Source organism: Mus caroli, unplaced genomic scaffold (assembly GCF_978045245.1).
Source record: "Mus caroli unplaced genomic scaffold, Mus_caroli_1 scaffold_17, whole genome shotgun sequence".
NCBI classification, from domain to species: domain Eukaryota; kingdom Metazoa; phylum Chordata; class Mammalia; order Rodentia; family Muridae; genus Mus; species Mus caroli.
The window spans coordinates 23,957,455-24,029,543 of NW_028227272.1; the positions used below are offsets into that span (position 1 = coordinate 23,957,455).

Consider the following 72,089-nt stretch of genomic DNA (forward strand, 5'->3'; position numbering starts at 1 on the left):
AGAATTCATACTATATGCTCAGCTTATATAAGGTTTTCAAGGAAATATTAAATTATTAATAGTAAAGCATTAAAATGAGGAGTTTGAAAACTATTTCTTTTTTTTTCCCTTGAGGGATATTTGATTTAATCTTAAGAGATTGTTTGTATTTTGAAAGAAAACCTGTAAGAGTTAGACTCACCACTTACTTACTGTTTTAAGGACAGTGTAAACTGACATGAAGCGTGACCCCTGCTGGTACGGATAGAAACAACACATCTAAACCATCGTCTTACTCATGTGGATTCAGTGCCCATTATTAGGTACTACGATAGATACATAGAAATTCTGTTTATGGAGAAACTTCTGCTGGATTCTAGGGACATCGTCATCCTTTATGAAAAGCTAGCATGTAACCAACAATGCTGGCTCCCATTCCTGAGAGGTCTCACACCTTGTCTTTGTCTTCTGTTATCCTTCTGACCTGTGCTTATACTCCTTGTAATGACAACTTTGCAATCCCCTGAATGTCCCTGATACCATGCTTTCCGCAAACACTTTCCTGATTTTACTGTATTAAAATAACTTTTGGGACATGTACCATAGTCCTTAGGAAACAAGATTATATTTTGAAATAAGTATGTATATGGAAATATATATAAATGTGTATATATATAAAAAATATATAAATGTGTATATATGTAAATATATATAAATAAAATAAGCAGAGATAATGTACTACTTATTTAAAGTGACATGTTTTAGGAAGTATGAACGCTTTTCCTTTGACAATTGAAAGAGAGATATTTTACCTGTGTGTAATGGGTAAGAATAAAAACCAGAATATGAAGCTATAAATCATTAAGCTTTATATAATCATCAAGAATAAAAACCAGAATATGAATCTATAAATCATTCTTTTAAAAAAATGTATCACCACTTTCAGGTCAAAACACTGACATGGAGAATGAGAGTTTAATCCTAAGGATGCTGTGAGCAGAGGATCCAAGTTCTTTTTCTAGTAACTAATATATTGATTCCCTTTACATCCTGATTGCAGCGCCCTCTCTTCTAGCAGTTCTTCTTCTCACATGGTCCCTCCCCTACCCCTTTCACCTCTGAGAAGGGAGAGGTATTCCTATGTCCATCTGTCTCTGCGTTGCTCCCAGCCACCCCCTGATTTCTGTTCATTCTCCTGGTCCTCTCCCCCCCAGGAGCCACATAGTTTTGACTGCAAAAATCCTTAAGTAAACACTCTCATGGCTGCAAAAGAAAGAGATATTTGAGAACGTTGTGTTTTGATTTGCTGGCATAAACATATCCATGTAATTGCTGCAGATATTAATCTGTCTGTGTACCTGAGAAAGAATGCTTTTGGAGTTTATCAGTGGGCTAGTTTAGAACCCTAGACCATTTTGTCCCCATTGTTGCTAATGAGATGGTTCACAACAAACTTGATTTGGTCTCCATCATTTCAAAAAGCTATTGACTAAAACATTGATACAAATGTTTAGTAAGCACAGTAGGAGGGCAAAGTGGCACTAGTCATGATCCTTACACACCAAAGGAGAAAAGGCAGTCTTTGGCAAGATGGTGTTCTAACTCCCAATGGAGGATGTGGTGTCAACGTTCAAACAGCTCACCAGGCAGTTGGGCCCAGGGGAGCACATGTACAGGTGCCACTTCCAGATTCCACCTGGAACCACACCCTGATCAGCAGGGATGGAAGATGGGGGATTCTACAACCTCATAAGGTAACAAATCCCAAGAGGTTGACATGAATGGAGGGTGTGTTTTGGCTTTTTGCCTGAATATAAGGAGAGGTTTTGACTTCTCCCAGAGTCCTCATTAAATAGCAGCTCCGGCTGTCATATTCCCTGCAAAGGAGGATCCTGAGGGACCACTCCCTCCACAGGGTCCTGAGATACTGAGGCCTCAACCCAGCAGGACATCCATGCCTTTCTATTTCAAATTATCAACCTGGCATAAAAATGAAGACCAAAGCAAGAGCCAAATACACCTATTGTTTCCCTGAAAAAGAATATTTAATCCTCCATTTCCAAAGAGAGAGTACCGAAAGCTCCTGGGGTATACGAATGTACAGATTCTGCATTGTATGTGTCTTCAACCACAATCTTACTAGCTCTCTGGGATTTTGTGAAATGGTCTCACACAAAAGAGAATAATGCCAATAACTCTACGAATATGAAGTCTATTTCCTGAAAGCCTTTGTGTGCTATGCCTGTGCATGTGTGGTACCATATGCATAGATATTTACACATATGTGAGCAGACAAGTGTCATGTAGATGGACAGACCCAGATAATATGAGGTGTCTTCTTCAATTATTCTCCACTTATTGGGGCAAGATTTCTTCTTGAACCCAGAGATCACAAATTCCATCCAATCTAGCTCGTCTATCTGCTATGTTTTAAATGGATCCTGGAGATTTGCACTTTAGTGCCCTTGCTTGCTCTGCACACGCTTTATTCATTTAGCCATCCCTTGCCCACCTTCCAGCAGACTTTAATGTGAAATATTTGTACATTTCTGCTTTAGGATTTAATATGAGCAGACGTAATTGGGAAATAAATTAATTTTCCTTTTAACTTCTCTGCCTTTTGGAATAAGAAGCCCATTACTATTTTCAAGAGTTAGTCACTTCCTGATATTTTTGCCACCATTATATCCTTATACAAAATTTGTGAGATTTGAATGAGATATCTGTTGTTCATGATGAGATTTTGAGTCTCCAACTAGTCTAGTGGTAACTGTTCATTCGAATCAGGACCTCTGAAACCTGTGACATCACGTAGGTGGGACCTACAGAACTGTTGCTAAGACAACAGCCACCATATTCCCAGAATCCACTTGGCTCACTTCCCACTTCTACCTGTGTTATGTCATTATTCATATATATAAAGGGAAGGCCCCTCCCCCTCTCTATTACCCCCTTCTCTTTCTGCTGCCACCTTCCTTGGCTTACTCTCTTCCAATAAACCTCTTACAAGTGGAACTGTTTTGGTGTATTCTGCTGTGTTCAGACTTGAGCTGCTATTCTACTCTAACACACCATTTGCTGCTAATGTATGATGTTTGGAGCGACCTGCGGCTGGCACAGAAGAAGAGGAGGGGTCTGAAGAGGTAGAAGTAGCAGGCACTGGAGTATCCTGGTGAGAAGGAGAAATTGAGGCAGCAGTTTGGGGTTTTAGCAGCATGGAGACAGGTCTGCAGATGAAAGGAGGTGGTTTGATAGCTGGATCTAGCATTGTAGTGTCATCTGGCAGAGGTTGTGTAGGTTTCATGGCTAAGAGAAGTTGTGTTGGGGAACAAGAAAAGCACATGGAGGGATTGGAACGAAGATAGAGGAATGCTTGGACATAGGGGACCTCTTTCCATTTACCAGTTCGCTGGCAGTATGTGTTAAGATCCCTTAAAATAATTGGATCTAGAGTACCATTAAGTGGCCATTTGGAACTATTATGTAGCTGGAACTGAATCCAGACCTTATTGCAGAGGTATATTAATTTTGATGCCTTCAAATCAGGTGTTAGCTTCAAATTTTGAGAATTTCCAGGAGACATCCCAGTGGGGTGCCTGGAGGTATGTTCAAAGATGTCACAGAACCCACTGGGGGGTTATTGTATTATTTGTTCCAGTGTCCCGAGAACAATCTAATAACCAAAAAGAAATCAGCCAGGCTAGAGGCCCAAGTTGTCACTAGGGCCCCTAGAGGCTAGACAGTATGTCCAGGACTTACTGCAAAAAGGTAATCCCGACTCTGGATCCAGGGATTTCTTAAACAGCTGCAAGAGCCCGGACTAGGAGGGGAGTGAGAGTTGCTTTCAAAGGAATGGTCACTCAAGGGTTGATGTCCTAATTCGTATGTCAGCTGGAAGGCGTAGCTATAAAATGCCAAGCCTTTAGCTCCCAGAAAAAGCCATAGCTGGGAAATAGGGGCCCTCTAGCCGACCAACACTACCAATTAATACGCCAGTGTCTGTGCAAGAATTCTAGCTAACTGGTAAATAGAAACTTGGAGCTAAGTGGGTAGGTATGGGCCTGGCAGAAGCTAGTCCCTCAAGATGGACTATGACGGCACAGCTCATGTGGTAGAAGTTCGTATGTCCTATAGTGACAGCAGCAGCAGCTCACATGGTAGAAGCCTGTGATTCCTGCAGCAACCAGCTGAGGGACCAGGATGCCAAGTCTACTGCTCCCAGTCAGCATGCACAGTGGGCCAGGCAGAAGTTCCTTCAGGCAGTGAGAGTTCTGGCTTGTTCAGCTGGCAGCGGTATTAGCTGAGTGGCAGTAGCAAGCTGGAGCACTCGCCTCGGTTGCAGGCTGCAGCGGTCAGTGGTAGCAGCCCATTCTGTGATGGTCCACATGGCCGTGATCCCACCGCGTGTGCCTGACCCCACTGCAGCGCTCCGCAGCAGCTATTGAAGGTGCCACTGAGTTCCCGGACTTCAGCATCAAATGATGTGTTAGAATAGTGGCTCAAGTCTGAACACAGCACACTAGGCCAAAGCGGTTCCACAAGTAAGAGTTTTTTTGGGAGAGAGAGGGGCAAGAAAGGTGGTGGCAGACAGAGAAGAGGGGAAGAGAGAGAGAGGGCGTGGCATTTTCCCTCATATATATGAATATGATGTAACACAGGTAAAGGTGGAGGTGAGCCAAGTGGATTCTGGGAATATGTTGGCTGTTGTCTTGGCAACAGGTCTGGAAGTCCCACCTATGTGATGTCACAGCCTTCAGACGTCCTGATGCCAACAGTGACAGTGAAATAAAGGATTAAGAGAACTGTCTACTTTCAGAGCCTCTGTGTCAAAGGCTGGTGTATTCTGCTACAGCCATTGTGCCATATATTCATTTGTCTTCTATAAAATAAGCATTATATATTATAGCATGAAGAACATCTTATTGGACTTCAATTAATTTTTGTACTTGAACAGAAAACTGGCACTAAGTTTCCTAATATTTCTTGTTTAGATATTTGCATGTTTTTCCCATTTCCTTTTCCATTTGCACCTCTTCCGTGTGCCCCCCAAGTCCTTCCCTCTCCCAATATATGTCTTTTTCTTTAATTGTTGTTATTACACATACGTATACGTGTACAGATATGTAAATATGACCTGCTCAGCCTGCTTGGTGTTTGGTATTATGTCTATAATTTTAGGACTGACTACTTGGTATTGGATAAACAATTGTGTGGCTCATCCCTGAAAAAGACTAAGTCTCCCTCTTTCTCAGTAGCCATCAGTTTCCTGTAATTCTTTGTTTTATGGACAGGACTCCAAGAGATTTACCTCTTTTTCTGAAGCAGGTCTATCATCGTTAATGTTCAAGTCCTGTTTAGGCAGTGATAGTACTGAAGTATACTGAAGTATAATAAGATGGTAACTCCCTGCCATTTGTCTGCATTCCTTTTTTCTTGATGTTCCTTGAGACTAAGGTGGAGAAGTTGTGCTGTAGTTGTATCCATTGCTTCAGAGCAACCCATGGTCAGGTTTTCTTTGTATCTTGTCCAGTGTAATCTAATATTCAACATAATGTTCACCCTACAGTGGCCTTCTGTAACAATCTTTGCTGCAAAAAGAAGCTTCGATGAGGGGTAAGAGGTGCATTGATCTGTGGCTATGAAGGTAAGTATTTAGAGTTTAGCTAGGAGTTATTTTGCGTTATGGGTTAGTAAAGTAGTGCCCGAAGGTTCTCCTTCTGATCGATGACACCACTAGCCCTTGAAAATTGAGAAAGTTTCCAATAACAGGCATGATTTCCCTTCTGTTGAGCAGTTCTTAGTCCAACTAGAGACCTGGCGGCTACCACGAAGGTATAAAGCTATACTGTTACACTTGGGGGTACGGTGCCATGCTGGTCCTTGTTGGGGTTCATAGGTGTTACAGCTGGAAGTTGGTTGCTTCCCTCCCTGGGCAGCTTGCCTGTACCTTCACTGCAATGAAAGATAGTCCCCAGGAAAGGCTTTCAGGTTAGATCCAGCATGGATCCTGGAGTTCTGTATCTGAAGTGCATGGTGTCTTCAATAGCGACTCACCTTCAACCAAAAAGAACAGCAGTAGCCTACATTGGGGAGTCTGCTCATCCTGTGTTCCCTTCAGGTCATTATATCCATTTATATCCTATCCCTAAGAAGCACTCGGCAGACTCGGAGTATTTACTTTCATGATTTCTGATGTTACTTTTGGTTGTATACTCACATCTAAGTATTTTAAGCTAAGATCTTACTGATAAGAGAGTATATTTGGCATTTGTATTTCTGGCCAACACACTACTACACTCAGTATTTTTTCTAGTTCCACCTATCTACCTGAAAATGTCATTATTCTTTATACACCTATCATGAGTGCATTCATTATATTCTAATTCAAGTTCCATTCAGAGAGAAATTCGGTCATAATTTTCTCCAAGACAAAAGAAAAATAAATAAATCTCTATCCATTCCCTCTAGATATTAATATTCTCCTTGTGAATGATGGTCTAAAATAGATCAGAGACTTGGAGAACTGCACAGTTTCCAGGTGCAGTTAGTCCGGTGTGCTGATTATTCACCTTGGCCGAGCCTACCTTCCTTCCATCCTTTAGGGCAATTATAGGTGAGAAGAAGATCAGAAAGTGTTTTATGAGATGAAGCTTGCTTTTTAAGGTCCCAGAACTTGTCAGAGCCTGTGTTCTTTGAGGGTTGTTTGTGTAAGCACCTCTTTATCACCATTTAAGGATCTGTTTCCAATCACAGCTTCTCTTAAGATTCCAAACAAGATTCCTTGAACACGGATTAGTTCACAGTGGAACAGACTTTCCCATCTTGAGAGCCAGTAGTTTCCTTGCTCTGATGAAACACATTCAAGTTGTGCTTCTCATTTGCAGCTACTTTAATTTTAAAATATGTAGTATTCTAATATCCTCATTAGAGTGCATCACAGGTCATAGCTATTAAACAGTTTCTCCATTTTAAATAATTGTGCTTTTACAAAACTGATTTGGAAAAGAAAATGTATTTTATGATGTAATATTTATAGCAGAAATAGGTACAAAATCTCTTTCTTAGTACATTGTGCCATTCAGTACAAACCCTTTCTAAAGTAAAGAGTCAAAGGGCAATAAAATAAGTTTTCTCATTTATTAGTCATAGATTGATTACAAAGTTGACTTATATAATTAGAAATCGTTCCAATCAAAAATAAATCATAGAATTTACACTCCAAGTAGTAAATTGTGCTTGATATTTGTAGATAGTCTTTGTAAGAATTAAAACTAAATGCTTATGTTCCTCTGTCAAAATGAAGATTTTAAAACATACTGAAAAACATACCTATGGCATATGTTTTAAGAACTAAGCCTATCAGATTTATTCATAAATATCCCAAAACAAAGATCTTGGGTGCATATGGAGTTAACGGTAGAGAAGATGGAAAAGGGAGGAGTTAGAGGTATTGATCATCAAAATACATTGTATAAAATGTTTGGATAGTTAATATAATATGATTAAAAGTCATCATTAGATTCAAATTCTCATATGATGTTATGTTTAAGACACTTGTATTCATTAGGCATTTGAACCTTTTTAGGCCACAGATTATTTAAAAGTCTCAGTTATATACCTGGAAAAAGGAAATAATCAATAACCCTAAGTGCCAATGATAGTAATCCAGATATAAACATGTTACAAAATTAGTGCAAATAAAGAAGGCTATGGATACAACCATGATAGAGAAATAGCTAATGTTGGAAATCATTTGGACCATATGAAAGTACCCATCACATTCAGAAAGAGACAGTTTTTGTCATTTTTTTCTTGTAAGATATTTAGTGGATTGCTGGAGAGATAAGATCAACCTTTAAAGTCAGAACATGTACTCACATAATAAAATTTCAAATTTCTTACACAGCAACAAAATGATATATATAGATATATATGTGTTATCAGAAATTTGAAGATATAATTGCAAAAATATGTGGTAATTCCTTTGTTACCACCTTTCATATTATAAGTCTAAACAAGTTATCAATGGGATCTAACTTCTATACACCGGGATGAGACCAAGTTCATTTGAAATGATCTCAAAGGTTGTGTTATGATGTAGCTGTTCTTTGTGCCCAATGCACAGGACTCAACTTGAGTATTTCTTCTTGGCATACATCACACAATACAGTGCTTAAACAATGCAACATAGATATCTTTTAGTTAATTTGGTTTTCTGTTTATTTGACTTTCAAAATAATTGCACGGTTTCCTCAATTCCTAGCAGAGTAACAGACAATAAATTCGAATGTTCACTTTCTTTTTTTTTTTTTTTTTTGGTTTTTCGAGACAGGGTTTCTCTGTATAGCTCTGGCTGTCCTGGAACTCACTTTGTAGACCAGGCTGGCCTCGAACTCAGAAATCCGCCTGCCTCTGCCTCCCGAGTGCTGGGATTAAAGGCGTGCGCCACCACGCCCGGCTGAATGTTCACTTTCTTATTCCAAAATGAGATTGATGTCACCCACCAGGGACGTGGATACTAAAATGTAAAAGGCATTCCTCTGAAAAGAAAGTTTTTAATAGTTCTATTGTTCCATAAGTTATGAAAACACCCCAGCGAGTATCAGTGCCTTCAATGATAGTAAATAAAACTGATTGGCAATAGAAATTACAACACAGATTCTTTGATTTTTGTGATCAAACTGAAACAGAGAACAAAGAACAACAATCAAAAGAATGTCCTTCTTACAAAATCCTACAGACGGTACACATTTCAGACATGTTTTCTGTGAAGTGACAGGTTGAGAAGGCATGGGGAAGAGAGATATAGCAATGGACTGTATGCAGACAATATGGATGTGTGTCCATGATACATGCTTAATTCTCACAAGTTCAGGGTGCAAAGGAAACAAACATGCGGGAACATTTCTTTAATCTAGAAAGGGATGAATCCTTGATGTCAGGATTTGCATTCAAGCTATGCACAGCTTGAAAATTAATTGGTAGATGCAAATGACTTTCCACTAGGCTACACTAACACACAAAACTGGCTTATCCTGAAGAATATCATGGTGAGAAGAGAATTGTGATGATTATATATAGATATTATATATAAGCAATATGTATATAGCTTATATTCATTTTTCTTGTTTTGGTTGTATATAAGTTTCACCCTACATAATATCTGCATCACTTATCAAAGTTAAAAGGAAGAATAGAATGGGATGTCATTTTGGACTAAAGCAAATGCAACCCACACTCCACTCAGAATGCTAGTGGTTTCCTAGCCTAACGCCTATATTCTAGAGTCAGAAAAACTGAACCTTCACACAAATGACATAGCTTTGAGAAGGTTAACTTGTGCACTTGTGTAGGTCTTGGGACATATGTTATCTTACCTTGTATGACATGGATACTAAGTATTCTATACATGTTTTAATGGAATGCAGAATGGAGGATGAACAAGGATAAGACAATGTCAAAACTAAGCAAGACTTCAGTTCCAGTGAAATGGATGTCAGCTTGGTGTAGTCCAGAAAACCTTTCCTTTTCTTTATTTTAATTCAAGTCCCTCAAAAAATGTTGCATGATAGTGCTCAAAGAAACAATGTCAGGTACCAATAGAGATTACTGTAACACATGACACATTACAATAGATAAAAGTAGTTCTTTTGACTGCTATAGTTTGTCATTGGTATTGCTTATAGGTGAGGTTAGCTTTGTTTAAGAGATACTTTGACAACATTACCATGGGACATTTAATTATTTGAACATTCATGGAAGCATGAACAGAATGTTACTTATATTGACCCTGCGTCTTCAGTAGTGCTAAAGGGCAGAAGCCCCATCTGTGGATATCCAGTAGCAAGTATGTGAAATAGAATTGGGACTCATTCTAAGGGTCATCTTCAGACACAGACACAAAGACAAGCAGAGGAGGAATAGAAGCCATGTTTAGACAATCTGATGGAAAATGATATGCTGTTAAACAGTCCATAACTCAAAAAGGACAGTTTTGTCTTGAAAAACTATACAGGAAATTAGAAAATATATTTACAGGCCTCAGACAATGAGAGAAAGCCAATGGCAGGTATGAACCTGTAAACACGTCAAGAATGAATAAAGGAAGAACAGATCCCTATCAGTGTGGTTTATTGACAACGATACCCTGCAAGTTTATGTGTGTAACCTAAAGGAACACTGGCAGTAGCAGGAGGCAGGCGAGAGCTGCTGTGTTATCAATGGTCAAGTCCACATGCAAGAGGTCTTTACAGACAGAAGTCCTGGCAGTATTCTGTGATAGAAGAAAGGAGTCACTAGGTCTGCTTAGGAACCCAGGTAAATTTCCAACCTCCTTCCTCATCTCGACGCACAAAGGCTTGTCCCTGGTGGAAGGAGTGAGTTTTCACATTACAGTGAGGGCTCAAAGATGTGGAAAAGGCCACCTCTGTCTTGTTGGGTGACACATCTGCAGTGTGGTAAGGAAGAGTCTGCACCTTCACTGGAGGATTAGAAAGCCTAGGAAAACTGTGACAATCTTCCTGGTGGATGGAGGTGGTATGTGAGCCATGTGTTCCCTGACCTACATAGTTGAAGTGGAGATCTCTGGGGACATTTGCATAGCCATTTGCATCATGTACAAACTGAGAGGAAACACTGGGAACTGCTCTGGGATGAGAGGCGGTGGCACTGTAGTTAGCTGGTAGAGTGTCATCAATGGTGTTGAGGTCTTTTAACCCAAGGGTTTGAAGAACCCAGGGGTCCACATGGGGCCCAGGTTGTTCCTCACGGTTAGAAAACTCTGAGGAGAGGTTTCTCTTGGCAGTTTTGAACTGGGGAATCTCAGCAGGGGACTGTCTGTGTTCTTTGGATTTCCTCTTCTCTTTTCTGAGTTTTCCAAACACTTTGGAAAACTCATCTGATGACAGCAACTTCTGGAAAAGCAATATTTGAAAACTATACTTCCTTCAGATATTTAGTGTTTGCACAATTGCTTAGGAAAAAAAAAAGGCTAAATGTCTTGTGTTTTCCCACACAAGTAAAACTAATCAATTAGTTACTGTTTGCTGCATAAACATTCTTAATAAGTTGTTACTTTAATTCACATTCTTTACTCATTTTTAAAAGTTGAAGGAAGCAGATGACATCTGTAAGGTTTCAACTAAGAGAAAGAAAAGCTGAAGTCAATAGCAGGTGTCACTTATAAAACATATTTGTAAGTAAATAAAATAGGACCGTCATTTATAAACAATAGATTACATGTGTTTTTGTCATTGTGTGCAGATGCTATTAAAGTCATTAGTAAATAAAGCAAGACATAGTCATGAGAGAGATTGGGGCTCCTTAGCCTAGATTTAAACCTCATTCATCGGAGTCCAGACAGAACCTCTGATTTAAACACTATAAACAACCTCTTACTTTTATTATATTCACTTTCAAAACAATCCTATGTGATGTGTTCCATTATTCTAAATTTAGAAACCTCATATCAAGAGAGTTAAAAATAATATCACTTTAATGATTTTATAAAATGCTTTTTATAGATTAGTAACCAGTGTATTTTATAGTAGCAACTTTTAAAAAAATGTGTTTTAGTCAAAGCTCACTAGATTGCAAAGGAATCAAATTTAGTGACTCTTTGAACTGAAAACAACAAGTGGTAGCATCAGATCTAGATTAATGTCATCGTTTGTGTATAAATAAGATTAAACTGATGATAGACACAGAAATGTGAGCGAGGGCAAATGCAAACTGAAATGTAAAATGGGAGGAAAAACATAAAGCTTACAGGTGAGCTATTTATCATTGAGTTAAAGCAGTTCACTTAGAAGTGCAAGAAAAATGGGGAGAAAGATAGAATGCTTGCATATCCCTATTCACAAGTGAAGTGTGTGTGTGTGTGTGTGTGTGTGTGTGTGTGTGTGTGTGTGTGTATGTGTGTGTGGGGGGCACACAGTTTGAGTTCCATGTCTTTCTCTACAACTTTTCACCTTATTTTTTCAGGCAGAGTCCCTTACAGATCTTTCAAGTCTAGCTGACCAGTGGGATGCAAGCATCTACTCAGGTTCCCTGTAATCTACTGGAATTGCAGGTGCATACTGCAGGCTTTTAATGGGAACTCTTCAGGATCCAAATTCACTTCTTTATGGATGCATGAAAATGCTTTACTTAATTAACCATCTCCACAAAGCCTAGAGAGAATTCCATCAGGGCACTTAGTCCATCCATTTACAAATTAAGATAACAAAGGCCCTGTACTGGTTTGAATAGGAATGGTCCATAAGTCTCATGGATTTGAATGGGTGGCCTATAGGGAGTGGTATTATTAGGAAGTAGGGATAGTCTTGTTGGAGGAAGAGTGTCACTGTGGGAGTGGGCTTTGAGGTCTCTGATCTTGAGCAGGGCCTATTGTGGCAATCTCTTCCTGATGCCTTGAAATGCAGGTGTAGAATTCTCAGCTACCTCTCTAGCACCATGTCTGCCTATGTACTGCCATACTCCTCTTCATGATGATAATGCATTAATCCTCTGAACTGTAAGGCAGCTCGAGTTAAATGTTTTTTCTTATAAAAATTGCCATGGTCATGGTGTCTCTTCATAGCAATAAAACCCTAACTAAGACAGGCCCTAAGGAAGAACTTTAGCTAACATCTTAGAACTACTAATATTTTTTTCCCATTTGATTTCTACTCAAATATTCCACACTTTATGAACACTATAGTCATCAAGTCCTCTGATTAACTTTAGTCTTTAAAGAACTTCCTTAGTCACATCTAGCTAAAATTTGAAACTAGAAACTTCTGAGAAATGGTATACAAAAATCCTGTTGAAGCCATCTGAATCAGGAAGGATAATGATTCTATTAAGTCCCATGAAGACGCCTTGTTCAAGCAAACTTCATGTTCTCAGTCATGGGATGTTATGCAGTGATTTCCTCTGTCAACTCACTGACTTGAACTTGTAGAACAGATAATTACATACCTTGGCCTTCTCTTCCAGACGTTTAACCAAAGTAGAATTCAGGTATTGTCTGAGGTGATTATTCTCTTCATGTAGCCTAGCAAGTTCTTCCTCCTTCTGCAGTAGAGTATCCTGGAGCTGCAGGAAGCACACAAAGGTGGGGGGTGCTCCCCTGTATTGGTTTTGTAACCTAATAATAATGCACTGCTCCCCAACCTTCTTAAACTTGATTATTCTTGTTTGTTTTATGAACATAATTTCAAAAAGCCCTAGTCCTCAGAGTCCTAAATTAAATCCACACTCCCTACCACCTGATTGTTCAGTTTTGCGCACCTCGTATTCCATTCATTACAAAGTATTTAAAGAGATCAGATGACTCTCAAAACTGTAACCACAGGGAATCAGGTGGGTATGGAGGAAAGTGAGCCACACGGAACTGTTTAAACAGAGGAAGGATAGCTAGAAGGTTTGACTGAACTCTTTCCTTGCACGTTCATGAAAATAAAAACAAGAGATGTGACTTTGCTTCCTCTGGGGTCAAACTGGTCTGCCTGTGTGTCCAATAAATAAGACTGCTCTCCAGGAGGAGCCATAAATGAAACCTGGAGAAGGAGTGATCTTTGGATAAAGGTTGTCATCATCCCTCCTCTCGAAGATGAGCTATGTTTACGGTTGAAAACACTACTGTATTCTGTCTGTGCTCTTGGCAGCAGCCCAGAGAGTAGGGCTGCAGAAATATTCCACAGCTAATGAAAAAAATAAATGGTGAATTGAGAGGTCAGTCACAGGTTTTCTTGGAGCCACTGTTTCTGTGTTTGTTCATCTAACCGGTATGTCTTTGGACACACAACACTGAGCCCCTGGGATTATAAAAAGAGAAACAATGTAAAACTAAAAATCAATATGATTAAAGGGGAGACTCAGGAAAGAAGGGACTTTATGGAACTGGATAGTCTCAATATTCTTGATACTTTTCCATACCTGTTTATTTCTGTAGAGCTGAGATGAGAGCTGAGCCTCTTCCCATGAACATGAGTCCAGAACAGGGAAACTTAACTCAGAGGGCGATTCTATGTGAAAATTAAAAAAAAAAAAAAAAAAAGAATGAAAAAGATAGAGCTGTGTGATTAAAACTCAACAAATGACTTCAAATGTTTAATAGACTTTGTTACTTCTCTTTTACATAGGAAAACAAATTATTTAAAGATTTCAGAGGAAGTGAGGAAATACTTATGTAGTACCTACAAAGGTGGCTAAAGGGATGCCCTCTGAGAGAGCTGAGCATCTCCTTGAATGGATATGTACCTTCTTGTTGGCTAAATGAATAGAGGCTATCTCTACCACATAAGAATATTGACTGACCCTGCTTTCCACTAGGCACAATACTGTGATTCTACTACCCGTTTCTAGTGTTTATATTTTCTGATTTTTAGCATTTGATAGTGCTATGTTAGGCTTCCTGATCAACTCCTATATTGTGAAGCTGCTTTTTCCCCTCACTCAGCTTACTTGTGAAATCTGAAAGGGCAGAATTTTTTGAGAATTTTATGCCATGGTATGATAACATTTTCCAGCATCTGTTTATTTATTAGTGCTAGACATTAAAACCAGGACCTTGTATATGCTGGAGAGGCCCTCCATGGCTCAGCCAAGTCCCCAACTCTTGTTGCCATTGACCTCAGTGATATACTTCTTTCTCTGAAGAATTTCATGGAGATTTTACTGCCATATCATACATGATCTATTTTAAGTGTTTATATCTGTATATTTTAGTGCTTTTTTTTCCCAAAACGGTTTTATGTTTTTTATAATTTACAGCAATTATAATCAGCAATCAAAACTGTTTCTGACTCATTCTTAATCTTGTTCTGGGCTGGACTTTAAATGTTGTTGTTGAAACATTTAGTACAAAATCACAATGATGAGCAAGAAAATCAAAATAAAACCTGGGTTCCCATCCTGAGACACTCCTGCTTTTGCTTATAGCAAAAAGACAAGACTGAACAACTTCCTCCATGGCATATGTGTTGGGTTTTGCTTCAGCATCTAGTCATAAACACTCCAGTCTCCAAATACCTTGGAGCAGGTGAATACAGGGGTCTTTGATTTCCCAGTGCCTGCGAGTTTTTACAGAAATCACACATTAAAATAGAAACTTCTTTAATATGCATAAGCTCCAGCCCAATGTTCTCTTTATAATTTCCATCAACATTGGACATCTTTCTAAAGCTGAAGTGTATATGTGAAAGGGAAATGGTTGATTTCCATGGATGTAATACTGTCCTCAGAATTTGTGCTATGAAATAAACATTGTTACTCAGTCTTGGTTTTCTCTCAAGGTCACAGGGAATCTAACCAAATTACAAAATAAATGCTCCACCTGATACATTGACTCCAAAAATGTGCTTTTTTATGAAACTTTGTTATAGACCCCAAAGTTACTCCAGGAATCAGAAATCTCTAAGAATTGTACAATGTAGAAAATAACATATTTGCTAACACACAAGAGGAAGGGTTTCATTTTTACTAGTTGATGAGTACAGAACACCCAGGTTTATCCTACAAACTGTAGTAGTTTGGGGGCTTACTTGAATTTTCTACAATATCTCCTTTTCTGTAAGAGGTTCTGCTGTGAAAAGGCCCATTCTCCCAGAGAAGCAGAGGAGTAGAACTTACCCAGCACTTGTGGTGCTTGCTGGAGCTCAGTGTCGTCCAGGAGACCAGCAGCCCAGAAAGAGACCCAAGTCTCCTTGGAAACGTCAACACCAGATTCTGAGGTTGTAGTGGAATACGGGCAATTATAACTCTGGCCTCCTACAAAATACTGATCTTGGCAAGGCAGAATGGTGTTCTGTGAAATTCAGTATCATAGGGGTGTGAGAGAAGGCATGATGGCAGGTGGAGAGGGAGAAAGTAGGAGAAATAGAGAGAGATTATATGTGGGGAAGCAAATAAACAATGAAGGTGATAACTACAGGTCCAGATACATATCTGAATGGTTTGGTTATAATTGCTAAAAAGAAGTAGGCTCTTTGAGTTACCCTGTACTACCTAAGGCCTTTTCACAAAATAAGTAGTATTGGATGGGCCAGGTTAGTAAACATCAGAAGAATATTTCCTACTGTAGCACTCAGTTCAACTATAAGCTACTCAGATATTAAATAAAAAGAATTAGGCTTCATGATTCAAAAATATAAGAACTATCTGTTACTCTGTAGGAGACATCTTGATTATGTTTCTCATAGCCTTGAGAGATAAAGATCACAGACTGCAATGTGTTAAGTGAACAGTTCTACATGGCATCATATCAACAAACCTTCTAAACTGGGAATCTGAATCAGGTGTGTGCCTTATACTGTAGGAAAACCAATTCAAGCTTATCCCCGACTAGCTTACAAATAAATGAAGATTCAGACTATGGTTATTTTATTTGGCTTTGACAATTACTCGGGTTAACCCCGAGTCTACCTTTCTAACCATTGACCTGGCTACCTCCCCAGTACTATACCCCAAATACTTGCTGTTTCTCCTGCCCACCTGCTCATCTCCTATCTCGGTGGCTGCCTCCTCTTCTCCCATTCTTTTTTTCCTTCTCCTCCTCAGTTCTCCTCTCTCCTCTTCTAGACTCTCCAGTCCCAACCAGGTAACTCAAAACCCTCCAGTAATTGGCTGTAGTCAATTTTATGTAACCAATTGTTTTAAATTAAGGAGCAAGTTTGCACAACAAAAGCTTATAATTTACTCCTAGGGCTAGAGCTTCTGGTACAGAATTTAGCATTACAATACCTAGCAACAAACCAAACCTCAACATTATGGTTGGATGGTATATATGTGAATGGATATACATATATAGGTATATATGTATACAGAGGTGATCATATACATTTTGCCCCCAGGTCCAGTCACTGGAGCCTAGCATCACTCCATAGAAGCAGTCAAAGGCTGAGAATAAAGGCAGTGGGCTCTAGTTCCCTCAATCAGTAAAGCTTAGTACCCTTTCCAAGTTCTCTTGCCACCAGTAGCTGCCTGGCATGCTTTCTCCACCTTGTTCTGATTCAGTGAACACCTTCCTGCCCCACTGCACTCATGCCTCAAACCTCAGATATGGCCTTTCCAAATGTCCAGGCAGGGCAGGTAGGCTGCCTGCTAGCTTAAGTTGCCCAACATCCCAGTCTTAATTATGTGTCAATGTTTAATCAGGTAAAAGACATCTGTGGCAACAGAGTCCAGGTTGGAACAAATTCTTTTTAAACACTATAAGTCTGTGGCTGCCATGAAGACTTTCATGGACATAACTTAAATAAAGAAACCAGAAGAGAAGACAGAAAAGAGGGAGAAGAAAGGAGGTGAAGGAGGGGAGAGGAGGAAGAGGAGGAGGAGAAGGAGGAGGACAATAAGAATAAAAGAACAGATTTATTATTATTGAGTCACTAGAGTAATACTTGGGCCCTGCTCCCAGCAAGTGAACGTTTGGAGTACAGCCTGGACAGCAGTTGCCTAAAGAAATTCGGCCAAAAGTTTATCAAGTGCTATTTTCCATTTTTCTAAAAGTATATTTGTAGACTCTTTTCGGAGGTTATTAATGGAATCAGAGCTAAGCTATTATGCAATTGACACCCGAGAGGAAAACAAACCCCAAACACTCCTAAGTAGTTTAAATCTAAGTGTTTGCAAATATGTGCATCATCTGGAGGAACAGGTGGAAGGAAAGAAAGCCTGTGCAGGGTGAGGGCAAACGGGTGGGGTGGGGTGGCAAATGTGCAGAGAAAGGGAACAGAGAATAAAAAGGGGTGCGGGGCAGCAGACTTTGCCTATTTTAGTTGTTAAGTACAAGGACATCTCCTAAGGAGTATATTTTAAATGCAGTTTAATGTCTTCCAGGGCCCCCAGGTCCTGGCAGCAGACCAGTAAAGGCCAGCTCCTCACTTACCATATTGCAGAAGAAAGCGCTGCAGAAACTAGGCCCACTCAGCTTTTTCTTAAAGCCAGACTTAACTTTAAATGGGACTTCAGGGAGGAGCAAGGAGGCGAGTTCTAATCCGCTGGAGCTGCCAGCGACGCGCGCGCGAGGCTCCTGGCTCTTGCTGCTCTCTGATTTAGTAGGAGGCTGTCAAACAGGTGACGTACGTGCCTAGGGAGCCGCCCAGCCTAAACCACGGACACTTCAGAGACACCAGCACTGGCACCTGAGATATGCGCGTCGCCTTGCAGGTGAGGAGGCAGGATCCAAAGCCGCGCCGGATCAAAGCCTGTGCCTGTGAGAGCTGAGTCTACAGAGTCTACCTGGCGCGGTGGCAGCGGGCGATGGGGACTTGGCTGCCCTGCTCCCTCTGTGCCACGCGCCCAGCAGCCGGCAGGGCGGGGCCGGGCAGGGCGGCCAGCCAGCCCCCGGAGGCATCTGAAGGCCAAATTTTGGTCTCTGCGCAGAGCTAAAGAAGCCCATCCAAGGGACCCTAGTTTGAGCAGCACTCTGTGCATTCCCTGGTCACAGGATAACTAGTGATGGTAACTTAATAGCGGCGACTTGATTTTTTTTTTTTTTTTTTTTTTTTTATTTAGTGAAAGAACACAGTTCTTGAAAGGTTTAAATGTGAGGAGAAAGTGTATAAAATCCAGAGTGTACATTTTCCAAGACATGTACCATGGACAATTGCCTGCACACAAGTACTCAATAAAATTTGTTCAAACAATGAATTAATGTTTATATTTAAGAATCTAAAGTGCTTTTCGCTGAGTCGGGCTGATGCACACCACAATTATATAAAATGAGAAATTACGATTAAGAAAAATAATGTCTGTCAATACTTCATAGCATTATTTTATTTCTCTATCTTTTATTTTATCTTCACAGGTATCTCTATGATGTTCAAGTATTGATGACAGAGAAGCAATGCCTTCCTTCAACAAACCCCAGTAGCCAACTCTCACTTATGCTGACCATTTAAAGGCTAGAAAGCAGTAGATGAATGGGATCCAGCTCCTGCAAGCCTGGGAATATCCCCAGAATTCTCTAAGCCTGCCCCAGACACCTGCACAACCCTGTCTATTACTGTTCAAGTCAGTACACAAGGTGTGGAGTGTGGCGAGTATCCACCAACCGATGAACACATGAAGAAAGTGTTTAAACCAGGGAGTTTGATTCAGCTATAAAGAATGACATTATGCCTTTTGCAGAAAAAAATGGTAGTCTTGGATATCATAATGCTGAGTAAAATAAGTCAGACTCAGCAATAGCTTATTTATCGTTTTATATGAAGAGTCTCTATTTAAAGTACATGTATATGCATGTGAGTGTGTGTGTGTGTGTGTGTTTTAAATAGAAAGGGTACTACTATTTTACCACTTGTTAAGAGGAAAAGGACCAGAGGGTGCACGGGATAAGAGATGGTAGTGGATATAAATATGAGCAAAGTCCATGATGTGTATTCATGACAAGATTATGAGGAAGCCTGTTATTTGTACAAGGAATAAATGCTGATAAAAAATAGCTAAAGATTTTGACAGTCAACATAGAAGCCACGTTCTACTATTCTCTCAGTGTAAAAGAAAATGAACACTGTTCGCATAATAGGTGAGTATCACACTTGCGTTTTGGAGTTCAGGCTAAAGCAGCCGAGCTTCATTCTACCTATCACAAGAACGTTATACTCAGTGCTCTCACTTCTACCCATAAATGTGTGTATAACTACCACAGTTACAACAGATTTTCATTTCTTTCAAATTCATAGGTTGAAGTTCTAGTGCCAGTGTTAATTGTATTTAAATAAAGATTACTTCAAGAACTAGGTTTAAATGTGTTCCTAAGAGTAAACCTTATTTCTGGTGGTTTTATCAGAAGGCAGTCACACAAACATAAGGTCATAGGAGGAAGGTGAGAAGTCATCTGTCTGCGAGACAAGAAGGGAAAGCTCAGAAAAGGCCAAGTGCCCAGCAGAAACCTTGATTGGGCTTCTAACCTCTGAGACTGAGGCTAGGCCTATGACATAATTGATAGGTAGCCCTGGCAGACTAATATGTACAGGACACAGAAACTGAAAACCAGAATTTGAGTCCTGCTTAAATATAGTTTTTAGAGAATAATTTGACATTTTTTTAATTGTCTTCTTCCTTTGTCATGAATAGAATTTAGAAAAATTATGACGTGACTAAGGGCTCAGAACCCCAAGATCAAGAAAGATATAGAGGAGGGAGTTGAGAATGTGCCAGACTCATTGACATCCTTTTTCCTGTTCTGATAATACATATTTGGTATTTGTAAAATTTAAAGAACAAGACTACATGTGAAAATCGCTGCATGGGAAATTGAAGATCTGGACCACTCCATGCCAACCCATTCTAGTGTGTTCTAAGACTCAGCAGAGCAATATACATTTATGCATCATCAATGTCAGAACTCTCTCTATAAGTAGTACTATAAAAGTTCCTCTTATTTAATCAGGAAAAGGGAAATTAATGAGCATTAGCAAATATGATTCATATTTGAAGTCTCTTGTAAGCATTTTGGTCTTGTTCAAGTCAAACAGCTGTTCACGCGTTCCTCCTGTAAACACCTAAGGTCTTTAACAAAACCAGGTTAGCTTTCTGATGAGCAGCAGAGGCAGAGAGAGGAGGGCTGAGGAGCCTTGCCTTGGGAAGCTGTCACAGATGAGAAGCATGAGAAGCGTAAGCCTTTGCAATGACACAAAGCAGGGCAATGAGCAAATGTAGCATGATAAAAAGAAAAGAAAAGGCCACCAGCTTTGCATTAAAATACATGTGGACTCCTAGTCCTGGTATTTTTTAGATGAACTGTGTGGGTTGCTAGATCAAGGTCTCTAAGTTCTCATAACCCATTTGATGAACTAGAAGCAAAATGCTTACAAGAGACTTCAAATATGAATCATATTTGCTAATGCTCATTAATTTCCCTTTTCCTGATTAAATAAGAGGAACTTTTATAGTATTACTTATAGGGAGAGTTCTGACATTGATGATGCATAAATGTCTATTGCTCTGCTGCGTCTGTTAACTTTCCTAAAGGGCATGTTGGATTTGCAAACTGGGTATTTTTTGAGGGTTAGATGTAAGTTCTAAAATTCTTTACTACATTTTTAGCACATACATGCTTTGCACATCAACTACTTTAGCACAGTAGAGATGGGTGAGCACATGGTGATATACAATCACAGAACACTGGAGACCTCTTCACAATTGAGTGCAGATCAGATCATACGTTCTTGGTGAAATAATTACACAGTGGAACTGTGCATGGTGGTCCAAACACTTAACCCTAGCACGTGGGAGACAGAAGCAGGCAGATTTCTGAAATCTAGGCCAGTCTGGTCAACAAAGTCAATTCGGGATAACCAAGGCTGTCACACAGAGAAACCATGTCTCAAAAAGCCAAAGGAGAAAAAAAAAAGACCTACAAAGTAAAACAAACCAAATCTTAAACCAAAATCTGAAAACCAAAAATCAGAAATTAAAAACCAACAAGAAAAATAAAACCAGAAAACCTACAATGGCAACACTTCAAATCCTTGAACTCTGGCTATGCCCATTATTTTCTTAAGATTTACTGCTGCAGCATGAGCTTGATTATTATTTACAAACAAAACAACAAGAACAAGAACCAATACTGGAGAAAAGAAGCAAAAGTGTGAAGTCCTTTGCTACATCTATCTATGTGTATAAGATAAAAGCCCATGATTCTTCGTGATGCATATCAACCCATGCAAAATCTTTTTTTTTTTTTTATGTAAGCAATGAGATCAGTTAAAACCTTCCTTTGTATTGTGATAGAAGAGGTGGGTGTTGAAGAGGAGGCTAATAACAGTTCAGTTGTTGAATCAGGGTAAAAATATAGCAAAATGGGAGGTAATTTGACCTGCACAAGAACCAAGTCTGCAGACAGCGAAAGGTAGAGTGTGATCAGAGGTGAGGCAAGGATATAAATAGACAGGCATATGGAATGGTCTTTCATTTCACCCCTGGAGAATGCTTTCTTCGATTTGCCCATTAGTGGATTCAGTAGCTAGCATATATAATAAAGAAGAATCATTTTTCTTTGTAAACACAGCTCCTTCCCATAGTATAGACAGCCGAGTCTCCAAGTAACAGAAGTATCATGTTTCTCCCATCTCCTACAGGTTGAGTTTTGTTACATGTGGAAAAATTTCAATGCAACTTTTGCATTGACTTTTGCGATTCTTTAGTATATTTGGAGAGACGTTACACATTCAGTTTATGAGATACAGTTTTAACTTTACTCATCCAAAAACATATGTGGGAGTAGGAATTTTATTATGGACAGAGACTTACCTGTTATTCACCACTTGGATGTCATTGGAGATTTCTCATGGATAGGATATATAGTACACATTTTAAAGTCATAAAAATCGTTTCTACAGAAACAGGATGTGTGAAAGATAGTCAACATTTAATTCTGAGGACAGAATTAACACAGTTGAGAAGAGCGTTGTGCTTATTAGCTAGAAAAGAGAAATGCCTTGCATGAGGTCAGAAGTGAAATGTGGCAAAATGCAAAAGGATGTTTCTGTGTGAAATGTGTGTGTTTGTGTGTGTGTGTGTGTGTGTGGTTATGTCAGCCAGAATTTCTTTAATAGATTTATATCTACTACTATTTATTGACTCATAAATGATTGCTGATAATTCAGTTTTACTTGATGTATTTTGTTAAGGCAAATGACATAGCACCGTCACGTTGCAAAATCAGAAGGTTATCATGAAAAGGGCTTATCTTCTCAATATCATCTCTATAGTGTGCATATGTGAGATTGTTTTCAAATGGACACAGGCCTGTATTCATTATTCAGGAAATCTTTTCTGTTCTTGGGAGCCTTGCTCTCTGCCTTTTGTCATCATTTAGTGTTTCAGCATAGTATTTGGATCCAGGTAGACTGAAGCAGCTTCACCTTGCTGTTGATAGATATGGGAGTTCCTCCTTCCTTTAGGTCCCACCTGGGATCTGGGGCAATCAATGCCCTACCTCTCTGCCTCTTACTATGTGAGCACTGGTGGGAAAGCTCTGCTCAAGGAAAAGCTATCTATCTAAAGTGAAATAAGAAATGTCAGTAGTACTATGAAAGAACATTAAAAAAAATTGAAATTTACGTCACATTAACACAACACTGGAGAGGAAGCACTGTAACCCAAGCAAAGAGTTCTCGGGGTAAGGGGAAGCTCCGTGATTCAGTGCGTGGTGATAGTATGAGCCCTCAGAATCCATGCCCAGCAGCAGTAACAAAATATGTAAACAAGTCAGTAAATCAATACAGCTTTAGTCCACACACTCTACCCCCGTGCACTGAAAAATGAATAAAATAGTTATGGTGAGTAATGTATGTCAGGATATGCTCATCTAACTTTGATATAAAATAAAATTCTGCCTCACGAAAATCAATATTTTACCAGCTAGATTCCAGTGCCCACATTGTTCAAGACTTCTTGTCAGGGATGCTTGGCAGGCTAGATGACAGAAAGCCAGTGGAAAATTAACAACTTGGAAGGTGAATTGGCTGTGACTGTAGCATTTACATTTATTGAAAATACAAAAATCAGAAAGTCTAGTTCTATCAATACAACTGAACTCATTCCATTCCAGCCTTACCTGAGAAACTAAAAAAATGTTAATTGTATCACATAATGTATACCACAACTGAAAAGAATCCCCTTATTTCTTAATAACACATTAATTCAATTCAATTGCGATCACATAAAAGAAATTTAAGTCAATCAAACTTCAATTTCCTTTCCCAATTTTATTTTCCACATTTCCCTTTTTTAAGAAAAGCATAACGCCAATTTGTATCAATGGAAGCATATGCATACTTCAAAACAGTCTAAGAGAATAGACCTAGTGTTTACTGCTGTGAAAGTAACATTACTCCACTTTGGAAAACACTTTAGTGAGAATCCCAAAACCCCACCATAAACTAAGGACAAATCCAAACTCTCTGTGACTTTGAATGGGGGACACTGCAGTCTCCCTCTTTCCTTCCCTCCTCCTTCCCTCCATCCATTTCTCCTTTCTTTTCTCTCACTTTGTTTGCGTGTGTGTGTGTGTGTGTGTGTGTGTGTGTGTGTGTGCTTGTGTTTGTGTATGTGTGTATGTTTATTCCCCTCAGTGGTACTTTTAACAGACATACACATTTCAGTAGCTTCTTATCTGGGTAAGAGAGCCACAGGAGCAAGGTGATGGGGTGGTGTTGCACACCTTTGATCTCAGCACTGGAGAGGTATAGGAAGGTGGATCTCTATGCGTTTGAGGTCAGCCAGATCTACAGAGAGATTTGAGAACAGACAGGTTTACAGGGAGAAACCCTACCTTGAAAAAAACAAACAGAGAGAGAGAACATTTTTTTTTTAGCACATAAAATGTTTTTTTTCTTCCTAAAATATTGTATCATGTGAAAACTTTCATTCTTTGAATTCTCTAGTACTCTTGAATATACATCTAGATGTACATGTTGCATTTATTTATTCCTATCCATGCATCTTGAGCACTCAGTAAAGCCCAAACCTCAAAATACTTGGAGATAAATGAAAACATTCAGATGTTAGACAGGAGCCCTTATTCTGAACAACCAAATTCTCAGTAAAAACAGTCTAGTCATGTTTGATTTGTGATTCTGGAAAAATAAAAGCAGTATTTTTCCCTTTACTTACATCAGTGTTTGTGTACCAATGAATCTCTACTCCTGGGCAGAAGTTAGAGAGAAGCCTGTTCCCTAGGACTGTCTTATTGGCTCCATATTACTCGGGATAATGTATTTACCTTCAGACATGCATACCAAGAAGCCCAGTTGGCCTATACATATACATTTTACACCTGTTAATTTGCAACACTCCTTTTTTTCTTGAACTGAAACAGCAACTACTTAGAAGATACTAAAGGCAACTTGCATTCCTGCATCTATATCGGATATCTGTGATATAAGTGGTATTTCCGCAAGTGTTGTGAGCACTACTGTATGCAAAGAAGCAATTGAGTGTTTCCTCAGAAATCAAATCACTAGGAGAAAAAAAAATGTTCACTTACATTTGGGTACATAGAATAAGTTTCTAGAACCATTCCTACTCTTCCAGATGGAAAGGCAAACGAAACCAACCAATAAAAAATCTTGATCACAACTAGTTTATGACTTTGCTCACATATCAATATAATGACCACAATCGTCATTTTGTGTGCATGGTGCATTTGCACAAGTTTGACACTGGGTAGTTTCGCTTCTCACTCTCCTGTATTGAAGCAGTCTCTTGCTGTACCCAAGCTTGCTGTATTTGACAGTCTATCTACCAAGCTTGCTTGAATCATTCCTTATCCGCCTGCCTTGCGCTGGGATGACAGGGAGGCCACTGACCCGCTTTATTGAGAATATTAAGGATCCAGACTTGGTCCACACGCTCACACAGCACATACATTACACACAGAGTCATCTCCCTTGCCCCAGATAACATTTACAAAGCTGGAACAATAAGAATAGCTTCAATAAATTAGACTTTCTGCAGGATGTATTGCTACTCCTGGGAAAAAACACTGTGTTTAATTATGTTAAAATGTATGTAAACATATTCTCATAACCATAGAGGTATTAATATAGTAATGCCTTAACTGTGTTTATTGCAGGCTCCTGCGCAGCCTTGTTGTTCATCAATGCTGGGAAATAATGCACAGAAACTGCAATAGCTCTGCAGTGTTTAGTGGGCCTCGGGACATCTTATTCTTTATTTTACAACAATTTAGAGCTTTAAGATGTGATTCTAGTATCACTCATTGATAATTCTTAGCATCACGAGAAACATTTATCAAATATTCTGAATTAAATTATATTTGGATTATCATACTGTTTAATTTGGTAGAGTAACAAAAATATAGAAAGCACCATATTTTTACAAGGGGGAAACAAATAATAAATTAACATGTCTAAGCAAATAAAAGAATTCCATAATTATGACAAAAATATACAGTGGACATGAATATGTACAAAAGAAAGTAAGTGGCTGCCAGTATACAAAAATATCAAACTTACCTCTTGAGATAGGAATCCAAAGGCATGCAGAGGCTACCTGGGGTAGTTGCTCTAAGTGACAGCCTCCAATCTCAGCCTACCGCCTATAGTTAACCCTCAGCACACTCTTCTCCTGATTTCAGAACTAGCCTTGTGCCCTGACCCAAAGTGACCAAGGTAATTTATCCATGTCCATATAATTTAATGTCCACAAGCAAATGTGTATATAGTAAATGTACATACAAAGTTCAAGACTATCTTAATATTACTTTACAAAAATTGAGGGTATTATAAACATTTATTTATATATTTTTCAATAATATCTTGCAGGAATAAACCAACTAAAAGAATTTTTATGCATTCTTTCAGATTTGTTATAACTCAATAAATTTCTAAACTGTTACATTGGAGAGAGATTACATAATGCACTCACTGCTTCCTCTCTTAAAGGATATGTTCAGGTGTCTCCTATGCCTTTGTTTCTATAAACAATATATAGGCTCGTCATCCCAATACCCAGGGGGTGCAACAAAAGTTCAAGAGTTTAAAGTCATTCTTAGCTCCGGAGTGAGTCTGAGGTCTGTTTCAAATGCAAGGTAGGGAGAAAGGAAGGAAAGAGGGAGGAAGGGGAAAGGGGAGAGAGGGGGGAGAGAAACAGGGAGAGAGAGAGAGAGAGAGGGAGAAAGAGAGAGAGAGGGAGAGAGAGAGAGAGAGAGAGAGAGAGAGAGAGAGAGAGAGAGAGAGAGAGAGAGAGTTATTTCAAATCGAAACAGTGCAAAGATTTTAAGTCGCTGCTCTTAGTAGGCAGAGGTAGGCACAACCTGGCATGGTTGTCCTCTGAGAGGCCCTACCAGCAGCTGGCTGAGACAGGAGCAAATACTTACACCCAACCATTGGACTGAAGTCTGGGCCCCCAGGGTTGAATGGGGGGGAAGGATGAAAGCTGAAGGGAGAGTGACCCCACAGGAAGGCCAGCAGCCGCAAATTATCCAAACCCCAAGGAGCTTCCAGAGACTGAGCCACCAACCAGGGGCATACAGGGGCCAGTCCCAGTCCTAGGCCTCTGGCACAAATATAGCAGAGAACTGCCTGGTCTGGCCTTAGTGGAAGAAGATGTGCACTTAATCCTCATGAGACTTGAGGCCCCAGGGAAGGGGGAGGCCTGCTGGGGTTGGGGGAGAGAACCCTCTTGGAGGCAAGGGGAAGAAGGAATAGGATGAGGAATTGTGGGGGCGGGGACCAAGAGTGGGGGCAACAACTCGAATATAAATAAATAAAATAATAAAAATTGAAGAAAAAGAATAAAGGAGAGGAAAAAAAATCTAGGACAGTTTATTAAGTAAAATCCAGGCCATCAATGCTATATACTGAGACTCTGTCTCAATAAACAAATAATTAAACAAAATTTACTGATTTCTTAAAAGTACATCTTATATTTTTAATGAAAACTCCAAAATGAGTTGTACTTGATTTTTAAAGATTCCCTTCAGTTAACTAGAATCATCACTAGCAGCGGGAAGAAGTGAGGTTCTTTCCCACATTAATGCTAATTTGTTTCTTTATCCCAATGCTTTCACTTTCTCAGTCACCACTGAAATCTAACAGCAACAGCGGGCTTCCTAATTAAAGCCCGACCTTAGATAAAGTGACATCAAGCATCAAGCCTTTGTGATTTGTTACCTTAATTGCTCCTTGATTTGTCTACATCCAAGTATTTGTCTAGTTTCTCTTCACTTTTCCATTTGATATAGTAAGGAATGCCTCCTGTCTTGTGTCAAAGGCCTCTCTGGTATTCCTGACTGCAGAGTTTTAATAGTCGGCTATTTCTCCATCTCTTCAGTGTATCAGAAGTACCCGTTCTTCAGATATTTCATAGAAAACCCCATGAATCTATCTCTACATATTTCAATGTTCTTTTTTTTTCATATTTTCTACTGGTAAACTTCAATTGTGGTGGTTATATAATTTTCCCAAACCATCCACTTGTTTGCTAAAAGTCCATGGTAGCAATCACATCACAACACGCATTCTATTCATGTCTCTGCGATTTGATTCTTTCTTCTCATGCTTGCCAATTTTACTTTCTGTTGTCTTTGATTGGGATTTTGAGGGTATTATCATATCAAGCGTGGCTTTTCAAAGTTTTGCTGATTTATTTGTCTTTTGTGTCGTCCCTCGGTTGTATGCAGAACTTACAGTAGCACCATTATATAATAATATGTAATATACATAATGGGTGTTATGGTGACACCTGGGCTCACCTTCATGAGATGATCATTTTGCTCAATGACAATATGAAACACACGTGCAAAGTTCTTACTGTAACTGAAGTTTTATCAAGTTGCCCATGTACTAACAAGCAGTTTTCCTTTCTGTCATCACCTACTAAAGCTTTATATACAGAGGTCTGTGACTGTGTGTCTCTCCACAAATGCACATTCAAAAAAAATTAAGCTTTATTTTATTCATGTGTATGAGTACACTGTAGCTGTCTTCACACCAGAAGAGGGAGTTGGGTTCTATTACTGATGGTTGTGAGCCACCATGAGGATGCTGGGAATTACATTCAGGACCCCTGGAAGAGCAGAGCCATCGCACCAGCCTGTTTGAAATCTATTTTTTTTTTTTTTGCTTTTTCACAAATGCACATTTATCAAAGGATAGCAACCTACTTCATTTTTCTGACCGTTCTCGCTATCCTGAGTCTAGCTGTGAACATGAATATTGCATCTCCTTTGTCATTGTTCTACATCCAATTGTCTTTTAGATTTTCACTGCTTTTGTTTTATTCTGACTCTTATAAATTGCACACACATTTTTTTTCAAATTAAATAAAACAGCATAAATCTTTTTGGAAGATTATAATTCACTCAATGTTATAATTTGGAAAAGTGTTTACTATCTGGCATTGTACTAAAGGTTTGAGTTCATACTTTTTATAACTTTATCAGCTTAGTAAAATCTTTCTAATATCCTTAAATCAAAACAATTCGCCTATATTTTCTTTGTAATTAGACATTATTTATAATTCAAATGCATAAATATAACTGTCATTCTTTTTGAGATTATTACAATCATATATTTATATATACATATATACTTTAAAACAGCAAATTATAAACTGTTAATACTTTAAGCTATAGTTAACATAGTATCAATTCATATATTAAAAGCAAATACAAATGTACCACATAAAATGATTAACAAGTTTACACCAATGGGTGATGTATGCAGTACAACAGAAAATTACATCACTTTGAAATTAGTAAGCATTATTTTACTTCTTTTAGCATTAAAGAAAAGCTGAATGGGAAGTATGGAATTTTATGATCTGATTTTTCATCCCTCAACCTCCCCCATTAACTAACATGCCATACTAGGAACAAATGTAGTACATTTTCAAAACGACTTTGGATCATGAGAACTGAGTCCATGGTGCAGGTTTAGGTGCACACTTTGTGTTGTCACTTCAAGGATGTTGACTGATTTGTAACGGCATATGTTCACAGGTAAATGGTCAACAGCATTAGCTCCACTGCCATAAGCCATCCTCGGTCCCTTCATTCGCCTCTTTTCCCTCATTTTCTATTTCATTTTAAATATTTATGTATCGCGTTTTTCTTTCTACTGTAATTCTGCCTTTTTGGCAAAGTTAGTATTCATCATCTTGCTCACTGTCTGTTATCTATTTATTTTACTATTAGTGTTCATACTTAAGACATATTTCTACTGCTTTTTCTCTATAAATAGTATTAATATTATTTTATACATTTTATGTGCTTGTCAATCATTAATAATAGTCTATGTTATCTGTAGATTATAGCTAATAGTCTAGAATTATCTATAGTATCCAACTCAATCTTTACATCATTATAAAGTGGGCAAAATAATTAATCACAGAGGAAAAAAAGTTTCTCTGCAAATTGTGCAGATAATATTAAATGGAGCTAGCATTTTTTGAAATCAGGTAGATTCAGTTTGGGCAAAATTTGGTATGTTTTTGTGTAATTTTTTTTCAATTCCTCTAAAACTTTAGTTTTAGAAACTGAAACTATATAATGACTTGGAGATACTAAGAGAGGCATCAAGAGAAAAAACTTGAATAATTTAGTAATCTTTCTATGGGCTTTCTAGAATCCATCTCAGTTCCTCAACCCTGCCAGCCCCCATCGGATATTTTTATTTATTTACATTTCAAATGTTATCCCCTTTCCCGGTTTCCCACTATCCCATCCTCCCTCTCCCTGCTTCTATGAGGGTGTTCACCCACATTCCACCTACTCCTGTCTTCCTGCCTTGGCATTCCCCTATACTGGGGCATCAAACCTTCAAGGGCCTCTAATCCCATTGAAGCTCGACAAGGCCATCCTCTGCTACATATGCAGCTGGAGACATGGGTCCCTCCATGTCTACTGCTTGGTTGGTGGTTTAGTTCCTGGGAGCTCTAGGAGGACTGGTTAGTTGATATTGTTGTTCATCCTATGGGTTGCAAACCCCTTCAAGTTCTTTAGTCCTTTCTCTAACTCCTCCATTGGGAACCTTACGTTCAGCGTGGCCAATCACTGGTTGACTGCAAGCATCCATCTCTATATTTGTCAGGCTCTGGCAGAGCCTCTCAGGAGACAGCTATATCGGGCTCGTCAGCAAGCACTTCTTGGCATCTGCAATAGTGTCTGGGTTTGGTGTCTGCATATGGGATGGATCCCCATAATGGGATAATTTAGAAAGATTACTTGTAGATTATTAGTTTTTAACAATGCTTTCTCATGTCACAGAATCAAATGAGATTCCATTGCTCACAGGACAAATCAAATTAAGATTAAAGTGAATATCAAGAAGTGTCCAGAGCACACAGAGTAAGTTAGCGTGGCATTTTTGAAAACTGGTGTGTTGACAGAAATACCTGTATATTGAAAAATATTTATCCCCTCTTCCATTTGCAATTCATATCACAATCATTCAGAAATTAAAATGTAATTTAAATTAAAATGTGTTTATCATAACACTAAAATTCATCAAAATTTAATTAAGCTAGATATATTAATAATATTTAATCTTATGAAAGAATTTTATTTATCCATTAAAAATAACATGTAAAAGAGAAAAATCGACTATAAATTCAAAAAATAGTGAATGTGGAGGCAGGCAAGGTAAAGAAGAGATGAGATAATTAAATTAGCATCTCAAAGAATTATTAAAAATATGTAAATAATTTAAGCTAGAAATATCTCACACAGTCCTGGGACAACAAGAAGGGAAAGCTGTGTGATTTGGCAGCAAGTACAAGCTGCTGAAAACATCAGAATGGCTGCCTGAGCTTAGGAGCGTAATTTCACGTGCAGATTTATAAATCTGTAAAGATTTTATAATGATTATTTATGATCAATTCCAACTCTGACATTCTGACATTTTATACTGCCTTTGTCCATTACCACTTCCCTGTAAGCACAATTTTATTTCATACTTCTGTACATTTGACAACAATATTCTTTTATTTTTTGAGATTATAATATAAATAATTTCTCCCTTCTTTTTCTCCCCCAAAACCCTTCCATGTAACTCTTCTTGCTCTCTTTTGAATTCATGGCCTTTTTAAAAAAAAATCTGTGTTGCACACACACGCACACACACAAACACTTATTCCTAATTGCATAAATATGTCCTAAGATGTACTTGTATGTATGCTTTCATAGCTGACCTTTTGGTACTGGGTAGCCTTACATAAACATCTGCAGGTAATTAAGAAATACTGAGCGCATTATATTCTTTACAGCAAAGCAGGGTCTCCTACTAAGACAACTTGAACCATACTGCCCTCTATGGGATGTTGGCTGATTTACAGCGTTTCTATTTTTTCTTTTTCCTCCCTCTTCTATTCCCTTTCTCTCCTCACATTCTCTTCCATCCTCTGTACATTTGTTCTTAAAGACCTAGTCACAGATTGAAGAAAGAGGTAACATGAGCAAAGCATATGTGTACTCGTGGGATTTAACATAGACTACAAATGCAAGACCAAAGTAAAGCCTGAAGTTTGCACACATGCACAGGGACACTGGTTTGGATAAAATTTGTTCTACAAATCATAGACTGATATGTTGACACCGATTTTTGAGGAAATAAACAAAAGGAAAGACCACAAACGGCAGGTGATTTGATGCTCACTGTTCAAAGGCTACATGTTCTTGTGCCCCTATTTGGCCTTCCCTCTGGGAGATTTAAGTAGAGATAATTTAATGACAGATGAGGCATTAGTGAAACCACTGTGGGTTTTGTCTTAGTAACAGAGACCCTCTGAGCAGAGCACACTCACTCTTTATCTCTCTCTTTCATGATTTTTCTTTAAATTTAAATATGATTACACAATTTCACTATCCCTTCAGCCTATCCTGTACCCCTCTTCTCAAATGCATGGCCTCTGACTTCCTCTATATTGTTGTTACATAGATATTCAATATAAAGATGTAGAGACAATCTTCTTAGTCTTTACAATGTTGCTTGCTTATATCTGAGTTAATATAGAACACTTGGCATTGGATAACTAATCGGGCAGCTCTTGCTTGGAGAAGACTATTTCTCCTCCCAGAATTCCTTAGTGGTCTGTAGTTCTTTGACTAGAGTTAGAGTCCTGTGACATTACCACCTTCCACGGTATCATTTCTGTTTGTGTCGTCCATATTCAGGTCCTGTTTATAGCTCTTTCTTTAACAAGTTTTCAGGATTTTTAACCCAATGATCTCTCACTTCCCAGCTAGACTGACTCGGTGGGGTTCCAGGTTATATAATTTCTGCTCACTCCTTTCTAGATCTTCCCGGGTAATGCCGACTTCTTCTTTGTCTTCTTTTTTTGTCTTCTTCTTTGTCTTCTGCTTCCTCCTCATCCTCTGTTTCTTGTTCTTTTTTTTCTATCTTCCTTTTCCTTCAGTTTCCTCAAGTCCAGTACCGATTTGTTACAGTACCTAAGGGTTCTTTGCAATCAACATGACATTGATCCCCTTTCTATTCATAACCTAGATTTTGAGTATATACTGAATACACCACAGAACACATAATTTCATCTTAACACTTCAACTTAAGTGTGTGAAGTTGAAGGAGGCAGAATGGAGGGAGAATTATAAATTGGATGAAAGCTTGGTCTTAAAACAAAGTCGTCTCCTGTTAGAAGCAAGCATGTGTGCTACTAAGTACTCCTGTAACTTGACTTCTTCATCTCTAAAATCCTTTATTCCCACACGCTTTCTGTTTTGAAGACTAAAAGTAATACTATTTCTAAAGATTCTTAGGCATACTTATCAGGCCTTCATAGATCATGTGAAAATAATTAAATATTTAATGAAAAGTCAAATTTAACCACCTTACATCAAAACTATTAAAACCTTATTAATTATTTTGAAATAAACAAGACCACATTTTCACTTATACTCTGTGTTGTCTTTATAATCTCATGAGGATGTTTTGATATTGGACAATATAATTTTAAAGTGGTTCAAAGAATATTTTCTTCCTATCAATTATTGTCCTGTATTAAATTGTTTAGCTTCTTCAAAATCACAGTTTTATTTTTTCTCTCTCAGAAGTTCTTATTGTTTTATCTCATAAATTGGTCTTTCTTCCTATGTATGTCTTCAGAGGCCCCTAAAACAATACAGGCAATTGTCACTGCCATTGGGTGCTAAGCAAAAATATTGGGTGAATACAATAGTGAAGTACAGTATGACATATTTATATAAAATTAGTATATCCTAATAAAAGTATAACAAAATCTGTCAAAGAGGAAAGTGTACTGATGATCCAAATTGTCTGCAAGGAACCTATCACTGTGATACTAAGATGCATAACTAGACTGAGATTTAAGATGCTAATAAGATACATGATGCATGAAATCATATGTAAAATAATGCATAACATGTAGAGCTTGTATACAAAAGTTATGATGTAAATGAGGCAGACACAATATTTCTATGCTTTACCTAGTAGTGTGGTTGAGCTGCTTGTCTTTCTCCCTGCTCTAGCCCACTTCCTTTCTTGGAAGTGGATCTTTAATAATTTTCTTATATTGCTTAGAAAAAAAATCCCCATACCTTTAGTATCTGTGTACCAACATTCTGTTGCCCGAAACAGAGGTTAAGATTCATCTTTGTCAACAGAGTCAAATTGTTCCAGTACGCTTCATGATAATTATCTGTAGCCTAATGCCATGTCCCTGTGCATATTAGTTATGTGATCATATTCTGAATAAGTCTTTTGGATGTTTTATTCTGTTCTCTTCTTGTATTCTACAGTATCACATGTCAAGATTACTGTATTGCTAGAGGTATACATTCTAACCACTTTTCCAGGCAGTTTCATTTTTCAATTTATTCATTTCACTGTCAGTTTTTGCCAAAACTTTCTGAGGTTTGGTTAGGAACAAAATTAAATTTATATATTGCGTTTTCAAAAAAAAAAATCAGTGTGAAAACCTGGGTCTCATAATTGTGGGCACAATGTATCAAGTTAAGAATTACAGATTCAATGCAATCCCCATCAAAATTCCAAATCAATTCTTCAATGAATTAGAAAGTGCAATCTGCAAATTCATCTGGAATAACAAAAAACCTAGGATAGCAAAAACTCTTCTCAAGGATAAAAGAACCTCTGGTGGAATCACCATGCCGGACCTAAAGCTCTACTACAGAGCAATTGTGATAAAAACTGCATGGTACTGGTATAGTGACAGACAAATAGACCAATGGAATAGAATTGAAGACCCAGAAATGAACCCACACACCTATGGTCACTTGATCTTCGACAAGGAAGCTAAAAACATCCAGTGGAAGAAAGACAGCATTTTCAACAAATGGTGCTGGCACAACTGGTTGTTAACATGTAGAAGAATGCGAATCGATCCATTCCTATCTCCTTGTACTAAGGTCAAGTCTAAGTGGATCAAGGAACTTCACATAAAACCAGAGACACTGAAACTTATAGAGGAGAAAGTGGGGAAAAGCCTTGAAGATATGGGCACAGGGGAAAAATTCCTGAATAGAACAGTAATGGCTTGTGCTGTAAGATCGAGAATTGACAAGTGGGACCTCATGAAACTACAAAGCTTCTGCAAGGCTAAAGACACCATCAATAAGACAAAAAAACCACCAACAGATTGGGAAAGGATCTTCACCTATCCTAAATCAGATAAGGGACTAATATCCAATATATATAAAGAACTCAAGAAGGTGGACTCCAGAAAGTCAAATAACCCCATTAAAAAATGGGGCTCAGAACTGAACAAAAAATTCTCACCTGAGGAATACCGAATGGCAGAGAAACACCTGAAAAAATGTTCAACATCCTTAATCATCAGGGAAATGCAAATCAAAACAACCCTGAGATTCCACCTCACACCAGTCAGAATGGCTAAGATCAAAAATTCAGGTGACAGCAGATGCTGGCGAGGATGTGGAGAAAGAGGAACACTCCTCCATTGTTGGTGGGATTGCAAGCTTGTACAACCACTCTGGAAATCAGTCTGGCGGTTCCTCAGAAAATTGGACATAGTACTACCGGAGGATCCAGCAATACCTCTCCTGGGCATATATCCAGAAGATGTCCCAACCGGTAAAAAGGACACATGCTCCACTATGTTCATAGCAGCCCTATTTATAATAGCCAGAAGCTGGAAAGAACCCAGATGTCCCTCAACAGAGGAATGGATACAGAAATTATGGTACATTTACACAATGGAGTACTACTCAGCTATTAAAAAGAATTAATTTATGAAATTCCTAGCCAAATGGATGGACCTGGAGGGCATCATCTTGAGTGAAGTAACACAATCACAAAAGAACTCATACAATATGTATTCATTGATAAGTGGATATTAGCCCAAAACTTAGGATACCCAAGATATAAGATACAATTTGATAAACGCATGAAACTCAAGAAGAATGAAGACCAAAGTGTGGACACTGTGCACCTTCATAGAATTGGGAACAAAACACCCAGGGAAGGAGTTACAGAGACAAAGTTCGTAGCTGTGATGAAAGGATGGACCATTTAGAGACTGCTGTATCCAGGGATCCGTCCCATAATCAGCTTCTAAACGCTGACACCATTGCATACACTAGCAAGATTTTGCTGAAAGGACCCAAATATAGCTGTCTCTTGTGAGACGATGCCGGGGCCTAGCAAACACAGGAGTGGATGTTCACAGTCAGCTATTGGATGTATCACAGGGCTCCCAATGGAGAAGCTAGAGAAAGTACCCAAGGAGCTAAAGGGATCTGCAACCCTATTGTTGGAACAACATGATGTACTAACCAGAACCCCGGAGCTCTTGTCTCTAGCTGCATATGTATCGAAAGATGGCCTAGTCGGCCATCATTGGAAAGAGAGGCCCATTGGACTTGCAAACTTTATATGCCCCAATATAGGGGAATGCCAGGGCCAAAAGAATGGGAATGGGTGGGTAGGGAAGTGGGGGGCGCTATGGGGGACTTTTGGGATAGCATTGGAAATGTAATTGAGGAAAATATGTAATAAAAATATTAAAAATCAAAAAAATAAATAAATAAAAAGAATTATTAATGAAGCAGGTCAGCATGAAGATTGCCCTAGTATTTTCTTACCACTATGATCCAATGTACTGGTTAGTTTTGTGTCAACTTGACACAACTGGAGTTATCACAGAGAAAGAATCTTCAGTTGAGGAAATGCCTCCATGAGATCCAACTGTAAGGCATTTTCTCAATTAGTGATCAAGGGGGAAAGGCCCCTTGTGGGTGGGACCATCTCTGGGCTGGTAGTCTTGGGTTCTATAAGAGAGCAGGCTGAGCAAGCCAGGGGAAGCAAGCCAGTAAAGAACATCCCTCCATGGCCTCTGCATCAGCTCCTGCTTCCTGACCTGCTTAAGTTCCAGTCCTGACTTCCTTGGTGATGAATATCAGTATGGAAGTGTAAGCCAAATAAACCCTTTCCTCCCCAACTTGCTTCTTGGTCATGATGTTTGTGCAGGAATAGAAACCCTGACTAAGACACCCAAATACTTTATTGAACATGTAGTGGTGGAAAGTTTTATTTATTAACACAACTTCAGAGAATTCATCTTATGGTCATATGTTCCCCAAGCTTGGACAGAACATCATGACTAAGGATATTATGACAGGAAAGGGCTGTTTAGCACAATGATAGAAACAGAGATAAAAGTAAGACAGGAAGGAGCCAGAGGGACAATCCCAAGAGGACTTGATCTCACTGACTTACGTTCATCCAAGTAGAACCCAAACCCTAAAGTTTCCAGAAATCCCTAAAATATTACCCTAAGCTTTAAGAAAAGAGTCCTACGAGGTGTTTCATATTTAAATCAGAATCTGATGGGTTGGGGATGTTATATGTAAAGCTATATGACAAGGTAGGGAAGACGTTTGAAGTGACATATTTTAGGAGAAAGCTGAAGAGTTTACTTGATAAGTTTAGTTTTCTCTGTAAAGTAGAAGATAGTGCAACAACTGATAGATAAAAGTAGCTGTGTGAACAGCTAGAAAGGTCAAAAAGTGGCACAAAGGGAAGAGAAAGGGACATGATCATCTGTCAAAACAATAAGATACAGATGTATGGAACTAAGTGTTATCACGATGAGGCAGACAGACATAAGACAAGTGTTAGGATGGGTTTGTGTTGGAGGATTTTCCTCAGAAGAGTGAGATCCTAACTCAGAATATGTCAGGACAGGTGACTATCCATGGGAGGCCTCACCTTCCTTCTCTGAGGAGAAGAGGATGAGAGGTGAGGGAGGGGATGTGAGAGGAAGGGACCTGCAGGAGAGGACAGAGGGGATCTGGATGTAAAATAAATAACTTAATTAGGAATCTCTCTCTCTCTCTCTCTCTCTCTCTCTCTCTCTCTCTCACACACACACACACACACACACACACACACACACACAGAGTCATCTTCAGTGAGCTGTTGCATCCTTCAGACACTAGAGAGGGCTTGCTGAAGACAGTTCTAATTCTCAAAAGGGAAGCAAAGAACAACTCCATTAACAGGATTGATCATTCTAGGTAAGGAAAGGCAGTTCCATTGTGCATTTTAAAGCACACAAAAATAGAGTGAATGTTGCAAAAACTGGAGTGGGAATGTTTATTTTGTATGACCTTGCAATATGACGCTCAGTCAACTTGCTTTAAACTTAGTCATGGCTGCACACACTTGCAATTCCTGTACTAGAGAAATAAGAACAAGGACATTGTGGGTTCAATGTTAATCTCAGCTATGGAATAAGTTTAAGGCCAGCCTGGGTTACATGAGACCTGACTCAAAAACAACAAGCAAATAAACAACATAAAAAGAGAGAGACTAATACATCAATCTTCTCTAAAGACTGGTCAGATCTAGAACATTCTGTTTTCTACCTTTAGATTTGTGAATGAAAGGCATTTTTAGGAAATAAAACTCAGAATATATGCAAATATAAGAATAAGATTTAGTATTTTTTTAGGTCTTGGAATTTTATCCTACTGATGACCTGAAATCCACTGACTAGTGGAAACTTGGCTGGTTCATAACTTGGTATTTCAAATAGTGTTGTGATAAAGCCAGATATGCAGTTATCTCTATTATGAAGGAAAATCTGTAAAAACAAAACAAAAACAAAAACAAACAAAAAAAAACTGCTGGGCAGGATGGGCAAGACAAGTGTTTGGATAGATTTGAGTCGGAGGGTTTTTCTCAGAAGATGTCAGGGCAGGTTGATATCCCCTTCCTTCTCTGAGGAGAAGAAGATGAGAGGTGGGTGGTGGGGGAGAAGACAAAATAAGAAGGGAACACTAGTATTATTGGTAGATATATAAATTTCACACTCACTATATAAATTAGCATAGAAATCCTTAAAAATCGTAGGCTAGAACAATCATATGATCCAGTAGAATCCAATACAACTTCCAACATGGTCATTTGACCTTTGACCTATATCTCTAGATTTCAGTTTTAAAATGTACAATATGTAAACAATAATAACAATTTTATTTTACTCTGGATTTTACTGGCTGTGAAATATATGCATATAAATGTATATGAAAATCAATATCTGTGTATATGTGGTGTGTGTGTGTGTGTGTGTGTGTGTGTGTGTGTGTGAATTTGGGTGTCTTCTTTATAACCTTCAATGTAGGCTCTTCTGGCAACACATAATGTAGGCATAGACCCATCAAGGAGAACTGAGATTCAAGTCTACTGAATCTTGAGTGGGAAGACTTGTAGGGAAAGTTCTAAGACCATTTTTTTCAACTAGATAATATGATATTTTAATAAACCTTCTATTGTAACATGGATGGAGCAGAGGGAATGAAGCAGACCCAGGTCACTAGAGTAGGCTCTAATGACTGTGTGGCTACTGTGCTTTCCCCCAAAATGTGTACCTTTGGCAAAAGCTAAACACTAAACAAAATAAATAAACACCCCTGAGTCTCACAATCATATCAACATGAAATGTATAATTTATACTATTTCCTGGAATTTCAAAATCCCAATTTGAATTACTATTCATAATTCTAATGGGGACTCAGTGGGCTTAGAGTTTGATTCCTATTACACTCTATCAACAGGATGTTCAACCATTAGATTTCCTTGTTAATGTCATTTTGGTCAAATGGTCAATTTGTACATTCTTCAAATACTCTATTTTCTTGAATGATATCTTTGATCGCATCACCTCATCATTGGTATAAAGTCCTATAACATCTTGTCTTTACTTTACTGCTTTACTGGATTCAAAGATTAATATTTAATCTATAGTAAATTACTGGATTTTTGTTTGTTTGTTTGTTTTTCGAGACAGGGTTTCTCTGTGTAGCCCTGGCTCTCCTGGAACTCACTCTGTAGACCAGGCTGGCCTGGAACTCAGAAATCCACCTGCCTCTGCCTCCCAAGTGCTGGGATTAAAGGCGTGTGCCACCACTGCCTGACTTAAATTACTGGATTTTTAACAACTTTAGAAATCAATATGATGAATTAAAACACATTCAAACTCCATGATTAAATGTCTAAACAATAAATTCATTTAAAAAGAAAAGTTACAATGGACATTATAAAATATGTAGAACTATAGAAAAAGATGGATTTTTCATCAAAATTTGTTAGGAATAAATATATTAAAAGTGCTTTATAGATTTAAAATAGTGAGAAGAGCTGGGGCTGTTGCTTGGTGATACAGCATTTGCCTAACATGAAATCATTTTCACTTCCTGACAAACAAACAAAATCCTCAAAAAACCCTGGGAAACAAAAATTGAAATTTTACCTTATTATTTAATCTACAAAGCTAGGAGAAAAATGTTGAAAGTAGGAAAAGAAAGAAAAGATTGGTGACAGAATAGGAGTCATTGTAATGAAGAACTGAAAAATGCTGAGCTCATCAGAAAATGTCTTTAATTAGTTTTTAATAAATCTATTCAATAGGCATTCATGTAATTATCTGGTAATGATAAGAAAGAATGTTAAACTGTCTGAGATACTGAGATAAGTATGAAATTACAGTTACTTTAATAAAAATGTATAAGCACTTTGAATTTATGAATGCATATAACTTTGAACATTTTCTTGTTAATATTTTAGAAATATTGATATTTAAAGTGTTAATTATGGAGCTGGAGAGATGGCTCAGCTATTGAAAGCACTCCCTGTGCTTGCAGAGCAGTATGCTCAGTGCCCAGCATTCCTGCTAAGCACCTCACAAATCCTCATGGCTCCAGTTTTAAGGGACCTAAAACTCTCCTTTGGCCTCCATGGACACACATATGCAGTGCTCACATTCACACATGCTCATACGTGCACAAAAATGTGAAAACCTACTTGAAAATAATAATGATACACTGTGCTCTTGTGTTTTCATTAATGAGTGTTTAATTCTACTTACAAAACCTCAATGATCTTATTTCATTGACATTAATGGTAAAGAGAGAAACTTCACATATGAGGTGTGTGACGAAGCTAAAGCAACACCCAGGTGAAATCTGATGAGAACTGCCTTAGATATCGCAGGGTGGGATGGTACCCAAGGGGTCAGACCCCCTCCTCTAAGGAGAACCGGAGGGGACGATGGGGGGGGGGAGTTTTGTAAAGGTTGGACTGGGAGGAGAGGAGTGTGTGTGTGGTGGAGCTGTGATGGGGATGTAAAGTGAATAAAAAATAAATTATAAAAAAAAAAGAATTACCTTAACAAGGAAGACACATTACTCAAGCTCCCTGTAATGATAGCTGCAAAGTTCTAACATCGGGAAAACGTTGCCTTTGTCTGTGTGATGTCACTCCATCCTTACCACCCATGGTTTAGAGAAGAATTTGAAGGATATCAGTACTCTCTGACTTCTAGCTGTTTCCTTCGTGCTTGCTCTAAACTTCACAAAATTCTGTTACCTTTTCTGGCTGTGCAGTATTGACTTGTAGAGTCGCTTTCAGAACGTTTTTCAAATATCCCTGATCTTAGGCTTGACCTAGGCTCTGCAGTTCGCTCACACAGGGCGCTACACTTTAGGACCCAGACCTTGAGTGTACCACCCTCTTTGCAGCAATGGCTCCCAATGGAGAGCTGCTCCACTTGAGCATCAGGCATCTGGTCCTGCCTACCCTTCTGCTTCGCTGTGCATTCTCACTGATCCATTCTAATTAGACAGACAGCAAACTCGGCATATTCTGTGTACCAACAACCGGCTTCTAATATACTCGTGTTCACGCTTTTTCTGACACTCACACTTTATTAACACATGCTGGTTTGGCATTATTAACGTTTCTCTCCCTCTTCTGCCAGAAAGAGCCTCTGAGTCAGTCCTCAGCATTTCTTGTTTCTGCCTCTTTCTAACCGGTCTTACTGGCACCACGTTGGCCACGAGCCCATCACTAACCTGGAACACAGCATCTTCCATAGCCTCTCGTTGCCCAGTCCGTGATTCTCATCACTGCTCAGTTTTTGTCAAGCATCATGCTCATCTGTGAGCTCACATGAACGCCTTCTTCAGCGAGTCACTTTTTCTTACTGCAAAAAACGCTAAAAGATTTTAAGAGCTCTCAAAATCAGTCTCCCGTGTCTAATCAATGTAATTTCCCATGTCTAATCTGCACCTCTTTATGTTCCTGGTTATAATATTCACAATAAGTGAAATCTCACTGTACATTAATCACACTGAAAGTAAATTGTAAAGACCTCCCACTATGACCTTGCAAATAAGTCTTTTGCTATGGAAACAAGATTATAGTTTGGGTCAATTAAATTTTCTTTTATTAAAACACATTCAAATAAGAATGTAAGAAAGATTAAACTGAAAGAGTAAGTTTATTAATTTATACTTTTATTTTTGGTTTAAAAAGAATTATTTCTTGCTTAGTGACAGTCATAAAATATATTTTTTTTATGATGGCAAATTGTGTTTAAAAACAAACCTTTGGCTCTGATTGTTAACCAGTTTGCCCCACAGGGGGTAGTGAAGAGGCTTTGTGCAGCTTGTCTAATATTATCCTAAAGGGTTATTAAGAAAATTGCCTGTAACTTGTACCGATCTGTGGTTTCTGCAATTTCCCATTGACTTATGTCTTTTAATTCCCTGGTTATACACCATATCAGTTGTTTCTTAATTCACTTTAAGCCACATATCATTATGTCTGTTACTCAGAAGCCCCAAGTCCCTAGCCACCCTCAATGGTTATTTAATATGATAGCGGAGATTATGTAATCGACAATGAAACTGGATCGCAAGCTGAGCTTTAAGATGTAAGGGACAGTAGACTATTCTCAGATTGCTTCATGAAAGGATTTACAATAATAGCAACAAAATCACAAGTCTTAAAATTAGCATTATTTAAGTAGCTAGTTTCCTATCTATATTTAATTTTCTGGGTTCTTAAGTTTTATATTTTACCTACTGCTTCTGCTTTCTCCTGTGTTTATATCCACATTCCTGGTCCCATACATGTCATCAATGAAGATCATTCTTTCTAACTGCTATAATATATTCATGAATATAAACTCAAAATAAAATATTGTAACATGTAAATATAACCTTTTTTAAAGTTGAGAAATGTATTCCTCATAGTCATACTAGGTTTAAAAAAAAATAATGCTGCCAAATTCTGGTAGCAAAATTCAATATTATTCGATGCTGTTATTATTAGTGTTATTCCTTCAATAAAAGCTGTATTGATAAGCTTGGTACAGCATGCATATGTGAATGTACATTTGCTCAAAGTATTCATCAACTTTCCCTTTATATTGAATAGGCACATTTAAAGCCATATATACATTTTCAAAATATTAGGGGCTTTTTTGTGTGCAGTCAATAACAACTAAAACAATTCCAGAAAGTTTTCATTTCTCCCCCACACATTGTGTGACAACTATTTCCCAGAGAGATTGCCCAGACCTGCAAATACATACATGTAAGTTTATATGTAGCACTCTTACCTTGAGATGAAATTTCTTAGCCAGAATCGTGCACCACTGTCTCTAACATTTAACATCTCATTACTCTCTGGAAACCTCACTACTACCCATAAATGTGTTCCGCTGGCTCGTAAACAATTATATCATCAGTCCCCTCCGTCTGTAACAAGAGACCTTAACCACAGAACTGGGAAATAAAAGGAAGACTTGTGCCAGGAGCAATATTGATGCCAAAAACCTGCCTTGCAATGATTGGCTGAATGGGCCAACCAGTTGAGTTTCATTCACCACACTGGACTCTTGAGTTAACCCACAAGCATTTTTTTTTTCATTTTCTCTATTTTTTTTTTCCTTTTCCAAGGTCCCCTTTGATTTCATGCTGGCTTTTTAAATTGAGGATAAAGTTAATTCACTTAACAATGCCACAGCTGGAATTAAGTATGCCTCTTTTACTGCTGGGCTGAGCGGCTGTACAGCCTGGTTGTGTCTTATTGGATGCCCAACACCCTTGACGGCTGTTGCTGACTGAGTGGTGCCTCTAGCGACAGGAAAGAAGTTAACTAATTATGAACATATGGTTTGGCAGGCACCTTGTTAGCTTGCTGCTGCGTAGGTGTTTGGAAGCAGGAGAAGGGGAAACTTTGAGGTAGAAGGTGCGGTTAAAAGTCCCACTGATAAGCCTGGGGGAGATTTGACTGATCCTAATCTATTCTTTTTGTCAGGAGTCAGCGTGCTTCTGGCAGCAACAGCTTGGTAATAACAGAGATTTGTGGCCCTTAAGCTCTTGTGGTGATAGCCGGCACACGACCAGACCAGTCAACTGGCTGCTTAAAAGGCCTCGCATTAATTGGCCATAGTGGTGAGAACAGAAATGAGAAGTTAGGTCAAGGTAGAACACATGGTCTACCTGAAATGGCTCACCATGATCGGCTGCACAGATGTCGTCCTTTATTGATGTGATCCACAGTAGAGGAATAAGAGAATCCTTGGGGAATGGGCTGCAAGAAAGCGTGTATAAGAGCAGCAAGTGCGGCCTCTGTGTGCAAATTACCTCGAGGAAAACACAGGTGTATGCAGAATTGGAAGAAGAGTTATCACATTGCTTGTGGGTTATCAGATTAAAAAAAAAAAACAACTGAGTGCACTTTATAGAAAGGAAAAAATTAAAAACTAAACAGAGAGTACTGTAGAATTGAAAAATTCTGTGACTTTTACAAATATATCAGATAAAATAGTGTTCATTCATACTCAGTGATCAACAGCAAGTCATATGAAATAGGATATTTTCTCATAACTATGTCTACGTATATGCAACAGACTTGTTTCATTATATTTTCTTTTGTTATTTGTATGTGTGAACATGTATGTCTGTTTGTGTGTGTGTGTGTCTCAATGGATTTGTGCATGTGGTGCAGGCGCCAATGAGGCCAGAGGCATCAATTGCCTCTGGATTTGGAGTTACAGTGATTGTGAGCTTGCTGGACAGCTGGATGCTGGTGCTGGGAACAGAACTCTGGTCCTTTACAAGAGTAGTATGTGCCTGTAAGGACCAAGCCAGTAACTAGTTCCTAGTATTTATGATTTAAGCACAAACATTTAAACATTTCACTACATTGTTTGTTGTAATATAAAGGTTTCCACTTAATATGGGCCACAATGAACTTTTTATTTTTATCAATAGGCTCAGTTTTATCTAAATTTTACAACTTTCTAAGACTAAATTTCTTCCTGTCTCTCTGTCTTCTGTCTCTGTGTCTGTCTCTGTCTGTCTCTGTCTGTCTGTCTGTCTGTCTGTCTGTCTGTCTGTCTCTCTCTCTCTCTCTCTCTCTCGCTTTGGTGTGAGACAGGTTCTTCTGGCTATATACCCATAAATTCCTTACCCATCCTCATGAGTTCTGAGATTATAGTCCTGTATGTTCTCCACAGAAGCATGTTGTTCTCTGAGAGGTTCCACTCAGTAGCTAAATCAAACAGATACAGACACCCACAACCAAACAGTGGATCAAGCTTGGAAACTGTTATGGATGAATAGGAGGAAGGATGCAGGCCTGGAGGGATAGGAACGTCACAGGAAGGCCTAGGCCTTCCCGCACATATGCAGTAGATGGGCAGCTTGGTCTTTAGGTGGGTCCTGAACACCTGGAGCAAAGGATATTCCAAAAGGTATTGTCTGTATGTGAGATATGTTCTTCTAGCTGAGCTGCCTTCTCTAGTCTCAGTGGGAGAGGATGTGCCTAGCCTTTCTGAGACTTGAAGAGCCACAGTGGAGGGATATCCAAGGGGGCCTAACCTTTCAGAGGAGGGGGAGGGAGATAGGAGTAAGGTGCAGCAGGGGGTGGCTGATAGGGAGGCTCTGAGTGAGATATAAAGTGAATTCGTTAAAAAAAATTAAAAAAGAAAAGAAAAAGGAAAGGAAAACTCAGGTTCATTATTTTTTGCCATGACTAAAAAGCAATAATTATTTCATCTCCTGTTTCCACTGGACAATTTAAAGTATATTTGACTCTACCCACAATTGCCCATGTACATGACTTCATTCTAGTTATATCACTTAGCTAAGGGATAGAGAATCCTCCATGCATGTGGGCTTCAGGTTAAACGAGTGACTGAGTCTAGTTCCTAACTGTGACTCTGATACTAATTAGCTACATGACCTTGATCAAGATGCTTAACTTTTCAAAGTTTGAAATTTATCTCCATAGAATAAGAACATGATATACTGAGTTCTTTAAGGATGTTATAATAAAAGATGCAGAGTGTCAATCAAATGCAAGCACCTGAATCTTAAAGTATAATAGAAATTGTGTCCGAGATAGGGTTTTGTGTTTCAATTACTAAGAACATAGCTGAAGTCTTTTACATGTAGAACAAATTCTTGAAGGAAGAATAGTTGAAAATACAAATGCCAGTGTACTTGTGTTTCCATAATCCACATGTAATATGCACAATATGATCACAGTGGGTTCTCACAAAATTGGTTCAAATTCAGACATCTCAGCAATAAGTGGCTGGTTTCAGGGAACTGAGTTATACAATCAATAATAAAACCATTCAGTTGTGGAAGACTCAAGCAATCAATGACTACGTATCTGACATTGTCAAAGCCTGGACTTTCTGATTTTGTATAGAGAGTACCTCGTTACCAGCACTCAGTAAGGCTGCACTGGAGAATGACAGTAAGACTGGCCAATCTTCAGACAGTGCAGACTCAGGCAGCCACATAGCAGGAAAGTCTCTTTCTCAGATACTGAAGTGTGGACAGAGCCTGGGGACATGGCTTAGCCAGTAAGACCACTTGCTGAAGAAGCAGGAGAATCATCAGAATTTAAAAATAAATTTAAAAAGCAACACCCTTATAAAAAGACAGGTACGGCTGAACTCAGGGATTGGAACCCCAGTACTGTAGTGAGTAAAGACAGGAGGAGAACTGGGGCCTGATAAAACTGTTTCCTGATTTAGTTCTGTCTGAACAGTCTGAACAATAAGAGCAACCTCTGATGTCTGCATCTCTTCATGTTAGATGGAGAGCTTCACCTCCATCTCCATATAAGCCATTGGCTTGTGAAATTTTGCCACCAATGAATATATATATATATATATGTGTGTGTATGTATATGTAAACATATATATGTATTTATATATATACATATATATCAGAAGCCATATTTTCTGCTTTTATTAATTTATATTAAAATTTTTGAGAATTTTATACATGAGTTCTAATTTTACATACTTTCCATTCCACTCTCTCCCTATCATCTCTTCCTGTATACTTGACTACCTCTCAATTTCATAGTCTCTCTTTTAATAATTATTGTCACACACACACACACACACACACACACACACACAACACCACACACAAAGAGGAATCATTGACAGGAGTCACCTACATTACTTCATAGATTACAATATGTGCTTTAGTACATGTGATCATTTAAGATTAAATTTCTAGCTATTTCAATGTCAAAGGAGCTTTTATTCTAATTTTTAAAATCAATTTTATTATTCTTTTAGTTACAGTGGAGTTAAGTGACTGGAAAAGTTGAGTGTGTGTATGCATGTGCATATATGTATGTATACATACATATATATGTAGATATACATTAATCACAGATAACTAATAAATTAGTCATATTCAATAGTATATAGATTGTATTGAATATAATTATATGTATTATATTTAATATATATGTGTGTGTGTTTATATATGAGTCAACATGTGAAAGGCCTCTTGGTGGCAATGGCTAATATCAGAAAGATGGGGTACAGTTCCTGTAGCCCCAAGCCAAGATGTGCAAGTGGAAATCTGCTGCCTCTACCAAGAATGTCTTCTTTAGTTTGGCAAAGTCCCTACTCTCCTATTGTCTAAAGTGATTTTCTCAAAGCACCTCACTTTCTGAAAAATTCCAAAATTACCACTCCCTGCACACTTTGTTTACTATTTTCCTCTCAAAATGTATGGATATATAGTTAGTAGAAATTGACAGCTTTCTAAATATTTTGCTTTTTGTTTTCTTGCATCAGGAAGCTGTCCCTGAGGCATGCCTGATGATAGACCCTTGTTATTTTTGTTATTTGGCAGGATGAGGCCAAAGAATTAGAAGTCCAAAGTCAGTATTGTCACTGTAGCAAGGTGCTGTGTTAAAATGAAAAAAACTAAAATAAAATGAAAAGTGTACCTCCTCTTCTGTCCTAATACCTATAATACTGACCTTATTGAGCCACTTGTTTTTAGGGGCTGGCATTAGTACTTACTGGACAGATTGCTTGTCCCTCTCAACTGTATATACTCCTCAAGCGCTTGGTCATTGACTTGCTACCATTAAAACGAGTAGCTGAATCATCAGAGACGTTTCCTCCTCCAAGTCAAGGGAACTAATGTAGACAGGAACTAATTGTACATAGCCACAACTGCACAATGTGCAGAATGAAAGCTCTCGAACAGTCAGTTCTCAATGGGATGTCTCCATCAAATCCCTTCCCTTGGGACTCAGGGGACCCTTCAAAAGAAGAAGCAGAAAGGCTGTAAGAGCCTGTGTGGATGGGAGACACCAAGGAAACAGTGTCTTCCAGACCTAATAGAACTGATGCACATATGAACTCATGGAGATGGAGGTGGCTTGCACAGGTCCCAGATAGGGGTTCCATCACTGAGATGGGAAGTAGACACAAGCTCCAATCCTTAACTCAGAAGCTACATCCAATCAATAACTAATTGCAAATGAAAAATTAGTCTTCTTCACTGGAATTTCACTGTGTATGCAGACCACATTTATGTTATGTCCAGACCTCAATGTTACCTTTAGGACTTTTGCTTATATGTTATTGTTTCTGGTTTTATGGGATCTCTCTCTCCCCCTCCCTCCCTCTTTCCCTCTTTCCCTTTCTCCCTCATTCCCTCTCTCCCCCTCTCACTCCCCCCTCCTCTCTCTCTCTCTTTCTCTCTCTCTCTCTCTCTCTCTCTCCGTGTGTGTGTATGTAACTGTGTTTATACGAGCCTCTTGTGTTTTTTCTTTGTCTCTTTTTTTCTGTTTGTTTTGTCTTGTTCTGATTTGTTTCATTTTATTTAAAATGCCTGTATGAGAAAGGATAAGAATGAATGTGAATTTTCATGGGGAGCAGGTGGAGAGGACCTAAAGAGGTTGGAGAAGAAAAACATTTTAATAACGTGCAGTATAAAACTCTAGTTTCAATTTTAAAATGCTTTAGCTTCTACTACTATCACACAACTGGCATAGACTCTGTTAAATACCAAATATGTTTTGTGTTGCTAAATGTGATTAAAATGTAAATATTTATCTTAATTTAGTTTTTTCAAGAGCACTAGTTTGATAACTCTCGCCCCTCCTGCCACTTCAGTACTTTAAACCAGTAAAATCATAAAACGGTGTGGAAATCTCTCCCTTAACTTGGCTCTATGCTCTCGAAGTCTGCATTTTTAGCCATAGACACCCACTCACTCCTGCTAACCTTTCCATTGATACTCACTATTATTACATTATGTATTATTATTGTGTATTATTACATCCTCAAAAATCAGTCCTTGCCCTTCTTATTCTTTCATTTCATTGTCTGCTCCTAAAAATTTTACACTTTTTCTTCCTATAATCTTCACCTAATTTTATTATCAACATCTGTGGATTTCTTATTCAGATAGATGCAGATGAATAAAAAGGTCTGTAGAGACATTTTCTGAGTTCCTGACACAAAATTCTACAGCCTCATTGCATCTTCACACAGATGTTTTCCAAGCATTTAATATTTGATGTAAGCAAATCATATAACCACACCCCAGTTCTAACACTCAGCTTTCCCCTCTTCTCTCTACAGAGAGCTCATCTCCTCAGTTCACAGTTACACCTAAGCATCCAGCAGATGTGGAAGTCTGAACCCTTGACACCCTTTCTCACCTTCATCTTGTCCCATAGAACTTATCGCTACCTATTTGTATTGTTTTATGTTCTACACACTGCTAAAGATCCATCACATATTTTTACCTTTACAACTTTCAACTTCTGTTGCTAATCTTCCTCAAACTGTCAGATACTTCCACAGATTTAGAACTGCTCCTCCAGTATCTCCCAAGAATATCTGCCAATCTCAATTCCAGCAGGTAGTCAATATTTTGGTGATGGACATTTAATCCCATTATTGATCCCTATTAAAATCCATTTAATCTTTTAAATTTTTTTCTCATAATGAGGACCAAACAACTTAAGAAAACTTATATTTAGCATGACTGACAATTTCTCTAGCTCTTAGTCCCTCTTATGCTTTTTTATCAATCAGTCCAGCCACACCAACCTCATCCACAATGAAGACAACAAAGTAACCCACAGGCAACCCTGACCAGCTATGCTCCACAGGCTAGAGTCTGTGAGGTATACTGTTTTACTTATTAAACCTCACTGGAAAGTTGCTTCTCCATTTTCTAGCAATTGGTTCTTGAACTCTGACAGTTAATCTGGATAACTAAATTGCCCAGAAGAAACCCAGGAAACCAAAATGATATACAGAGGTGTGTGCTATTAAACAACAGCTTTCTTAAAAGTAAGATGTGATAGCTCCATGCACCAGGCAAGCACAAACCCAGGAAGCCCTGCTCACAGAGATGGAAGCACAATCAAGTGTGCCAGAGCTTACCTATATTTTGGAGTAGGAGAAGAATTAGCAGAGCCTAATGTAACAAATATTACTATAGAGGCAATTGCAAAACTCCAAATAGAACACTGCAGTCTTTCACTGAACACTTGGAAAAAGACACCACTGAGGAAACTGTTAGACAAGTTGAGAAGGGCAAATGAAACCTTAGGGAGAAAGGAAAACAGATACTAAATCTAACCATACTGAAAAACCTGAAAAATGGCTTACACATCTAAAATTTTCTGTCTGAGGTAATCAATGACCAGCCATGCATTCTACAGCAATAAACTCCATGACAGCATACTGCAATTCTTGTTATTTATCATCCCAAAGCTGAACACATTGGTCCCTCTCCTGACAAACAGGATGTTGTCAGTAGGGTGACTTGCTTCCTGCTGAAATCACTATATCTGGTGTGTAAGGCACAAAGACGTTGTTTTAAAAAGCCTATGATTTTGAACAAACTGGCCCAGCAGGGAGATTTTAACATGCCCTCCCTAACAGGCACAACAGCCTGTGTTTGTAAACACAGCTTTATTGCACTAGTGAGAGAGACACAGAGCAGTGTCAGCTCATTAATCAGGTGTCAGCTCCCTACTGGGAAGAAAGCTTAATGAGTCATCTCTTCATAAAGAATGGTGGCTCAGGGGAGGCGATGGCTTAGGCGAGGGGGGTGACTGGTCCAGCAATAACTATGGGGATAGAAAAGCTTGGGGCCCACCTGTTGGGATAAAGAGAGAACAGCATTTGGGCACTGATGGTTTCTTAGTATTCTGCTATTCATAGGGGAAATCTGAGTTTATGAGTTTTTAAGTGCACCAATTACCAGTCTATGCACTCAAGTTATTAGAAATGTAATAAACTGCAATTATTCAAAACACATTGTATACAGATTTAGGGAGTTTTTCTTCTTCTAAATATATACACTCCTGCATTTCTACATAAAATCTCCTGTGAAAATGTACATTCTAAATCCTGCTTCTATTAAAAACTGAATATGTCCCTGCAGTTTACTCTAACCAATATGAAAATGTGCCTATTTTGCCTAATTGTGTTTTACAAGAGTCACTAGACAATTTTAAGTAACAAAACCACAGCCTTAAATATAATAAATGAAACTTCTCTTTAGTTTCCTATTCAAATCTATCCCAAGACTGTAGCAAGAAAAGCTTTTTCACAGTCCCCTATGTTCTAGGCTTTCATCTGATGCCAGCTCATGATTAGGACAATATGTTTCATATGGCCATTCACCTTATAAATTTATGAACATTTTAATATCAACCATACTAGCTTACACCTATTTACTTCCCTCTTTACTTATACTTTGTCTTTTTGCCTGCTTTGTTGACATGCTTTATGTGAAGAAAATATAGTCTAGGAGGCTGGAAAGATAGTTCAGTGTTTAAATATGCATACTGCTGTTGCAGAGAACCCCAGTTTAATTCCTAGCACCCACATGGCCCACAACCATCTATAACTCCAGCTCCAGGGTTTCTGGACCTTCTTCTGGCCTCTGAGGGCACTGCATGGACAAAGTGCATAGACACACAAGCAGGCAAAGCCCTCAAACACATACAATAAATCAATGAATTAAAAAGTGTATTTTAAATTTTCACTAATTTCACTGTTCCCAAATTTCAGCAGAATCTCCAAATCTCTGCTTTTTGTGCTCTAATTCTCCACAGTAAATAGCCTCTCTGACATTTTAATTCCTCATCAAATGACAGGTTCTTCTCATCTTTAGCTCACATCCTTGCCCAAGAAAGATGTCACAATTGGTATATCATTCATTGTCTTGAAAAATAATCAGGGAAGTTTAGCCATTCATTTATGCATGCATGCATCCATCCATGTGCACAATATTTCTTTTTCTGCTCTATAAAATACAGTCATTACTCTGGCTTTTAGAATACCTTCAATATTTGGAATCTCTTGTGTGCTATATAAATTTCCTCCCTTCACACCTCTTTAGGGCATAGGTGTACTAATGCTGTAACAAAGGTCATGAAACTCTTTTTGTTTGTTAGTTTGTTGAGAGACTCCATGTGGACACCCACCTTATGGTATAAGAAATCCAACATTGGGACACTGCCTTAGTTAGGTTTCCTAGATGGGTTCTGGGGTAATGTAGTAGGCAAACCGTTTGATTCATCCTTATGCTGGTGCTTCACGTGGATTTGAGGAAGTCTGCAGGGATCACTGAGTGGCAGCTGTTCAAATCTTCCCAACTGAGCTTGCAGATATTGTAGCATGAAGAAGAGCCCCACTGAGCCCCACACTAACATTTAACTTGCAGAACCATGCATAAGATCAGTTATACTTCAGAGTAGTTTCATTTGAAGCAACAGCTACTGAACTGCTTGTCACCAATGAGTTGTTGTTGTTGTTGTTGTTGTTGTTGTTTTGTTTTTAACCTGCTCATCAACACAGCATAACTCTTGCTATCCACTGTCTATTTTTGGTTGGCAACAGATTTAGTCTTATAAGTTAATTCAACACGCTGACTCCTGGTTTCTCAGGAACTTCATCTACATCTTCTTCTGCTCCAAGTTGCTTTGAAAATGTTTGCCTTTGTTGGTCTCTAGCTCACTTTGCTTATTTCCTGTTCTGTTTCTCAACACCATCATTGCTGGGATGAGGCCATCCTCCAAGGTCTCATAATACTTCTGAGAATCTTATTGTACTATAATTAGTTTGATTTCTTAATTAAACTTTTGTTTATTTTATTGTTTTTTTGTACTTTTTATTATTTCAAGGACTATTTTAGGGGGAATTTTGTATTTAATGAGTAGCCGTAGAGCAAGCAGTAAACTAAAATCCATCATGGTTGGATAAATTCATATGTCTCTATACTGTCTACTCTTTATTAAAGAGTTTTATTAAGTTATAATTGATGTCAAGGAAACATCGCAAAACTGTGTAATTTACAACCATTAATGCTTATATAATTTATATCTTTAAGTTTTGTTTTGTTTTGTTTTGTTTTGTTTTTGCTATAACATATATGCAGAGGAGCTAGGTCAGACTCCTACAGGGTCCCTAATCACTACAAGTTCCCATGAGTCTTGATCAGTTGTTTCTGTAGGCCTTGATCTTGTGGTGTCCTGGACCCCTCTTGTTCTCCTGATCTCTTTCTTCTCCCTCCTCCACAGGACTCCCAAGTTCTGCCTAATATTTGGCACTGGAACTCTACATCTGCTACCATGAGCAGTTGGATGAAGTCTCTCTGATGATGACTATGCTAGATTTTAGTCCAGAATACTCTGCAAGCAGGACAAACTGTAGATTTTGTGGCTGTGTTGGTGTGCCAATCCCTCCTCTTGAGGCCTTGCCTAATTATAGAAGATGACCTATTCAGGCTCCCTGTTATCCATTACTAAGAGTCTGCTAAGTTTACTCTCATAGATTCCGTGGACTTTCCATTACACTAAAATACCCCCAATTCCAGTCATTTCTTCCACCATTTTCTCCATTCCTCTTGTCCAACAAGATGCCTCTTGTTCCTAACTGTGGTGGTTTAGATATGCTTGGCCCAGTAGGTGGCACTATTTGAAGTTGAGTCCTTACTGGAGTAGGTGTGACCTTGTGCAAGGAAGTGTGTCACTGTGAGGGTGGGCTTTGAGGAGCACCTCCTAGCTGCCTGGAAGGCAGTCTTCTGGTTCTTCTCACAAAAACATGTAGAACTCAGCTCCTCCAGCAACATGCCTGCCTGGGTACATTTCCTACCATGATGATAATGTACTGAACCTGAGAACCTGTAAGCCACCCTCAATTAAATGTTGTCCTTGATAAGAGATGCCTAGGTCACGACGTCTCTTCACAGCAATGGAAACTGCAACTAAGATACCTACACAACTCACCCACAATCCACCAGCGAAATCTATTCTATTTTCCCTTATCAGGGTAATTTTTGTCTCCCTTCTTAAGCCCTCCTTGTTACTAAGCCTCCCTTGGTCTATGGATTGTAGCATAATTATCTTTTACTTTACAGGTACTAAGTGAGTATATATATATATATATATATCATGTTTCTGGTCTGGGCTACCACACTCAGGATGATTTTTTTTTCTAGATCTACCCATTTGCCTACAAATTTCACAATGTCATGGTTGTTAACAGCCGAGTAACATTCCATTGTGTAAATGTACCACATTTTCTTTATCCATTCATTGGTTGAGGGACATCTAGGGACATTCTGGCTTCTGGCTAGTATGAATAAAGTTGCTATGAACATAGATGAGTAAGTGTCTTTGAGTATATGCCCAAGAGTGGTATGAATGGGTTTTGTGATAGATTGATTCTAAATTTCCTGACAGGGCAGCACAGCATATTGATTTCCAAAATGACTGTACAAGTTTACACTTACACCAGCACTGCCAGTGTTCTCCTTGCTCTACATCCTCATCAGGATGATTTGTGACTGAAAGTTTGGTGTTCTTGTGGGATTCCTAGAAGTGGAAAAAGGGGCTCTGACTCATATGCCTCTTTTTCTCCTACTAGGTTGCCTTATCCAGCATTGATGTGATGGTATTTGTACCATTTTATTGTAGTTATCTATGCTATGTTTGGTTGATGTCTCTGGGAGCCCTGCTCTTTTCTGAGGAGAGGTGGAGGGGTGGTACAAGAGAGGGTGAGGAGATACTTGGGAAAGGGAAAGAAAGGAAAACGAGTCAGGATGTAATATATGGAAGAACTTTTTAAAAAGGAAAAAATAAAGACACTATTCATGCCAGCTGTGTTTTAAAAAGATTTATTTGTTTTTAATTTAGGAGTATTTATGAATGTGTGTGTGTGTGTGTGTGTGTATGTGTGTACACTATCTATGTGTCAATTGCCTGTAGATGCCAGAAGAGGGCAACAGATCCCCTGTATCTGCAGTCACAGGCAGTTGTGAGCTATATGACAGTGCTAGGAACTGAACTGAGGATCTTTGGAAGAGCAGTAAAGGCTCTTAATCACTGAGCAATCCTTCCTGCCCCTATGTCTACATTTATGATACCACCACCACACCTAAGAAAATGACTGCACCTGTTCCTGAACAGCGTGTCCTTCTCGTGTCCCTTTATACTCCAAAGCCTGTGCACCATGTACATGCTTCCCAGGGGAACTACTCTTACATCATGACAAATTGCTATCTTTTAGAACTCTTTGCTCATGGAACTGTGAATATATTTTTTTTGTTGGCTTCTTTTCTTCATTATTCCTGTGTCTTATTTTTATCACTCAGGAAACACTAGTTCACTAACATAAGAAATGTATAATCTATAATGTGTTTTTATATTTATTTTTCATGAACAGGCTAACAGAAGAAACTATGGTTCAAATGGAACACATAACAAGATAAATATATATCTGATGCTTTAAGACATTTTCAAACCATATTTCAAAATGATTACAAGATTTTCCACTAGAGAAATGTTCAAACCATATGTACATCTTTGCTACAAATAAATATGGTTAATGGTTATAATTTTAGGCATGCTGATGGATGTGGAGTCATGGTTTTAATTTTCATTTTATTAATGACTAATGATAACATTACTTATCTCCCAATATTATGATGAATTATTTGTTTAAATCATTGTCCATTTTTAAAAAGTTTCATAAATTTTAAATTATACATCTCTCTCTGTGTCTGTGTGTGTGTGTGTGTGTGTGTGTGTGTGTGTGTGTGTGTGTGAATGTTTTTACACCTGAATTAAGTATCTGAGGAGTAAAAACCTCAGATCCTCTGGAGGTGGAGTTACAGGAAATTATGAGCCAACCAACACCGGTGCTGCTAGTGAAACTTGGGTCTTTTGCAAGAGCAGCAAACTTAATCACTTAGCTGTTGAGAGCAAGCAGGTGAACAGGCTTTCGCAGCATGTGCTTTATCTGCTAAACCATTTTCTGACCCAGAACACAAACTTCTATTACATAACTGGATACCTGTGAACACTATGGGAAACAATAATTTTCTAATTGTTATACAGTTTTGATGAGTATTTGTTGGGTTAGTGAAAGCTCACCTTTTCATCCTCACTCTTGAAAGTGAAGCTGGTTCAGGTGGTTTAATTCTTTCTATTTTCATGTGAATTTTAGATCAAAACAGCCATGTCTGTGAGTGATACTTGTTTCTTAAACACTCGGAGTCTCCCATACATAATGTCAGATCTCTCCCCATTTATACATGTCTCCTTAAATAATTCACCAATGTGTTTCAATTTTAATAGATTTTTCCATATTTTGTCAGATTTGTCCATAAGGGTTTTTATTTTATAATATGAGCCTTAATTATTTCCTGTTCTTAATTATAAGTTAAAATTGTTTAACTTTTTATTAAGTGAGAAACTCATTTTACATTTTTTCATAAATTGTTTTGTCTGGATTGACGAAATCCTAGAATACAAACTCTAGAATACAAAACTCTAGAATACAAAAACCTTTACTTTTATTAGTAATGATGCATGTTAGATTAAAAATGTATCATTTGTACAAATGTTGAGACGATCATTTCGTTATTGTATTAGAGTTCTCTAGAGTCACAGAACGTATGGAATGTTTTTCTATATTGAGGGAACTTATTATGATGACTTACAGTCTGTAGGCCAACTCCCAACAATGGTCAGCTTTGAATGGAAAATCCATGTATCTTGTGGTTGCTCAGTCCAACAAGGGTAGTTTCAGCTGGTCTTCTGTAGAAGTATATTGCAAAAGATGTGCTGGCAAGTAAGTGCAACCAGACAAAGAAGAGTGAATCTTCCTTCTTCCAATGTTCTTATGCAGGTCTCCAGAAGAAGGTGTGGCCCAAATTAAAGGTGTGTACCACCATACCTGGATTGGGGACTTGTATTGTCCCAGGCTGACTTTGAACTTAGAGATCTCCCTGCCTTAATCTCCTGGTTTTTACTACCTTGTCTGGACCTAAGCTTTTCATAGCCACTATGCCTCAAGATTTCCATACCAAGATCTAGGTCAGATACTTGTGTCTTCTAGCCTCAAGGTCTGGACCACAAGTGAGCCCTCTAATTCTAGATTGTAGCTCATTCCAGATATAGTCAAGATGACAACCAGGGACAGCCATTGCAGTAATGATACTTGTCATATTAAAGGAACAAATTGTACTGAGTATTAAATTAACCCTGCACCACTGGAAGGAAGTAAATTATCTTTGACGCATGCTACTGTGGCATGTACCCCACCCCTCACTCAAAAATAAATAAATGGAATAAAAATAAAGCTTTAAAAAGATAATGTTTGCATATAGAATAATCATAATAGAATATTGATTTAATATGAGTTGTGAAATACATATCCTCTTCAGTATTAAAAGAAAGTTTCAATAGAATTGGTACTTTTCTGAAATGTTACTTATCATTGCCCAGAAAAGTTATGTAGGTCTTGAAGTTTTGCTACTGAAATATGTTACACTGTAGCATTGATTATTTTAATCCCTAAAATGCCATTTAACCTGTCTAGTTCTTCCTCAACTTGCCTATTTTACTTTTTTTCAAGAATTTTCTTTACTTCTAATTTACTTAGTTAGTGTTAGCAGTATTGCAAAAAAATTGAAGGACTATGCTACTAATATTAAAAATGCAAATTATTTTTGTATAACAATCTTACAGGGTTGTACCATTTCTAATCTCAATTGTGGACATATTGGTATTTTCTACAGAAGCAATCAAGCTTTGCTAATAATTTATTGATTCATGACCTTCAAAACGTTTCAATTAAAAAGTTAAGTGTGTGTGTGTGTGTGTGTGTGTGTGTGTGTGTGAGAGAGAGAGAGAGAGAGAGAGAGAGAGAGAGAGAGAGAGAGAGAGAGAGAGAGAGAGAGAGAGAGAGAGAGAGAGAAAATTAATGCACATGGCTCCTGGAGCTTTCAGAAGCCAGAGGCATCAGATCACTCTGGACTGGAATTTTAGTGGTTGTGGGCTTCCTCATGAGAGTGCTGGGAGCTGACTGGGTTCTCTGAAAGAGCAGTAAGTGTGTTTAATTGCTGAGCTGTCTCCCAGTCTCCAGTTCATATTTTTAATCCATCTTTTATTCTCCAGAAAGCTTAAATGGTTCCATGTTATAATTAGACTGTGTTTTAAATTTGCTTGTGTGGAGATACTTTTGTCTGATGTTTTTGTTGTTTTACCAAAATATACCCATTTGGTTGCAATGATTTTAAATATTTCAATTTATAATTGAAATCATTTTTGCCCTAAAGTTTATTTTTTAAGGTATCTAGTGAGACCTCTTCGAACTGGTGATAGCATGGGATCTTTTTTTCCACTTGCCTCTAGTTGGGGTTTTGAATAAACCATATATATATGGAGAGAGAGAGGAGAGAGTGTATATGTTTGTGTGTGTATATTCTCACATGAAGTGTCCATTGAAGCTCTCAGAAATCCCAGAGCTGGAGTTACAAGTGTTTGTGATCAATTGAACATGGATACTGGAAAAAGACATCTGCTCCTCATAAGAGCAACAAATATTCTCACTCACTCTGGCTGCTACTTTCTTGTATTTAAAAGTAGGGTGTTGTGTGGTTTATTTTTTGCTTTATCTCTTAAAATATCTTCTAATCTCAGTCTTTAGACAACGTATTTACAGAAAAGTTTAAGTCAAACACATTCATATATTTTTCAATCATTCCCACATATTACTCTTTCCTTTTTTCCTTCTAGGTTAAATAAAGGCAATTTTATTTCCCATTTTCTTTTTAATTCGTTATTTATTCTTTCTTGTGTTATTATTTCACAGAGCTAACAATAGATACCTTTCAATTATAACAGTCTACTCTAAATTAACAATATATGACTTCATAGATGATTTAATAACAATATAACTATAACTGCCTTGTTTCTAATTAGTTTTTATCTCACATTTGTCAATTTTCTTGTGAGAAGGCATGTGATGTTTTGCTGAAAGCAAACCCTTAAGAAAGCATGTGATGATTAGAGACAATATAAATGTAACCCCACGAACAGTGAGAAGACGTTCTCACATTGCTAGGCCGTGCAATGTCTTTACTGATCTTTGCTGATGTTTGCTAGTCTTCTATTGGTAGAGAGAAACATGTCAAAGAATTTCTCATTGTTGGATTCCAGCTGATTCTGACAGCTTCTGCTGACTCTTGTTGGTTTGGTGGAGGTTTGCTGTCTTTGCTGAATCCTGCTGCCACTACAGATTCAGGTTTAGTGTTTGCTGTTGAACTAGACTTCTTATTCTTGACACGGAAAAGTTGCTTGACCCCAAGGGACTACTTCTAAATAGGTTTACAACTCTCTTTTATTTTTTCTAAAAACCTCTTTCTCCCATACCTCTGGTCAGTGGGCTAGAAAAGAGGTTAAAGCATTTGAGAATCCTAAATAAAATAGATATTGAAAAAGTCTAATCTTACAAGTTAATAATATTCTATGTAGCTGAGAAGTTGTTATTCTGATATAGAATCCTGCTTTGGAGAGATGTGTTCTAGTCTCCCCAAGATGCCCACTTACATCTTGTATAGTACTGCTCTGCTAGTTACTACTGTTGGGACTTTTATGTTTAAAAAGGCTTTCACCTTACTTTTATAAATATTAGTATCAAACTCTTATTTTCAAGTATTTTTCTTCCAGTTCTAAAGATAGGTTATTTGCTATGCCCACTCCAGTGAAGTCTGCTTGACAGGCCAAGAGGTCTGGAAGCACTCACGATGCAAAGAGTTTCAAAGAAACTATGCCTCCTGGAACCTTGGCATTCTCATAGCCCATATACTCAAATTCTGTTCCCGTGTTAATCTGACATATGGATCTGTGTGCTTTCTTCTATTATAAGTGCCTCTAAGGATTGATTTTTTGACATAGGTAAGCCCCCACCAGAGTTCCAATATCCTAGAAAATCCTTGAAGCCGACAGCAAGCTTGGAATTCAGTAAGTATGTTACCTATTCAGTAACATTCAAATTCACTTCTAGTAGAGACTGTGAAACTAACAATAGCCGCATCTCACCCAAACACTGGAATACACAATGGCTTATCGAATAAGTGGGTTAAACATGAAAGAGTTAGTGGAAGGAAATTCCCCTGGTACCAGTTTCTTCACTAGGCCCAAAGGAATAGCACAATCAGGTATTTACTAAGAACCCCTTGTTGTGGGTTTAACAATAGACTAGCATTACATCAGATTATTCACCTGGCTCCATTTTAAGTGGTAAATGTGACCTGGTCCATGCCATCTTTTGATGTATGCATTCCTTTTGTTTTGTGTCACTGTAACTTGGCAGATCTGTCCACCTGGCTTTTCTTGGTTTTCTTCTGTATAAAAACGTCTGGTTTTCGTTTGGACTTTACATTCAGATCCAACACACTCTCTCGTGTCTGCATCTGTCTGTCAATTCTTGCCCATCTGTCCGAGACTCTGATTCCCACAGACTGAGAGGTTCCAACTGAGCCCTGTCCATGGCAGTTATCTTTCTGAACTTTGATGTGGATGGTGACTTGTTTACCTTGGGTTTAGAACATTGCAATTAAGAAGAGTCCACTAGATAAAAGGAGCCAAGTACTGGGCACTGAAATTTTACTCTAGGAAGTGCCTACATCCAATTGGAGTAATGATATCCTTCTTAGGGAACTCTGTATACTTTTGACATCAGCTTCAGGACAGATGTGATATGCAAATGAAATTCCCATGAGATCTTTTACTGGTATGAAAACCTAAACCACTTAAGTTGATATAGAGCAAAATAATATAAACAGGATAGACACATAGAACATTTCCCAATTTGAACATTTGTAAAGATTCATAGTATGTAGGCACTGAGTTTCCAATTTTATTTCTAAATTAAAAAGAAGTTTTAGAGTCACTGACTCACACAGTTCCCATCGCAGGACTGTAATCGCCCTGACTTTCAGAAATGCCATGCCTGTAGGTGAAAGTTTTCTGTGTGTTCAGGCCCCTCCTGGGTCTCTCTCAAGTTTTGATTTGCAATTAAATATTAGTCGTTACAAGAGTTGACATAGTTAATAATGTCTATCTATATCAACTATAATTACAGTCTAGATCCTACTTAGGAATTTTCAGCCTTGCTATGTTGAATAATGAGGCTAAGAGATACAATAAATATTAACTTGTATTAAAGGCATGAAAGGAATGAGTAAATTCTATAAAAGTGATACTTAAACGTGATCACAGGTACTAAACAATGATCTTCTATTGGTTATGCTCAAAATGTTGAATTATGAAGTAAAAAAAATAATCAGTATCCAGTTTAATCATGAGGGACTTGGGTAATTTGAGTGAAAAATACACAAAAATTCATTTTTTAAAATTATGTTTACTGTGTCTTTATGTGAGTTTGTGTGTGTGTGTGTGTGTGTGTGTGTGTGTATTTAGGGGTGTGCACGTGTGTGCCTGCATTTATAGGCTAGGGGAAAACCAGAAGTGTTTGGTTCTCTCCTGCAACCATGGGTGTCCTAGGGACAGAATGCACGAAGTTAGACCAAAGGATAAGCACATTTATGCACTGACCCATTCCTACCAGACTGCATTCATTCAACTTTATCTATTAGAAATCCAAACATAAGTGTGAAAACAACTATCAAATGGAAGGTAGCAGGAGTGGCAAGAGACACTTTTGGATAAAGAAGACTGTGATTTATATTGTACAAGTTAAAACACTAGAAGATTAAATAAATCTTTGGGAGTAAGACTGAGATGAAAGTAGAAAGAAGTACTGATGGATTTTTGGTTACTTAGAAGAAGGTGAGAAGGAGGAGGAGGAGGTGGTGGTGGTGGCAGCAAGGGCTCCTTCCTATACCTGAGCTGTGTTTTACCATAGGGATGGATTTATTGACCAGCTGAAGAGACATTAGTGGCTCCATTCTGTGACCAGCACAGCAATTCTTATCAATGCCTGGTTGAGTAGTATTCCTAGAAATTAGTTTCCTGGTACTTCTGACATATGGATAAAATAGAGTTGTTCCATAATTAAAAAACATTATTGTGAAAGGAAAATTTGGTCCTGACCAATGAAAGTCAAGGAATAAGACACTTAAAGCTGTAAAAATAGAGCAAAATGGCTGGGTCTTTTGGCCTTATTTATGAATATAGAAACATTTTACAAATGGTGAATTTCATTGGCATATTCATAAAATTCTGATAGTGTATGCCCGCATTACACTATATTTTCCTCTTCTTTTTTCCAATTGGCTCCCTTTCCTCTTCTAAAATAGTTTCTCTTGTACTCCTATCACACACACACACACACACACACACACACACACACACATACACACACACACACACACACACACACACACACACACACACTCTTAGATGAGACAAAAAAAGATATTTATATTTTGAGTCTGGCCCATTTCACTTTTTAAAATGATATTAAGTTCCATTCATTTTCCTGAATATAACATCATTTGTTTTGTTTTTGTTTTAAGATTTATTTTATTTATATGTGCACACTGTAGCTGTCTTCACACACACACACCAGAAGATGTCACTGGATCCCGTTTCACATGGTTGTAAGCCACCAAGTGGTTGCTGGGAATTGAACTCATGACTTCTGGAAAAAACATTCAGTGCTCTTAACAGCTGAGCCATCTCTCCGGCCACCATCATTTGTTCTTTATTATAACTGAACATACCAAAAGGAATCTAATCCCCCACACTAGCAAGATAATTGCACATTTCCAATGTTGCTCATATAGACATGTTATTGGATTAGCTATGTTTGATGTTCAGACTGTTGGCTAAGATAAATTGCTGAGGGTGAGTGCACCATAGCTAGGATTGTAGACTGTTGATGTATCTTCTTGGAAGGAGGACATAGGGAGGGTTAGGCAACCCACACTTGAGTGTCCAGTCACTCCTCTCAGTAAATTGAATATAATTTTGCCATAAGTGCATGTGGCTTTTGGGTCCCTGGGAGAGGCTTGAATACATAGATAGGAGTGTGTTAAAGGGAAGGGTCTTCCTTCTTCCCACAGCCACAGGGACTCTGACATCCTTGTTAGGTTCAGACTTTCCAATGCAGTTGTTTTGATGTTAGTTATTCTCTATTCATAAGCTCTTATTCATTGCTCTGTAAGTAAGCCTGACAAACAAACTGATTCTCCAAAATGAACTTTCATGGAATTGTTTCTTGGTTTAATATAGGGATCTTAGAAGTAGATGTCAGTTTCCTTTCATAGAAGAAATTTCAACAACATGTACAGCACCAAATGAAGAAAAAAAAATTCTCCCTCCCTCTCTAAGTACTAGTTTAATGCTGCTGCCTTAAGTCCTTAAGTAAAAAATTCCAAATAGCCTACAATAATTAAGCCCTTGAAATGAACTTAGCCATGTAATGTGGAACTCTAGAGGGATTCTTTAAATCCTAAGTGGACACGTAAGAATGGTTAGTTTTGCTGAATGATACTGGTTGTAAAAAGATACATAAAATATATTGTGAAACTTTAGGTATATAACAAGCTGTGATAAGTCACATGTATGCTAAGCTGGTTACGGTGTGGAAGTACAATTTATAATTTTCCTGTTTAGAACGTTTCATGACGATGAAGGAGATTGTTTCATTTACTCATATCTTTAGAGTGTGTGTGAATTGTTATTTTGTGTGTGCTACATTCTGCATTCAATTTAATAACACTTTTAAATTATGACGATTTATGTCCTACACCTTAGCCTCTTGCTTCTTGATAGCATTACCCTTAATAGTTACTGTTAGGTGGTTTTGGTTTAAAAATCAGCAAAGGAAATTAAGATGATGACATATCAAATATATTCATGCACTTATTCCAGATAAGCTATATGAATATGTATGAATATGCTTACATTTCAACAAAACTATGTTTTTGTATTTATATCCCAAACATAAAATATAAGGGACATTAGTGAACAGAATATACATGAAAAGGTTTTCAGGAATGGAACACTGATTAAGGAACAGTTAAATATGTTGTGGGATACCTGAAGCAAATGTCAATATGCATGGTGGGCTGGGATGGCAAGTTGAGGAAAGGGCCTGCTGGGAAGGTTCTAGTATTCTAAAGGAGCTCATAGGAATGCCTTTGGGTGGAAAAATTAGATGAATCTAAATGTATGTCCAAAATAATGGACATGAACAATGGATATACATGTAAATAAACATGGCTATGATTACTGTATATGTCAGTCTAATTTAGCCAGCAGGCAAGCTGAATGTGCTAGAGAACCCAGGATAAGTGTTCTATAATCAGGAGGCATACATTTATAGGAAGATATTTGGTAAGGAGTCTTTCCAAAGTGAAGTTTACACAGAGAGTGGAAAGGACAAAGAGCAGCCATTGTTCCAAAGCAAGGACTAACTACAGTAATGGCTTATTAGAATTTGCTCTTTAGTATACATCCATATTCACTCACCCATGTTTTTCAAATTTAAGATGAAAAAAATCAGCTTTCTTCTCTGATCCACCATCAACTGACTGGCAAAATTGCACCGACAGAGCCCGAGCGGTGATGGGCACTGTGTGCATTATGCTGGGCAATGGAAAATGTCTCTACAAGAATGTTTCCTCATGGGAGAAACATTTCTAAATTCTCATATAAACTGGATCCCCTGGGGTTTTAATGATGTGTGAGTCTTTATGGTAATATTTGATGTCCCAAAACTACTGAGTTCTAAAATGCATTTGACCTGTAAAGTTGATAGTAAGGGAGTGTGTAGATAGAAAATTTTGTATAGGTTAAGCAAAGCCCAAATTCCAGAGGTGTTTACCATTGGAAAGAGATGGAGTCTTATACATTTGGAAGGTTTGTGTCAGTTAAAGAGGATAATAGTGTTATATATATGTATTGATTAATGATAGATGACAGATGATAGATAGTAAGATATATATTAGAGTTTAAAATAACAGGCATGCTAAAAGTAACTTTAAAACATGAATACAATCATATTCAGAAGCACTTGTAGAATATATTGCCTAAAAAGCGTATTGGTAACAATGGACATAAATGTTTTTCAAAAAGTGCTATAAATGAATAGAATTGGATTTTATTACTTTAATATCACCCTTTTGATCTTTTACAGCATAATTGCTTCTGCAGACATTATTAAGATTTAAGGGAAAAGAATTATTGTAAAAGTAAAATACAAGGGAATGGTGTGTTTAACCTGTTTAACCTGTACATGAGATGTATGGTGGTGATAGTGACCTACGTTAATGACACAGTTTTATATTGTCCAGGGTTATATATAAATAGAAAATAGTGTATTTTTAAGTGAAATACAAGTTTCCAATATTTGAAAAGATACATGAGCACTGTTCACCTAAAAACACTCTGTTTTGTCTAAAATGCACATACCTAACTTAGCACTAAATGCTAAAATAATTGCTAGCATTGACCTGAAGCATCTGCCTAGTTTTCTACTGGTAAGTGTAGGAGAATATAGTTACTTTACTTTCATGGTTAAGTAACAAAAGACTAGTGTTTTGTCGCTATTGTATATTTCTACCCTGGATAATCATCAGTCTCTGTCTATTGCTCATTTCTTTGAGCTTAATGTCTTTTTCATCATAAAACTTTTAGTAAGTTAGCACATTTTGAATGTTACATTCCATGAAGTTTCTGGATGGATTTTAGAAACAATATAATTACAATTCACTGTTATACTACATTGTTACTCCGAACATGTCCTGGAATTTGTAATGTCCTTGGAAATTATACTTCTCTCTTTTTCATTATACAAAACGTCATGTCCTTCTTCAGAAGCCATTTTGCTCACAATTTCTTCCTTAAAAATCAGTAAGAAATTTGGTTGGAAATATCTCAAAGAAAGTGAACTGCCTGCTCTGAAACCAGAAACTAGACCATAGGAGCAGGGAAGTGAACTTTGCCAGCACATAGCACACATGACTCGGACTTGGCTCTTGCTTATTTGTTCTCCACTATAGGATATATCCTAAAGATCTTTGCAATTAAAGACATGTTTGTAGCTTCACAATTTTGCGTGTTAAGATATAAGTCACATTAGGAATTTTCTAGAGGCATTTTCCCTACTGTTTACACTCATACTAATAAAGGTCGTATAGATATAGGCTTCTTGATCTACAATCTATGCAACAGCAAGAAGCATACTATACTAGCTGTGTCTCGATGATGTCTGTGCATCTTTCAGTCTTTCTTGGGGGGAAATCACACTGTATATATTAAGCACTCAATTCTTTCTCAAAAATATAACATTGCTCTTCTTTGTCTTGAGGTCAATGTTCTAATATGAGGTCTAATTACTGTAATTATTCATTGGAACAGGGATGTTGGTGGGGGTAAGTGTAATTTTCATTTATTTTTGGTTGTGAGCCTAGCCTTTAACTATCTCTCCAGTCTATAAGTTTAATTTTCTATGAAAACATTTTAAATCATCTAAAACATACAGTCCTGGAAGTAGGGGCAGTCCCTGAAATTAACGTTCCTTTTACTCATTGAAGATTTTATCTCTTTGAACTTTTTTCTTCATTATTTAAAATATGAAAGCAATGTTCTGACTGTTTTAATATCAGTAAGTCTAGGAAAATTAGTTGCCTTGCTTTCAGGGTTAAGTAACAAAAAGACTACATGTAAGCAGATTTCTTGGCCTATTTCATTTTTATAAGTACCTTAGCTTTAATCCTGTGAACATGAGAATATGCCAATTCTTAACATTAGACTTCGCACTATAATAGGAAGGAAAGGGTTAGATAAATAGATAGATAGATAGATAGATAGATAGATAGATAGATAGATGATTCATAGTTGATTGATAGATTGTACTTAGATCAACATAGATGACAGATTATATATGATAGATTGATACAAGAAAAGATAGATGTATGATAGACAGATGATAGAATATATATATATATATATATATATGATAGATTGACAGAAGAAAAGATTGATGATAGATGAAAGATGATAGTAAGATAGATGGATGATAGATTTTATATATATGATAGACTGATAGATTGATGATGGATAGATAATAGATATATTATATATATGATAGATTGATATACAGAAGAAAAGATTTATAATAGATGATAGATGGATAGATAGACTTGCATTTTTAAAATTTCTCATGCTTACTGGTTTCATAACTCAGCCTTTTCATGCTTTCAAGCTAATCTTAAACTATTTTTTAGTTTTTCCTCTAGTTTTCTATTTTAGTGAAAAAAACTGTCTAGATCTGCCTTCTACTTAGCCATACATCAAGTCAATTGTTTTATAGTTATTTTGAATAGGTTCATGCTCTTTACTAGTATAAATAGCCTAGATAAATTCTTCCTCTTTCTATAATCTTAAAATATTCCTGCCTATATATCTTACTTTAAGGGGTACACAGAATAATTATATTAATGCAAGCTGCCACATGAAAAGAAAAGAATCACACGTACAATGCATCTATAACTATAACTTAAGTTCACACCTTCCTGTATAGCTCTGGGTAATTGCCAGGACGAGGTGGAGATGGATTATCAGGTAGCATCTGATGGCCGCCCTTATGCTGCAAAGTGTGTTTTCAGAAATAATTTCCTGCCACATTCCTGACTGCATTTGCAGGCTGAGTTGATCCCCTTCCCTGCTGTTCTGTGATCTGCCCCTGGGTTACTAACAGCCCCAACAGACAGACTGGCTGGTGCTACCTGCTGCTCAGACGCAGATTAACTCACTACCAGCCATATGGGCTAGCAACTTCATAAATTCCTCTCCTTTTGCTTTTGGCTCTTAGGATAGTTAATGGACAGTTTTCTGGTGGGGAGAAAAACAACCTGATGGTGTGCAGTGTGGGCAGTAATCACCTGCACCCCACACAACTGCCCCTTCCATCTGCCTGCCTTCAGCAGCTGTGTGTGTGAAGGGAACTGATTTCTGCATTTGGTCCTCCTGCGTTGTCAGCCGCTGGCTTTGCCTGCAGGAGAAAGCCGAATGTGTGTTCTACACTTAAGATCATTTCCAAGCATGCCCATTCTTAAATACAACTCAAACTGTTTCCAGAATTAAAAAGTCCGATGTGTTCTGACATGAGTATTAAAACTCCTGTTTCTTTTGGGTTGTGAGCCTAGCCTTTAACAGCAGAGCCAGCTCTCCAGCTTCTTTTTCTTCCTAAGTGTAAGAAGAATAAACGCCCTAAGAAACTGTGTAGACCTGAAAACATCATATATGGGTCTTGTAATCTGAGTCAGTTGTGACTCTGGGCAACACCTTTCTTCTGCATTCTGTAACATGATCAGAAGACATCACAGAACAGACTTAATATAGTTGTAAGAGAGAGCAGCCTTTTAAACTTAACAAGAAGTTAGTGAACTGGTCATTTCATTCATGAAAATGTTTACATCTCAGGTGTTTAACTTTAGGTGAATATGCAGCCCACTTTAATTTCTATTCTTAAAAATAGCCTTGAAGTTGGTTCTCATAAATAGAATAATTGAAATAAAATAACTTCGTCTAGATTTAATAGCAACAATATAATATTTTACTTTATTTCCTGTCCTTGGCCAGAACGTAACTTTCTCAATCTGCTGATAATAAAATGCTCTATAAACCAAGGTAATGAATATTTTAGCTTTATGTTGTCTATATTAGGGTTAGAAATGGTATAAATGATTAAATTGCTTAGTAATTATGTTGCCTTCATTAAATATTTGATTTCCTTTTGATTCCCTAGGGGGATCTAACATTCATGTACATGATCTGAAGCATTGCACAGAAAACTCATTAGCTTGAGTGCTTTTGCCATGAAATTCAGACCTGTAAATGTACTTACTATTTTTCATGTTTTACTTATATTTGAGCTAGATATTAACATTTTCAATAAGTAACACTGAAGTAACTTTATCATTGATTTTAATTTCCCAAACATTTTATTATCAAACTTTATAAATTTACCTGTTTCACATATATTGTACATGAGGTAGTATTTTAAAATCACAGATATTTTTTTGTATGTACATGTGGTATGTATGTCTCTAAAAGAATCATTCCTAGGTATATGGAACTTTTTAAAAGCTGATGTGTAATCAGGTTAGCAATCCTTTCTGTTTGTGAAAATGTAGTCTGCTATTTTTTAAAGCCGTTACTCTCATGATGTGGAACACATCTTCAATGAATTTGTATACCACCATGTAATAAAACTTAATTTTATTTATCAAAATAAGAATCCTTTGTTACTGGAGGGTTAAATGGGAATTGCGTGGATTAAGAGGTTTTTTTCATTTATGTTATTGAACTTAACTTTGATCATTAAAATACATGAACCATTAGTACATACAGGCCTGATAATTAAAAAAATATATATATTGCGTAGTAAAGTGGCTGTGGCTAAAATCGAATTGATTTAGTAGTGATTTATTTTTCATTTAGTATCTAATATTTAAATATTAGCTTATTGTTGTATTATTGCTCTTTCCCAATAAGAATTAGAATAAATCTTTCAGAGCTGCAAAATCAACTACAGAAAAACTCTGGGAAGTTCGAGGACAAAGGTATCCAGGGCTGGCAAGGAGATGAATGATCTTCATGTGTCACAAAAAAGTCTACCTAGGAGTTCCCCAAACCTATTCAAGAGTCAAAGCCTCCTAGATGAATAGACAAATAGTAAGGATACTATTAAAAATAAAAAACATCAATTCTTTAAATCAATTTGTAAGATTTATTACATTTTTTGAAAAGTCTCGGCATCCCTGGGACAGAGCCAATTTGATCATCATGGATGATCTCTTGGATAAATGCCTGGATTTAGCCTGCAAATATTTAATTGAAGTTTTTGTGTCATATTTATCAGGTTCTGCTGTTTCCCTTCTTTATTGTGTTTTTATTGGTTTAGGTGTTAGAAGAATATTGGCTTTGTAAGAGTTTGGTAGTGTTCCTTCCTTCTTGTTCTTAAAGAAAAAGCCTCACAATTTATGAAGTGTTTGTTGCAGGTAGAATTCTGCTGCAAGTCCATTTGGGATTAGAATTTTCTTTCTTTTCTTCCCTGTTTTTCTTTCTTTCTTTCTTTCTTTCTTTCTTTCTTTCTTTCTTTCTTTCTTTCTTTCTTCCTTCCTTCCTTCCTTCCTTCCTTCCTTCCTTCCTTCCTTCCTCCCTCCCTCCCTCCCTCCCTCCTTCCCCCTCTCTCTCTTTCTTTCTTTCTTTCTTTCTTTCTTTCTTTCTTTCTTTCTTTCTTTCTTTCTTTCTTTCTTCCTTCCTTCCTTCCTTCCTTCCTTCCTTCCTTCCTTCCTTCCTTCCTTCCTCCCTCCCTCCCTCCCTCCCTCCCTCCTTCCCCCCTCTCTCTCTTTCTTTCTTTCTTTCTTTCTTTCTTTCTTTCTTTCTTTCTTTCTTTCTTTCTTTCTTTCTTTCTTCCTTCCTTCCTTCCTTCCTTCCTTCCTCCCTTTCTTTCTTTCTTTCTTTCTTTCTTTCTTTCTTTCTTTCTTTCTTTCTTTCTTTCTTTCTTTCTTTCTTTCTTTCTTTCTCAGAAGGCTTTTTATTCCTATTTTGTCTCCTTATTTGTTATGAGTCTGTTCAGCATGTTATCACTCTTAGTTCAAATTTGTTAGTTTAGATAAAAGTAGAAACCCATTCATTGATTTTATGTTTTCTAATTTTGTGAAGTGGAGAATTTAAAAATACTCACTTATAGTAATTTGAATTTCTCTGGTGGTGGTGGGGGTGTTTCACTGTTTATTTCTGATTTGGTTCATATGTTTATTTCTATTATCTAGGCCAACAGTCTTGTCAGTTCATTTAACTCCTCAAAAGACTGGTTCTTAGATTCAGTGATTCTTTGTACAGTTTTTCTTATTTCTGTTTCATTAGGGTCTCAGTTGAATTATTTCTTGCTGTGGATTGGATTTGAGTTTGGTTTGTTGATGCTACTTTTTATAGGATTGGGTGGCCCAGAGTTTGGTGAATATTCATTTAGCGTTCTGACATTCTCTTGATTACTTGACCCTTTGAGTAAAACTAAATGTCCTTCTCTGTTTCTTTTGATTAGTCTTAGTTAACAGTCTGTTTGTCACATACTAGGATGACAATACCTGCTTGCTTTTTCGAACCATTTGCTTATAAGATTTTTCCATCGTTTACTTTAAGATAGTGCATATCTCTCAGTTTCTTGTAGACAACAAATAAGTGAATTTGATTTCTTAAGCCAATCAGGCCTTCCTGTGTATTTTGATTGGAGAGATGAGGTGATTAAGATTTATAATTAATATTGAAAGGTGTATAGATTGCAGTCACTTTGATGTTTTTGGTGTTTGGATGGTTTGTCTTAGTTTTTTTTTTTTTTTGTGTGTGTGTGTGTGTGTGTGTTTGTTGTTGTTAAATTTGTTTTCTTTCTGAAATCTCTTAGATGTGCTTATTTTTAGTTTAAGTTAAAAGAACTGCTTCCAGTATTCCAGTATTCTATTTATAGGTGGTTTTTGTTGCATATAAAATTTTTAGGTTGATTATATCATTGAAAGTTTTTCTTTTTTTTTTTCGAACAGTAATTTTTTATTTTTTTAAATTTTCTTTATTTACATTTCAAATGTTATCCCCTTTAATAGTTTCCCCTCCAAAAAGCCCATATCCCCTCCACACTCTCCCTGCTTCCCAACCCAACCATTCCCACTTCCTGACCCTGTCATTCACCTACACTGGGGCATAGAACCT

At 37.7% G+C, this 72,089-nt stretch overlaps 1 protein-coding gene across 2 annotated transcripts; it reads right to left on the reverse strand.

The window, feature by feature from the left end:
* Positions 1-8,445: 8,445 nt before the first annotated feature.
* On the reverse strand, positions 8,446-43,444 carry Gmnc (geminin coiled-coil domain containing). Of its 2 annotated transcripts, XM_085832199.1 has the most exons (6): positions 43,357-43,444; positions 41,804-41,934; positions 15,595-15,769; positions 13,900-13,988; positions 12,940-13,056; positions 8,446-10,892 (listed from the first exon to the last, which is right to left on the reverse strand). In XM_085832199.1, exons 2-6 carry the CDS (start codon positions 41,822-41,824, stop codon positions 10,275-10,277), a joined length of 1,020 nt encoding a protein of 339 aa, XP_085688325.1. In that variant the 5' UTR covers positions 41,825-41,934; positions 43,357-43,444; the 3' UTR covers positions 8,446-10,274. The 2 variants fall into 2 exon arrangements, with proteins under 2 accessions (XP_085688325.1, XP_021041276.1); XM_021185617.2 differs by lacking the exons at positions 41,804-41,934; positions 43,357-43,444 and adding an exon at positions 17,849-18,092.
* Positions 43,445-72,089: the final 28,645 nt, after the last annotated feature.

Excerpts from the sequence above, each read along its gene's own strand:
- Gmnc (XM_085832199.1), bottom strand. The coding sequence starts at position 41,824 with ATGGAAGATGCTGTGTTCCAG. Across the intron at positions 13,989-15,594 it reads GCAAGCACCACAAGTGCTGG|AATCGCCCTCTGAGTTAAGT; the intron begins GTAAGTTCTACT and ends ATTTTCACATAG. Across the intron at positions 10,893-12,939 it reads GTCTGGAAGAGAAGGCCAAG|AAGTTGCTGTCATCAGATGA; the intron begins GTATGTAATTAT and ends TTGCTTTTCCAG.